We start from the raw sequence: 71104 nt of genomic DNA, 5'->3' as shown, positions 1-71104 counted from the left end.
TGACACTGGATGCTTCCAGGGATGGGGAATCTACCACCTCTCTGGGCAACCTGTGTCAATGTTTCAGTATTGAAAACAACATTCTTCCTTGTATCCACTCTGAATCTCCCCTCTTTTTGTTTAAAACCATTGCTCTTTGTCCTATCACTACAGGACCTACATTAAAGTTTATGCCTGTGTTTCTTACAAAGCCCTTGTAAGCATTTAAGTACTGAAAAGTTATCCCCAGCTCTCCTCTGTTCCTCATACAGCGTTATCACTGTGCCCTCCCCTTGCCTTCCACTTCCCAAAATACCTCATCTTCCTTACATGTCACCCAGGCTTGTCCTTCAAGTCTGCATGATGCTGATACCTGTTATTCACACCTTCATGTCAATTCCTTCACCTCCACTTTGGCTGGCAGCTGGAGGGTGGCTAAGCAAACAGGATACATGTTGATCAGACTGATTCTATGTGATAGGCTTTTACTTGGTGGAAGTTGCACTTTCTCCTCCAGCACTGCTCAAAGTTGTATTAAACGGACTGAGTTGATCAGTATGCAGGCAAATTTGGAGTCAAGAATGACTTGCTTGCTCCTGTTTGCTGTCAGTTCTGTCATGGTTGGCTCTGCTGAGCAGCTCAGGGAGGCTGGTATCACCCTCTGCAGCCCCTGTCCCATCCCCAAGCACAGACATGAAGCAGGAGGCAAGAGAAGCTGGCAGAGTCATAGGATCATAGAATCATTTTGGTTGGGAAAGACCTTTAAGATCCTTGAGTCCAACCCCTCTCCTCACACTGCCAAGCCCATCACTAAGCCATGGCCCTCAGCACCTCATCTGTGCATCTTTTCAATATGTCTAGGCATAGACACTCTACCACCTCCCTGGGCACCTTGTTCCAAGGCTTAAGAACCCTCCCAGGGCAAAAAGTTCTTCCTCACCTCTAATCTAAACCTTCCCTGGAGCAACTTGAGCCCATTTCCTCTCCTCATTCATTACTGCAGAGAAGAGACTGACCCCAGTCTTTCCACATTCTGCTTTCAGGTAGCTGTGGAGAGTGCTCATGTCTCCTCTAAGCCTCCTCTTCTCCAGGCTGAACACTCTCAAGCCCTCTCAGTCACTCTTCATCAGATCTGTTCTGCAGACCCTTCACCAGCTTTGTTGCCCATCTCTGGACATGCCAAAATCATCTGCTGAAACGCTGATGTTTCAGGACGTTGCTTTAAACCAGATTGTTGATAGGAAGATGCTCTTTGTGTTGGAAGCTATTTGCTTCCTACTCAAAGGCAGGTCAGAGCAAATTCACTGAGAGCATATATAGATAAAGAAGGAGCTTAGACAGAAGAATATCGAGGTCCAGTACATTTAGAGATGGGAACAAAGTCAAACCTCACTCCAGGCAGCCACGAAATACAGAGGTTAGAATGTGGATATAGGTTCAGCCATGGGAAAGGGTCTGGATTTTATCCTCTTTCCTGGGTCACATCCCTGGCTCATTAAACCCCACGTTGCATGTAAAGCTTTGGTGAGTCTTTTGAACTCTTTTTCTTGGTGGGTTGGGTTTTTTTTGGTGCATGTATACGTTATTTACATTTTTTGGCTCAGGCACTTTTACATTAAACCCACAAACGTTCCACTCCCGTGGTATTTGAGGTTACTGGTCTTCAAATAGCCCTGCTTGACATCCCTCACTGGGTTTACCTATATTCTCCTTCTGCTGATGGAGTCTTGGGCTAAACCACCACATTTTCTGGGTTTTCCCACAACCATGGAAGCAGAAGTAGTAGAAGCAGAAGTTTTCCCCTGTATTTTCATTAAATGAAGCATGATATTTGTAAGTAATCACAGGAATCCAGAGGCAGGAACTATTGGGAAGAAGGGAGGGGGGAAAATAAAGAAGGCAGACTTGCAATAATAAATTGGCAGCTGTGAAAAAACCAGCCCTTGTGGTTTGCTATTTATACTTGTGTCTGATCTCTTTGGCTCTTGCCTGAACTAGATCATTGAAGGGATTGCTGCTTGATTTGTAATGCACCAAACATATCTTTGGGATGAAAATGATCATGGTACAGATGTGTTCCTTGGGTTGCATCCTGCGCACACAGACCTCAGAGTAAATCAGAAACAGCTTGGGGAAAGGAAGTAGATTCACATGGAAGTAAAACTAGAGTCCATCTTTCTGCCCACTGTGTGTATATTTCTATCAGGCTCTGGGATTTGTTTAACTTGGTATGATTGAACACTGGGCTAATGTTGATATTAGCAGCTAATGCAGATGAAACATCTCCAGAGCTGCTGCTGACTTACGTTCAGCTGGGGCTGATGGATTGTTTTGGGGGTTGCTGGTTTTGCAGTTCTGTATTTGAGTTAGTCAAGCCCAGGCTCAGAAAAGGACTTACACTCCTTTCAGTGACACAAAGCAGTACAAAGCACAGAGTAGGAGACCCTACTTAATTAATCCTGCCCTTTAATCCCCCGTGCCCAGCCCTCATGGGTTTGTCATTCCATTGTGATGTTTAGTTAAACACTGAGAAATCAGGTTTTTGTCATCTTTAGGTGAGTGAGAAGATGATTAAAATAGAGGAGAAAAACCCTCCCAGAGGTGGAAATGTATTTAAACCTGAGTTCAGTCCTTTCTGTCCAGACAGTGACAGGACATCTGAGTTCACTTCTGATGGTGAAGGCTTTATCTGAACCAGAAAGGTCCAACGAGGGGTTTGTTGTTTGCTTTTTGTTCTTTTGTCTTAAATCAAGTGACTACATGAAGAGATCTCTTTCTAAGCCTAACCAGGATACAGTAAACATAGGCATTTAGACTCTCAAATCATCTTTCAAATGCCTCTTTATTCCAGAAGCTGGAAGCATTTTCATGAGATGCTTCACCAGTTCTCATGACTCCTTGAAGACAGCCCTGGGAGCAAATCTTTCTGCAGGGAAGCCCTAATTTTGCTGGGAGACAAAATACTTTGCAAAGCATTTTCCTTTGTGAAGGTGTCACAGGGCCAAAAAGTTTTGCCAACCTTATGCAGAACTCCTTCATTTTACCTTCAGTCTTGAGGTGTTGAGTGCAGTGTCACGGATGCTGCCCCACTGCTCTTGGCTGGAATGTAGGACTTGGGGTTTAAAATCAAGGACAGCTGCTTCTCAGCAGCCACTAAAACTTGTTATCTTCCTGCATCAAAGTGTCTTCTGCCTGTGTTAAAATGGGGTAGCACAAGACTTTCCCTGTTTTGTGGTAAACTTCAAAAGGCTGTTTCTGGTTGGAACAAAGGCCACATTTGTTAGTTTCCCACAAGACTACAAGGTTGAGTTGTGACAGATTGCCTTTGAAATGATGAATATTCATCTCTGTTCAGGAGCAACACACATCAAGGGATCTACTGACTTCTCCAGCAACATCACTTCAGGCTCATGCTTCGCCAGTGCTTTAATTCATCTCTCTTCTGCATCCATTGCATACTGATTCTTCTGTGCAACTAAACACTTTGCCCCCCCAGACCTTGATCCTATCATCTTGATATCATGTGGAGGAACACAACCAGGCAATATCAAACCATCAGAGTTTGATCTGCCAAAATGTCTCATTCACAATGCTGTGGGAAGTGGCTTCAGTAGCTCTGGAGATCCTAACATTTCAACAGGTCAATGTGTTTACTTCCATTAAGAAGATAGGAGTGAACTGTTTGGCCAAATACCATCCCTTGAGAGTGAACAAAATATGCTGTGTGCCAGCATTCAGTACAATCTTATAACAAGAAGCTGTTGAAGTGGTAGGAGAATCCAGTTTACTAGGAAAGGTTTTCTGTCTGTCACTAGAAAGTATGTGCCCTGCTGTATTTATTGCTTTGCATCTGTTGAGACACATAGCACAGTGTGTTATCTAAATTTAGCCACCAAAACGTTAGACAGCTGGAATCTCAGCTATGTGAGGGATCAGCCTGGACACATTTTGTGTGATAGATGCTTTAGATAAACAAAATTTCCCTGAGATGATTCACACAATCACAGAATCTCAAGGTTTAGAAGGGACCTTGAAAGCTCATCCAGTGCAACCCCCCTGCCAGAGCAGCAGCCCCTTAGGGTGGGTCACACAGGAGCTCCTGATCATAAGGTAGGCTCTGAAGGTTCAGACTTCTGTTCAGCAGAGGCAAAGGAAGGGGTTAGCTCAGCATGGCAGAAAGTTTCCTAGCAGTGGATTCAAACCATCTAATGATTCAGAAAAGGAGTTTGTTTCATCAGATGGAAGGCTGAAGCACTGGTCTCATTTCCCAGCCAGGCAACAGAAAAAGGCTCAACTTTATTCACACCAAATCTGCCAAAGGAATAAGTGAGTAAACAAACAAAACTCCCTGAAAAGAAATGCATTGATCAAAATCCAAAGGAGCTGAGGGATTAAAGTGATTGCAGAACTGCTTGGTTGACATCTGGTGGAGTGGGTCTGAACAGAAACAGCCCCGCCTGGGAATTCCTTCGGTGTCTGATTAAACTGCACTGTGTACGTTGTTAATGGTAGTCAATGCTGTTCTTTTCCAAGGTCCTGCACCAGGCTTGAGGCAACCCCCAGTATCAGTACAGGCTAGGGGATGAAGGGATTTACAGCAGCCCTTTGGAAAAGGACTGGGAGGTGGTGGTGGATGAAAAACTGACTATGAGCCAGCACGATGCACTCACAGCCCTGAAACCCTCCTGCAGCCTGGGCTGGGTGCCAGGGAGTGTGGGCAGCAGCTGGAGGGAGGGGATGGTCCCCCTCTGCTCTGCTGTGCTGAGACCCCCCTGCAGTGCTGCCTCCAGCTCTGGGGCCACCAGCAGAAGGACGTGGAGCTGCTGGAGCCAGTGCACAGGAGGCCCCAGAGCCTCTGCCGGGGCTGGAGCCCCTCTGCTGTGAGCACAGGCTGAGAGAGTTGGGGCTGCTCAGCCTGGAGCAGAGAAGGCTCCAGGAGCCCTTAGAGCAACCTTTCAATGCTTAAAGAAGGCTAATAAGAAAGATGGATATAGACTTTTCATCAGAGACTGTTGTGATAAGATGAGGAGGAATGGCTTTAAACTAAAGGAGGGTAGCTTAAGACTAGATGTGAGGAAGAGAGTTTTGACCCTGAAGGTGGTGAAACACTGGCACAAGTTGCCCAGAGAGCCTGTAGAGCCCTGGAAACATTCAAGGTGAGGTTGGATGGGGCTCTGATCAACCCGATGTAGCTGAATCCCACCCTGGTCATTGCAGGGGGCATTGGACTAGATGACATTTAAAGGTCCCTTCCAACCCATCCTATTCTGTGGTTCTCTATTTCTATGAATCTTTTGCAGTTTTGCTTTGAAATGTATCTCTCAGCACTGGAACTAGCAAAGAGAAGCTCTGAACTTTCTCTGTTTTGCCCTTTGGCTCCCACTTACATCAATACAAATGATGATGGAGGGTGTGAGTCACAAAGCTCTTGTATTGTCACACCTCGGTTACATGGAAGAGCCATCAGTGAATGAAGCTTGCTCACTTTCTTCCTGGACTTACAGGAGCACAAATTCTTGTTGCAATACTGCCTATGTCCTTCCATCCTGATAAAGTGAAAAACCTCCCAGCTTTTAACTGAAACAGCTGCTGCCTCTTCCTCACAGGTAAGCCAACGAGGTCCCTGTCTGTCAGTGTGTCATGTTCACAGCAAATGCAGGTGAAGGAAATCCTTCACCCACCTGTAATGAATTCAGAGTAGACTTAATGAAATGTAAAAGCCTCCTCTCTCCCCATTCCCTCATGAGCTGTGCAATCAACTTGCAAATCAGCATGAGCAATATTCTTCTACCAGCCTAATTTTAGTACGTTTTAAGCTCTGTTTCTACCTCAACAATTCCTTTTAGGGTTTGCTTTAAATGCCTAGGTAGTATCCTCAGGAAGGTGACATCCTCACCCTTAGGGATGACATCTGACCCTACTAACCCACAGCGTAGGCATCTGAGTGAGCGGATGAATGAGGGACCCTGAGGAACAGAAGGCAGAGTGGGGTTGAGGTGAAAGCAAGGGCTGGTTCCCCCTTCTTTGCAGGTTTGCCTTCTGCCCCAGTGGCTTTACCCCAAGTTTGCTGTTTATCAGAAGCCAGGCTTAGTGAAGAGCCATCTGCTTCTCTCCTTGACCTCACACTCCACTAAGCTTTTGTTCCTTGAAACCTCAGACTGGATTGAGGAGTGGCTAATCCCCGAGGGTCAAACAGTGTTGGGAATAGCAGCAGGAGCAAAGCCCCACCACATGATCTACATGGTGGTGTCAGTTATTCAGCAGCCTCAGACACAGGACACGAAGCCAACAGCCCCTTGTAAACAGTTCATTATGTTCTTTACATCTCTGTGTTTCTTTTTCCTGCTGGCTTCTCCCTCCTACACTCCCAGAGTAGCTAATTACTTTTAACACAGGCTAAGTATACAGCCAAGAGTTTCCAGTTGCCATCAGCAGCGTGTTTTTAAGCCTTCACAGCTGACATGCCAGTTTAAGACTCAGGGTGGCTTATCCTTGGCCTTCATAACTTTGCATAACCTGTGGCAGGAGAAGGGATGAAAGTAGCTCAGAGGAGATGAGCCCAGACAATTGGAGTCATGGGATGGGTCAAGTAGTGGAGGAGTCAAAGGTTATGGAAACTTAGTTCTGGAGCTGTAGAGAGTGAATTCAGCCTGGGGTGAGTGGTGAGAAAAGGGAGGGAAGCAGCAAGGGGTTATGGTTTAAAAGGAAAAGAGAACACATTCAGACTAGTTCTGAGGATGACATTTTTCATGAGGATGGTGACCTGCTTCTGCAGAGGGGTTGGACTGGATGGTCTCTAAAGGTCCCTTCCAATCCCTACCGTTCTGTGAAACACTGGAACAGGTTGCCCAGAGAGATGGTAGGTCCCTGGAAATGCTCAAGGTCAGGTTGGACAGGGCTCTGAGCAGCCTGATGTAGCTGAAGGTTTCCCTGCTCGCTGCAGGAGGCTTGGCTGGATGACCTTTACATATCTCTTCCAACCCAAACCATTCAGTGCTTCCATGTGCCTATGAATGGGACCTAACAGTTGTCTGATGAAAATCAAAGAATGATCTGGCTTATCCTGAGGAGCAAGATTAGTTTCTATGTAAGAAAGAAACCACATTTCTGGCCTTCTCTTTCCCTCATGCAGTCTCTCCTACCTCTGTTACTAGTCTGGCTCAGCCTTATGTTATGACAGGACAGCAGGACTGCCCTGTCCCTGGACTCAAACCCTGCTTTGATTCTTGACTAGTGATCTGATATGCCCTCTCATGCTTCCACATTCTCCTTATTGCCCAGCAGGATGTTGATGGATCCACCTTCCACTCTCACATGCTCCTGCCAAGGATGCTGTGCCTCACAGACACTCAGCCCCCTCATCCACACTTGTGTGCTGCTCATTCCTCCACCCCTCACTCCAAGCTACCTGAATGAATATTGATTATCCTCAAACAGTCATTCTAGCAAAGTTATCAACACAGGCACATCTGTGCATCCTTAACCACAGACCTACCTGCCTCCCAAACCCCTTCCAGTGCCGTGTGACACTGCAGTGTCTGGGGGAGGTGCTAAATAAACAATGCAGGACAGCCCAGCAATTTATTGCCAGTCTTTGCAGCAATCTTTCCCCATTCATGACAATGCTGTTTATTGATTCCTGCATTGCAATGGGCCTGAACTAAAGAACTTCTGAGCTTGTGTGGTCCAAATTACATCTGGAAAAACACATTGAGACTTGGAGATCTTAATCAGGATGAAAGCTGGTAGTGTCCAGCTCTCTTGCTAGATAAGAGATGATATCTGTAAGCAGAACTGCTGGTGTCACTAACAACTTTGTGTGTGTATGAACTAGTGTCTGTTCTCCCCTGGGAGATGGATAAAGCAGTGGATAACAGTCTCTGCTACCTCTGCCTGGTTCTACAGCAGGGCTTAGAGCTTTGTGGCAGTGCCAGTCCTGCCTGGGCTTTTCCAGCATTCACTTTTATGATGCACAATGTCCCTCCTCTGTTGAAAGGGGCTTGTAAGCTTCTCTGAACACAACTGATGCTGCCTGCAATGTGCCTTGTAACAGCTAACTGCCTTTTAAATAAACACTCCCTAGGTTTCAGTAGCTCCCATCAGAGGCTTATTTCCAAAAGCTGCTAAAGAAAACACTGAAGAACAAGAGAGCAGGAAGCATGTTGGAAAGATTACCTTGAGATAAACACTGTCAAAGATTATTTTTCTACTCTGCTTTAATGAGGTAATAGTTGGGGATATTACACAGATGAAATTGCACTGGCTGACTGGGTTTGCATCTTACCTCAGCCCTTTTTCGTCTTCTAGGGTTTCCTCCCATTGGGTGCTGGGGAATCTGTACTATGCTAAGTGCTCTCTTGGTATGGAGAAGAGGAATCCTGGTGTAGGAGTGTTTTGTAAACATGCCTTGGCTATCTGAGCAAAGTTATGGTGAGCTTGATCGTTTTACTGTTGGGTGTGCAATATGCCCAGCACAGCTGAAATCCTCCTGTGTGCAAACACATGTGCTTCTCAACACTTTGGACTGTTTGAGATGAGAGGCACAAAGCTGAAAGGATGATTTTCTGTAAGTAAAACATAGTGTGTAACAATAGCCCAGGGATATTTGCTATGCAGCTGTTAGCAGCAGAAAGCAGAACAAATGGATGCAATATGCCTGAGCACTGAGTGTTTGCAGAGGGGAGGGATCAGGCATTCAACAGACCCCAGGCTTTCTGGTCTGCAAAGGCATCCCCTCGTGTGTTGGAGCATGCAGAAAGTGTATGTGTTTGCTAAGATCCCTTCTTGATTCATGAAGGAAAATAGGTACCTCTGCAAGGTAACTCAATCCATCTGAAAGCCAGAATGTAAGGACAGTCAGTGTCAACCAAACCATCCAGCTGATCTGGGGTATTGATCAATGCTTGCTCTGCAAGTTCTCCTTATCCAGACACACTGACTGACTTTTCTAATCAATGTTTCCTCTTATATTTCTATCTTAGAAGCAGAAGAAGCTCTCTCCTGTCTCTGCATCCATATGGACTATGCTGCCTCCTGCAGTGACAAGCTCTTGGTGCCAAGGACCTGGGATGGCTTTTCTGGGAAGGTGATGTTTTGGAGTTACCAACCTGAGGGACTTTGTCATGGCACTTTTTAGATTCAAGGTATTAAAGTGTCTGGAAGCTGACTATAGAAGCTGCCTAGGAGAGACAGAGCACTCTCAGGGAATGAATCACTTAGATGAGGCACTTGAGTTAACACAGATTTACTGATGCTAATTGTTTACACACATTCAGAAATAGGAACAAGTTAAAGGCAGATAAAACCCCCTGAAGTTAAGTTTACTGCGTAAAGATCCCCACTGCAACTCAGCAAATCACTGAGGCACAAGCTCCTGGAATGGATTTTGGGGATGTGTGTTGCTTTAGGCTTTATGTTCCTCTTGGGAATTTGCTTTTGGCCAGTTTCTGGAAAAGCCCATGCTAGATGGACCAGAGGTCTCTCCCACTGCAGTTCCTCTTACAGTCTTCTTCTCTCTAAGTGGGATGAGTCACCCTCTGGAGTTACCTCTCTGTTTTCATGGGAGGAGAGTGTCTACATCAATTGTTACAGGACATGAGGGATGAGGTTCTTACCTCATCTCAGACAAATGCAATGCAGATTTCTACACTGGAGTTAGTCACCCAGAGCCTCTTCCAGGCTCTGTGGAGGAAAGGACATCTCCAGAGAGCAGTCCATGGCATGCTGAAATCTGTGTCTATATGGAAATCTGTGTGTACACTCACATGAAATCACTTCTGCTCATGATTTGGCTGAAGGTGGAACCAGCTGGTATTTTTTTTATCAGAAGCACCTATTGCATTATATAGAAAAAAGCAGGATCTCTCCCAGTCTCAGCATGAAGATGCCACATCCACAGCTCCTCTCACAGAGGCAACAGGGCTGAGGCTCTGAGGTTCTCTGCAGCATGTAGCTGTGAGGCTGCAACATAGCAATCCTTGTTCCTTCTGAGCCATTTCTTTCACTCACCCAACAAAATTTCCTATGTAAGTGGGGTGCTGGAATATGCTGTTAAATGCTTATTACTGAAAGTTTGAGGGAAACCACATGGATTTGCTAGACAAGACTTACAAAAACAAGTTGCAATAAAAACTTTATAGCATCTCCCCCAGCACCCTGACATAGGCTTCCTTTTTGTTTGTGAAACATATGCATCAACTGATGGGCAAAATTTGCCTCTCTGGCTACATGGCAAACATCCATTCCTGCCTCTGCTTGTATGCACCAGATGAAGAGCTTCCCTGTTAGCACTGCATCTGAAAAATCAGCATTCAGCACCCAGCTGGGATTTGCACTGCATGGGGCAGAGCTGTGGGAGGAAGCAGAGAGGAACACCATGTTGCTAGCATAAATTCCTCTTCTGTTGTTTCACCTCTTTCTCCCTCCAATTTGGAGGCATTTCCTATGCAAATGGATAGGTGTGACTCTGGCATCAGATTGGACAATTATAAATGGTCTGTTTATCTCAGCTTAATGAGTTACCCATGACAGACCCCAGCCATTTATTCCCAATGCCAGGCTTGGTGCATTGGGCAAAGCAATTCTGCTTTACATAGCAAAGCTTGGGGCACATGCAAACACAGTGATTGCCTCTCTTGCATGTTCAAACTAACACTAATCCAACCTGCAGCTTAAAATGATTGGTGTTCTTTTGTTGTGTGACTTTGCTACACAAATGGAAGCAATTCTCCACATGGCTTGGTGCTATATAAACTTGACTTGGACTGGATGATCTTTCCAAGTCCCTTCCAACCCTGGAGATTCTGTGAGAGCTCCCAAGAAAAATGAAGGGAATCTGCAGTGTAAAAATAACATAGTGAGAAAAGGGCTAAAAACTTTGTTTTCAAGCTCTCAGTGTCCAATCCACACAGGTCAAATAGTCAGAGGGTTCAACTGCAATCAGGACGAATCAGTTTAGGCATCTGTCCAAAACTAAACAAACAAACAAACAAAAAGCCACCCCCAAATCTGTATAAGTGGCTTGGGGAAGGAAAACTTCCTCAGCTTTACTTGGAAAGACAGAGAATGTCCCATCCCTGCAGAACTGAGGCACATCTCTGCAGGGAACAGGTAGACTCAGCCCTGCCTCGGCAGAGGAGCCACCAGCCAGATGATGACTTTCTGAGATCTCAGCTCTGCAGTTGCAGAGAAAGGATTCATTTCACAAAGATTTTGTTAATTCTGCATTTGAGGGGTTTTTTTTGGCATGGGCAGGAAAATGAAGCCTTGTTAGGATTAGGATTTCTAAATAAGATTAGCATCAGGCCTAACAGAGCAAAAGGGGACGCTGGTAGCTTTGCTGTTTGGCAGATCCCATCCAGTTTTCTCCCATATGTCAAGTAATGCTAACAAAGGGCTTCCTGTTGGAAGGACACTCTCAGGAAGTACTGCTTGAAATAAACAGAAGAAATGGATGTTGTCATTCTCTGGGGGAGAGGCAAGCTCTTATGAGCACGTTCTCGTTACACACGGCCGCTCTGCCTCTGTGGGTGGATGTGGGGTGACCTGCCGTTTACCTCACGGTAACACCAGCCAGAATGATGCTCAGGAGTGGAGAAAAGTGCATTTTGCAACTGTGTAAGTGGGTAATTCCTGTGAGAAATTGGGCAATGGCAAAGGAGTTTCCATGAGAGCAAAGAGAGAGGACAGATGGAGCCAGAGACCGATTCGTCTCTCTTTGACCGTCCGCCATGAAGACTGAAATGCTCCTTCCAACGTGTTCTGCCTTCTGTCCCCTGCTGCCTGTTGGCTACAGGTGTTTCTTTGAGGTTAACTGTCTCCCCAGTTTGCTTGTGAAGCAAATTGTGTCAGTGTTATCTTTCACCACAGCCTCCCTTTGTGCTCAGGTAAAGAATGTCCCACCTACCAGGATTCTGCTGTTCCAAGGGCGTGAGGTTTCTTCTGGGGACAGGGAAGAACAGGCTGAAACCACACCAGCTGTATGTAAAACCAAACCTTCACCAGCAAACCTTAACTACTTCACCTGGAGTCTGTAATGAATGTCCTGTTGCACATTGTCCTGTGCAGTAGCAGGAATAAAAAGGCTGCTGAATAAAGACAGCTGAAAGCACTGACTTCTTTATCCAGAAGAATCAGGTCTGGAAGATGTCCTCTGTCCACTGACAGCTGAACCTCTGGACTGTCCTCAGAACCTGGTGGCTACATGCTCTTTTTTCTCCTATAGTCATCAATATTCTCTGGCTGTTTGTGTGTTGAGATGTAAGAATGTAAGAGCAGAGGTGTGTGCATGAGGAATTGTTCAGTACAGGAACTGCCACGAGGAAACGTGATCTGAGCTGGGACTTTGGATGTGAAGGTATCTCAAAGCCTTTCCACAAAGCCTTTCTGTTCATGGCTTCGAGGAGAAAAACTCCTTTGACTTCAACAGGTCTTGGATTGACCCAGCTGAGAAACCATCAGTAAATCCACGTCAGATTAGAGCTGGGAGAAATCCTGAGGATGCACCAAATCAATGTGCATACCTGCAGGGGCAATGGGGCTCTGTCTGAGTCTGTCTTCTGAGATGATGGATGGGTGAAGAGCATGGCAGACCATTTCCCCACCTACCATCTTTCTCTGCTGGTTGAAGAAACTGAGAGTGACTATTCCTAGTAACAAGAAGTCTAAGACCTCTGGATGGCTGGCCCTGTGATGATTTGACATCCTTCCTCCTCTGCTTTACCAAGTGATTGGTGCAAAAACCCTACTCGAAACTCATCTGGCTCCTTCCAACCCCCTCTGCCCCCACTGAGACAGGGAAGTTGTGTCAGGTAGCAGGGTCCTTTTGGCTCATGTTGTTGTAGCTTGTGCAATTTATAGCTACCTTGGTCAGGAAGGCTGATCAACAAACAGAGCTGGATCCCCTCTGAGTGAAAACTTTCCAGGGAACCTGAACCACTGTCAGCCCTCCTGACAGCATAGTTAGTACCATTCACTGACATACATGAGGACTGGGATGGTCAGAAAATGGAAGAGCCTGGAAAAGCCTCCAGATATATCCCAGGGCTGGTTTACACACACACACATAGTCTCCAACACACCAGAGGACTCTCCATGGGGATGGTTCCTTCCCATGAGGTCACCTTGGTTACTCAGCTCATCCAGGTTTCAATGTGATGCCTTGCAAAGAAAAAAAAACCCCAAACCAGAGCCTTAGGATCAGATGACAGCAATTGCTCCCACTGCATCCAAAACACTGCTTCTCAGCAGAAAGCTATGTCTGGAATGCCCCGTCATTGGATTACACAGGGGCACGATTTCACTGCAGGGGATACAGTAAACCCCTGAAAGATGTTGGCAGCTCAACAGATCATGCCATAAGACTCTGCTCAGATTGCTTTTGACATGGCTGCCTTGAGACAATTGTAATTCAAACCAGCTGGCCCTAACTATATTTAGTGATATTTGGGTTTTGACGCTTCTTTTTCTCTCTTCTGTTTAATCCACGTGGCTGTGGGGAACTTCTGAACAAGCAGCAACAAACACGTTGGTCATCTCATGAGAGCGTGAGCTGGATGAAAGGGGGTGGCACATCCAACTGAAGGGGAAGATGTACCAACAAACTGGCCATAGGCAATAGAGCTGTGGAGCTCTATTTGTTGTAGGGCTGAGGTTGGAGACTAAAGCAGCTAACTGTCATGCCTGTGTGATTGAGGGGGTGGGGTTAGCTCTGAGTCCTAGTGGGAATCCCAACATCATGCTACATCCTGAAAGACCCTCCAGTCCCAAGGCAGGAACAATTGCATCTTCCTGACAGCAGTTTATTTCAACTCACCTTAAAGCTTTCCAGCAGGCAAAAGTTTTCCAAAGGACAGATTTCAGCACACAGCATTCATCCTAACTCAGAGTTCCTCCCAATGTTTAAGCAGAAGGATTAACAGTCCTGCAGTTTAAGCCCTTGGTTACCACAGTATAGAGGACAGAGTAGTCTTGTATGCTCTGAAGTGTTCTTTTAATGTGCTTGAAGAAGTTCTTGCCTTCTCTTCCCCATCTTACTCCTCTTCAGCCCCCCAAACCCCAGACCATACAGGCTGTCCTCATGATTTGGATTTGTGCTCCCTGGCAGCATCTGAGGGAAGCCTCCCCATACAAACAACAAACCTACTCCTGGGTCACTTGTCTGTCTACAAGACCTGATGGGTTGCCATTTGGGTGAGATGAGTGAATAACACGTGGCCACCCCCACTTCACAAGAGTAGATGTTCACCCCTGACCAACCAGTACTCATCAGATGAGGATTTACACAACTGGGAGCCTTTCCCTTTTCCTCTCTCCTTTTAAATCAACTTCCAAGCTGGTGTTGTAACAAGTCAGCTGGTCATATGGCTCCTATTACCCTGGGATCCCAGCAAGGCCCATCACTTCATCCAACACCTTGTGAGTGGGGGCTGGGGGTCTGGAGTTTTGGGAAGCCATGCATTTCACAGCTGATGAACCAGAAGGGAAAATCTGGTAGACTCTGTGTTTTATGAGAATGGGCAGAACAATGCTGTCATCAGATTGCACTTAATCTTTCCCTCTTGGCAGTCCAGATGTAAGTGAGGTTGACATGCTGCTTTGTTTCAGACTGTGCAGTGCTGTGGTGAGTATGTCTGTTCTCTCTGCAGCCATCATTCAACGTGACACAAATGGGACAAATGCAATCTCTAGATAGAAATCCTCCCTCTGACCTGTTTACCCTCCCTAAAACCCCTTTTCTGTTGTTTTCCTGCACTGGGTGGCTGTTTATAGGTGAAGATGCCCAGCAGACTGACATCAGCTGAACAAATCCTCATGAAATTCACATCCATAAGCAATTGCAGGCAGCTCTCTTGTCTTTACAGATGGTTTTACCAGGTGAGCATGGGATGTTGCAATGCCCACTTCCATGCCATCCTCTGCACACACATCATTGGGTTTACTTGGCACAGTTGGGTAGATCCCAGGAGATAATCCCAGGTGCTTTTCTTCTGAAGATACACTGAGTGGTTTATCAAGTACAGTGACCACAAACCAGTCCATGGGCAGATCTGAGTCTCCATGAGCTTTGCATGTACTTGGACACTTGGCTGCTGAAGCTCAGCTCTCTTTTCACACCTCCATGGCTTCTTCAGCCAAATGCTGATGAGGGTCATCAGGATCTCAAGAGCACCGAGCTGAGCTAAACCTTCAGCCCAGGACATTCTTGACATTCCTCTGTCAGTTTATGTGACCATTGTTCCCAAGCTATTGATTCAGATTGGGTTACAGCCCTTCACAGGGAGGCTTGAGTTTCACAACCAGGAATTCCAGTGCATGAAATAAAGATGAGTATTTTGGGAAGTGACATTAATGCTACACCTGTGACACATCACAAGAGAAGGCTCCATGTTCCCTTTTCATACCCCTTCTGCTGATTAAAACAGACAGAAAAGGAGCATCAGCAACAAGTTGTTGATTTCTCCATGTCTGTAAGTAGCAAGTGGGAAATGCAGTTTCTGGTGGGACCTCAGGATAGTCCCATAACTCAGATGATGATGCCGAATGACAGCAAGGTGTAAATCACATGGATCAGCACTGCAAAACTGGGTGGGCTTTTTTTGTTATGGCCCAGAATTGTTACTATCTCTGGTAATAAAAAAGGAATAGAGGGATGAGTAACAAGGCTAGATCACAAGCCTTTTTGGTTCATTTGATGTTGTTAATGCTTATATCCAACTAGGATTTGGCCCTATAGGAAGCAGAAATAAGCCAGGCATGTTGTTGAACACCAAGTTCCAACAGAGGCTTGACTTCTTGCAGCCAGTTTCTTGTGCTGTGGGATTTTCACCTTCACTTCCCATCACATCAGGAGGTAATGTAAGAACTGAACTCCCCAAAGCTATGCTTCATGCCACAGTTGTGTCTGCCCTGGGAACTTCCTCTGATGGACTCTGGGCTTGGGCTTTGATGACAACTGGAACAGGGACTGTTCTCTAGGAAATTCAGGAGTGTCTCTTGCACATGGAAACAGAAAAGTGTCAGACTCAGTCTGAGACCTTTGCTAACCTCAAAGTTGCAATTCTGCAGCAGTTACCACAACTTCACAGCTGGAAATAACAGTTTTATTCAGCTGGAGCTCATTTCGTGTAACTAGCCATCCTGGTTAGTCTTCCAGGCTTCTGTCTGCTAAGTGCAGTGATACAGGTGCCTTTGAAAAGCCAGCAAGACATTTCCAAGAGAATGTCATAAATGACCCTTTTCCCATGGAGGTTTTCCTGCCAGTTCCTAAAAGGGAACTCAAATGGACAATAATACACAAAGGTGTTTGTATCTAGGGGGAGGGAGGTGAGAGGGAAGGGTGGCTTGGAGATGCAGTGTGAGAGGAAACTTGGCTTTCATGTTAATGGTGTCTTCAAGCAAGGAAAGAACCAATTGTCCTGACTAGAGGGTTTTTTTTTGAGGTTGAAAGCAGGAGTCTTGACTGTATGAGGTATTTACCAGTGGCCAGTGCTCAGACTCTGGAGATGACAAGAAAACTTCTGTAGGACCTCAGAGCAGACGTTGCTTTAGAAGGTTTGAGCTGCCACTGTGATTCATCTACCTCAGGATCCAAAAGGTTTGGTAATGGGTCTGGGTGAAGATGCTTCCCAAAACACCTACCACACTCCCTCCAGTGTGTGATGCATTGGTTTCATTTCAGTGGCAGGAACTGGTGCCACAGGTTTGCTTGCATGTGAACGTGCAGAGAACAGTGAGATGTTTAACTTTGTACAGATGAGCCCACTAAGGAAGTGGATGATGAATTATCTCCTGTGCCCAGTGCCAGGTCAAACAAGTCTTGTGAGATGTTCTCAGACTTTGCTGTGAATCCAGATAAACTGTTGGGGGTTTGTTTTATTGTTTGTTTTCTCTGCAGCCGTCATGGACCACTTTTGGGTTGTTTTCCTGGGATAGAGCTAAATCTCTGTGAATTCACTTCCCTGGGGTTCCCTGTTGCTCCCCTGTTAGTCCCTGGGGTTGCTTTTCAGTTAGTGCCACTGGAAACAGCACAGCTTGAAAGAAAGGAAGGAAAGCCAGCCCTTGCACTGCAGCTGTCTCTGACAGTGGCTCAGCAACAAGGTGAAATGCTCAGCTTTGAAATTTACAGCAGCCTCGTTGCAGTACAAGTGGGGACAGTGAAAGGCTGTAAAAATAGTTGCTCTGCCATATGAGCTGCTGATCTCACACAGAACCAAAAAAGAGGGGAGGAAGGAGCAGAAAGGAGGGCAGCAAAGTGTAAAAGCCCCATTGAAATCAGCTGTGTCTGTCTCAGTTTCCTTATAATGGGCATTATAAAGTTGCAGCCAGAAGGTAATGGTGGATGAATCAATGTGCATGTATCACTTTTCCTTTCAGCATCTGATCTAGGATCTGCAAGGTCACCCTGAAAAGAAGCATTGACTTGCCTGCTAAGAAACTAATGGTCAGAGTTTGGGTAGTAAAAAGCTGTTGATCTGAGCCTGATTATTTTACTTTGAGGAGATCAGCAGTTGACTTGCTTTGTGGCAAACAAGCATTCAAAGGAGAGGAGATCTCAGAGTCTGCTGAGTCCTAGAGACTCATAAAAACCTGTGATGGATGGAGGTAAGTATTCTCCTTCTGGAAATAAAGGAATATGTTGTTTTACTCCTTTCCTGAGAGGAAAATGGAAATATCCTCGTGGGGATGAGATGAGCTGGATGGGTATGGAAAAGTGGAATTCCCTCCCACCTGAAGGTTAAGCCTCCAGTGTGAGTGGCTGGGGCTTCCTTTGCCAATACATATGGTGAAGAAAAATCCAGAAGGATATTCACCTTACCTACTGTAAAGACAAAAAAGCTGGGAAGAATTACCATCTGGGAGTGCTGCTTCATTTTGCCAAAGGAAAGGCATAGGCATTTAATTGCTGATAAATTCAATGGCATCACTGTCCTCTCCTGTGTCTAACAGGAGTTTGAGAAGTTTCTGAAGGAAATGGAAGTCCAGACCTAAGTGGGTTGTAATGAAGTTGGCAAAATAACTGTTAATTAGTCCTTCTAAGTGTTGAACAGTTCTCCCTTTCCACAACCCCCTGAAGGCTTCTGCTCTTTCTTTTCTTGAGGCTTTCGCTGGCTTTGCAGCAGCACTTCAGAACTTTGCTGAGGCTGTAATGCAGAAAGCATTTCACTTCTGTTCCTTGTCCCAAGGTACCTGAATAGTCCCAGCATCCATCAGATACTTGTTTTCTTCTTGTTTCTTCATGAGCAAGGGCTCGTTTCCCCAGAGTTTTGTGTCACCAATGCTGCTTTGCATCTTGAATGATGTATTCCCTATGTAAAAGATACAAGGTTTTTTTCCTCCTTCTTTTCTCTCCCCACACTCCCACCCTGATGAACAACAAACATGTGTTCTCCTGATCCCAAGAGTCAGAAAGTGAATGGTTGTTACTGCCAGACAATCTCCTATTCTGGTCCATATCCACAGCTGGTATAAATCAGCATAGTTCCCTTGAAGTTAGTGGAGCTCATTGATTTATAGCAGCTGAAGTGTTGGTCCAAAGGCATACGTTTGCTCTTCTTTTGAGCTGATGTTCCTATAGGGAGCAGTGGTCAGATAATTTAACCTGTGGGAATTGGGAGCAGAGGAAAATGCTGGTTTTACCTTTATTCTTGTCCTCCTTCACCTTTGCTCACAGCAGCTTCCTATCAGATAAACACCTTCTCAGCTGACCCACCACGTCCCTTTATCTCTCTGCAGATACATCCTTTTCTGTGCTTCCTTGCAGTATCTTCTTGTCTTGTTTAAACCACTCAGGTATTAAGGCATGAATGGAAAATGTGATGAGCTCAATTTGCACCAGGGGAGGCTCAGGCTGGATGTGAGGAGGAATTTCTTTGGTGCCAGGGCTGTCAGGCATTGGAACAGCTCCCAGGGAGGTGCTGGAGTCACCCTGCAGGGGTTTCAGAGCCGGGTGGGTGTTGCACTGAGGGCAATGGGCTGGTGGGTGATAAGGCTGGGACAAAGGACTCAATGATTTTAAAGGTCTCTTCCAGCTCAAATGATTCCACAGGGGACAAAAAATAAGGAGAGAACCTTAAAGCCTGTCTGGTCTTGGGAGGGTGGTGGGAGGGGTTGGTTGTTTGCTTGGTTGGTGGCTTTATGTCAATTATCTTTGGGATGCTATTGCCATTTGAAAATATCTGCCTTTCTGTTTATAACTTGGTTCTATTAAAGTATGGAGGCTGAGTAGCACATGAGCAGATGTGGTTTGGAGCTCTCTTGCTTCTTCCAGCAGCTGCCATCTGCTGTGCCGGAGCCTGAAGAAGCAGAGAACGAAATTGTCTTCTGGATGCAAATCCTCTAAACCCACTTATTTTTTCCCTGTTCTCTGGGGAAGACACTCAGGCTGTGGCCATCTTACAGCTCTAAGGATGATATTCCTTATTGGGAGAAGTTGCACAACCGTTTCTGGTTGGGGAGAGAGAACATCTTTGACGTGCTCTCAGCCTCTCGTTTAAAGACGTCTGGAGAGCTTCCATGGAGGGTTGCTTTTGAAGAGAGGATTCAAGCTTAAACTCAAAGCTTGCTTTTTATTTATAACAAGAAAAAAAAACCCCAAACTAATGTTCTTGGAGGGGGATGTTTCTCTGTGGAGAAGTCAGCTGAAAACTGGGACCTTTTTTTTGCCTGGAATAGTTAAATTCAAATGTCCCACCAGGAAACTTCTCAGCTCCTCCTTTTCCTCACAAAGGAGTACAATCCTCACATTCTCTGTACAGTCTCCCCCTCTTCATCTGAGGGAGGGTGTGGCAAACTGCCCTCCATGGAAGGAGATTGATAAGCAATTTGATCTCAGGCTCCCTTTCCTATGAAAGGTTGGAGCAGATGATCTCTTGAGGTCCATTTCAACCTGGGCAGAGACTTATCAAGGACCAAGAGAACCATAAAGCCCTGTGACACTACTCCCAAACATAAACAACCCAGACTTGGGCCAGAATGCTTCATTTTCACTCACATTCCATTTTTCTCCTCCTTAAGCCCACTTGGTTTTCTCCTTTCCTGTGGAAAATGTCCTGATGAGTCTCTTTGAAGACGATCCCAGCCCTCTCAGGAGAATCTTATCGTACCCTAATGATCAAGATGATTTTAGAGCATGCATAGCTAGCCCAGCCTCTCATGTAGGACTCCAGAGTGAGTCTGGAACAGCTTTTTGGCACTGGGATCTGCTGCTAACATCTGTTGTGAGTATGACTGAAACTGAAAAGCACTCCCCCCTGCTCCCTGCCTTTCCAAACCTATTAATAGGAAGAGAGATTTTTGGTTGCTCTTTCCCCCCCCCTCTTCTGCAGCTGCTGGGACTCTAGGGATCCTCTGGAAGAGATGGGGGATTTAGGGCAAGAGTAGCTGCATTGATTTGACTGTTTGCAGAAGGATTTACAGGGCATTGGAGTATCTTTAATCTGTGGAAGTGATCCAAGAAATCCACACAGCAGTGGTCAGACCTGCAGGTACTTAAAACTCATCGTGCAGCTCCCTGGGTTGCCTTGACACCCTGTGTTGAAATAAAGATGAGCTTATACGTAGATGGTGATCGTGTAGGTGAGAGGGCTGCCTGCCATCTATGTGCTCAACATGCAAAGAGCCACCTGCAGCTGTGAGAAAGGGCTGATCTGTCACAGGATTTTGGTCACCAACAGCTCCACATGAAGACACTAAACAGGAGTCAGGAGGGGAAGGTGCCTTTGACCTGTAAGAGGAACAGGCAGGTAGGAGACTGAGTAAAGTCCCGAAGTATTTAACTCTGACTTCTCTTTGGTCTTGGCATTGCCAGAAGCCTCCCTTCCAAGCAGAGCTGACAAGTGCCAGGCTGCTGCAGTTATTTCCATTGTGACAGCAGTGCAGAGGATGTTTTCTGTGAGCAATGCCAGGCCAGCTGCCCTGTGAAGAAACTTGGTTGTGGCTATATAAAAAAGCCATACTGAGATCAGCTTTGGATGATTTTGGCTCAGAATAGAGGGGAGCTTTCAGCCACCTTTCTGGGATGTCTTTGCTATTATTCCTCTAATGACCTTTTATTAAAGAACTAATAAAGCTGAGGGGAAAACCAGCCACTGCCAAGCCCCACATCCATGGCTGACTCGTGGAATTCAGGAGAGAAAGTGAAATATGACTCTCCTCATTACTGTAGTCTCCTCTTATCTCCCAGAGGTGGAGGTGACAAGGTCCCAAGCTGCTGTTGAGCTGCTGCTGCTATCTGAATTGCCTGATATTTTCCAGTGCTGTTTTCAGTTCAGGAACAAAAGCTGGTGGATTCCTTCAAATGTTGTGTAAAATAGACTTGTGTGCTTCGGCTGGTGCCTGCTCAGATGCTGTCTTTGTGGTTACAGCTGCTCTCAAGAGCCCATGCTAATCTGCACTGCAGTTTGGCTGCTTTTAATTAGCAGAACCCAGGATTTCCTGGGCCTGTGCTGGCTCCTGTGATGTTGATTGGGAAGCCTGTAGCTTGGGGAACAGGGTGAAATTACTCCCTGGTATTTCTTTGGGTCTGTAGAGAGCTCTTACCATTCTGCAGCCATGACTCATTTCAAAGCAGAAATCAAAGCAGCAAAACTTTTGTCAGGGAATGAAAACAATGCATGATTTCTGTTATTGCTGTGCAGAAATAGCTACAGCTTGCAAAGTTTGTAGGCATCTCTTGTTCTGCTCAGCAGGACACATCAGCCACTTGCCCACACTTCATTCTTGTTGGCCCTTGACAGAAAGTGGGCAAGTGAGACACAGAAACCTGCAGAAAAAACCTCTACTCTGGGGCTTTGCCATGGGATGGGATCTCAGAAGATGGAATTCAGTCTGGGGAGAGTTCACCTCAATTTAGGTGTCTACAGCATCAACATTTCTAAGTCAAGTGTGTGTCTCTCATCACAGTCAACAGCCACCCAGACCATACATTCAGTGTGAGAGCAATGCATCTCCCAGCTGGAGTTGTCTATGGCTTCATGCAATTGCTTAAATGCAAGTATCTGGGGTCTAGGTGGGAGCTGCTTTAGTAGGAGGTTGGACTAGATGATCTCTAGAGGTCCTTTCCAACCCCCACCATTCTGTGACTGTATGATTTGAGATGCTTTTGCCTCCAAAGGCCTCTCCACAGCTGCCTGAGAGTCCTGCACTTTAGCAATTGACAGGGAATAGGATTAATCTGCCTAGAGAAGTGTTGCCAGGGCCATTTCTGATGCCCTGTGGTATCTGAAACATGTCTGGGACTGGCAGATATGCAGTTATGGCAGATCCTGGCCAAGTTGGGATCATCTAGTGCATCTCTGTTGCATCTCCAATGCAAACAAATCCCACCATCTAACCCAGGGACCAAATGTAGTTTTCTACCTTAGAGAAGCAGAACTGCACTGGCTATGAATACCTTGGGGAGCTGCTGTTGGAGGTGACCACACACACATAGATTGGGGCTGATGGACTCATCAAAGCAGGTCTTGTGGCTTTTGTGAGCTGAAGAGAATTCAGAGGGACTGGTTTGGGTAGAGTGAGCAGACAAATCTCTGCACAACTTCTCATGGAGACACATCCCTACTCTGCTACCAGCTATGGCCACAAATGAGTGAGGAAGGCAACATACTGCAGGTAAAGAATGGAGCTGTTCAGGCTGTCCTTGAAACACCAAAACACCTCAGCAGCTTTGTCAGGAGCAGCTCAGGGCTCCTGTCACACATTAGTTCTCAAAGTGTCCTCTGTGATTAGAGGAGTGAGATTTGCTTCCCACCACCTCAAAAGCACAAATTACCATGACTGTGGTAATGAGGCTGTTGCAGTGGTGTGTTTATCACTGCAGTAAATGCTGTGGCACTGCCTCAGGATCAAGTTGTCCTCCAGGTAGGACCTGGAGCTGCAGACACAAAGCTCAGCCCTTCTCCATTCCCCCTCCAGTCTCTACAGAATCCCCAACCATTTAACAGGGGTGCCCAGTTTGCTGCAGAGTATTCAAGCCTCACTCCAAAGGTGCCTGTGGAGTGCCAGCAATGGATGTGTCCCAACATGGGAGCAGCTGGGCAGGGTAAAGCACAATCACTCTTCCAGCAAAGCCACTCAGGAGTGCAGAGAGGAAGGCACTGGAGTGCCAGGCTGACAGCAGGGTCAGGGAAATCAGGTTTCAGAGGGGTTTGAATAGTAAATTGTCAGGATGACATAGTAAAACAGAGAGATTTGTGATTCAACTGATGTTTCTGTTCAATGCCAGCATAGACCCTCTTTGTAACTACCTTGGTATGGGCTTTTTCTTATTACTATTGTGACAGATGATGGTTTTTCCTGGCAAAGGGATCCTGAAGCAATGTGGAAGTGCCAGTGTCTCAGACAGTGACCTTGTGGTTGGAAGTGCCAGTGTCTCAGACAGTGACCTTGTGATTGACATCAATGACATAAGCAAATGCAGATCTGAACATTTTACTCCATTTTTCTTTGGAGGAGGGGGTTATTTAAATCAAAGTCAGGCTGAGATTAGAAAAGCTTCAAATGGATACTCTTATCTTAGTTATTTGAATAGGAATCTGGCATTCAAGTGCCTAAAATGGTCTGGAAAAACTCAGTCATGGGGATGTACTTTGAGACAGCCAGTGCTATCCCAGCCCCTGTGTGTGTGTGTGACAGAGAGCCATGAATTCTCCCCTTTGCCAGCTGACATGTTGCTGGTCAACCTGCCATGTAGCTCCATCCTTGTGTCTAAATATAAACCCCTGCTTGTCTCTTAATGATGTGCAGCAAAATGAAGGCCAGAGGTGCCACCCAGCCTGAAGGAGAGACACTCTGAAGGGATGGTGGCAAGGTAAAGCCCAGCATGGCCCTGGGGAGGATCAAAAGGACTCACTGGTGGGATCTGAGTCCTAACCCATCCTCCCCCTTGGACACTCACATGCACACCCAGAGCTGGCCTCAGCCCTAAAACCCCCCAAACTCTCCTTCCATTTCAGTGCTAATTCATGACAATGCTGTATCCCATGGCTCTAAAATAGCCTGGTAAATGTCTTCTCCTTTTATAGCAGTGGCCCTATTGTAAGCTCTGGCATGTGACAGGTCTGAGAGTGACACAATGTGTGACTTTAAGAGACTGGACAGAGATAAAGACCTGTGTGTGCTGGTGGTTTATCCTGCAGCAGCCACCTCTTTCCTGCCTGTCCCTCTGTCTCCTTCTCTCCCCTTTTAACACAGCCCATCAGCAAACCAGCATGCCTCCAAAGAAGCCTGAGCCCAAGAAGGCTGAACCCAAGAAGGAAGAACCCAAACCAGCACCTAAACCAGCAGAACCAGAACCCAAGAAGGAAGTTGAATTTAACCCAGCTTCTATCAAAGTATGTATCTCTAAACCTGGCAAGGGAGGAGGCAGGCTGGTGTGGGCTTGGGTTGGTGGTGGTTCTGGTGAGGGGGTATTCAGGGCTGTGAGATGCCAGCCTCCAAAAGCAGCCCTTGGTTTTGAGCAGGGCATGAGCAGCAAAGGCAATTACCACAGGTAAAGTGTGGGAGCAGAGTCACTGGGAGCTTTACTGAACAGAGAAGCTGAAAGCTGAATCCTACTTTACCTGAGGATGCTCAGACCTGTTTGTCCTGTCTTATTCACAAAGGACCAAACTTTATTGCATGCAATCTTCACTGACCTCAGTGGGAAAGGTGTTGCCCCTCTGCAGGCAAGGTTGCAGCTAGATGCCAGGGAGCCTTTGGCTGTATTCAGGGCTGACCTCTGACTAACCAGCAGCTTGATTTTAGACTCGGAGTGCATCTGGAACATGGGTTGAGTTAATTTGTCTCTGCCTAGAATGTATCACTCTGGTAGACATCCCCAGCATGGGACTTTCTTAAAGAGAGCCAAGTGATATCTGGGGTTTTCCAGAAGAGCCCAAGTGAATGGCAAAGGGACTGTGTGCTTATGTGTGTGCTTTGCAAGGCAGAAGGAAACTTGGGCAGAACCCCAGTTTTCCTGGATAACCCACTGCTTTCAGGTTCTGCCCCTAGGATTCCTCCAAAGGGCTCACTCCTCCTCCTTTCGAGAACTCTGCTGGAAGGAGTCACTGCTCAGCTCAGCAGCGTTTGCTGTAGTCTTGCTTAAACGTCTAAGGACAAGATTAAGTCTCCAAGGCCATTTTAGAAACACGTTTTGAGACCATTTGGAGTCACTGCTTCAATCCTGAGCTCCCAAACTGGCATCACATTGCCCATTCAGTGACCCACACCATTGACAGGGGGCTGCCAACGTTTAGGAAACACTCGAGGTTGTAATTCCAGTGCAATGATGCTGGAGATCTGTTTCCCTTTCAGATGCTTTCTTTTTCCCCCATGAGAACTGACCCTTCAGCAGATATGTGAGAGTGCCTCTTTCTCTCAGGGAATGATAAGGAGAAAGAAGTTTTGTGTTCCTATGGCAATGGCCATGAAATGGTCTGTCAAAGAGTGACCTCTTGACTTCCAGAAATGCAGTAAGAGAATGGAGATCTATAAATGGCTTCTTCCCCTTTCCTCCCTCTGCACCACACACATTGGCAGGCAGTGTCAGAGATCCCTGAATGCATCTTTAGGAACAGCTTTCCCATACTGTAAGCACCTCATGATGGACAGACACTGCAAGACATAGCAGGGTTTCTTTGAAAGGCATTGTCCTTTGGGAAAAGAAGAGGAGCTTTGAAGCATCTCACACACAGAACCACAGAATCAAAAGGGCTGGAAGGGAGCTGCAAAGCTCATCCAGTGCAGCCCCCTGCCAGAGCAGCACCACCTAGAGCAGGGCACACAGGGACTCATCCAGCTGGGTTGGGATGGCTGCAGAGAAGGAGCCTCCACAGCCCATCTGGGCAGCCCCTGCCAGGGCTCCCTCACCTCAACAGGGAAGAAGCTTTTCCTTGTGTTTCTTTGGATCCTCTTCAGCTTGTCCCCACTGCCTCTTGTCCTATCATCACCTTGTCTTGGTGATGACCTGTGCTTATGGTTAGCCAGAGGATGTGAGACAAGAAGAAAACAGACAGAGCTCCACTTGCATCCATGGCACCAGCTCCTCAGAGCTGAGCTGAGGGGTAAATACCTCTGGGACCTGCTCTTGTTAGAGGAAAGGTTTCTCCTTCAGGAAAACAGAGAAGCTATGAGAGAAAAGGAGTATGTTACTTTATGTCTTCAGCATGCCTCCTGAGCACACTGTGACAGCTCTCACAGGTGATTTGTAAACCAGGGGCTGCTGAAACCTTTTGCTTCTTCCACATGGAGCTGACTCTTCAAGGTGGGGATTTCTAACAAAGGGAGCACTGAAAGTGTGTTTGTCCTGCCTTGAACCATACAGGCTTTGCAAATCCTTCAGGTTAAACACTGGTGGAAAAATAACCCAGTCATTTTTAACTGTATCAAGAAGTCAAATTACAATGAATTTGGGTTTGGGGAAGTTTTTAAAGTGATGAAGTAAAGAACTTCCAGCATGACCTTGGGCAAGTGGTAGGTGGTGGGATCCAGCTCTCTGCAAACATCTCTGTACTTAAACATTCCTGCCTTGTAAAAGGAGGAGGGAGTAATTGCAATAACTTCTGTTTGAGGGCACAGATAGCTTGGGCCAGGATACCATGGCACTGTGTTAATGCTCAGCTGGGGTACTATGACATTGTGGTATGAAGGGCAGCAAATCCAGTAGAGAGATGAGTTGTAATTAAAGGACAAACACCCCAAACCAGTCCCTCTCAAATAAGCAGCCATGCATCTTTGTGATCAATGCTGCTCCAGCATCATCAGACACATTGTCATCCAAACAGGAGTGGAAACCAATGCATTTCTGCTGTTTGCTTCTTAAACTTGCTCTCCACACCTATTCATGCAGATTGATGTTGTTCCCTCCAATGCAATTTGCAGTTCTGGGTTCTTGGCGTGGCTTTTGAAACAGCTAAAAACCATCTGTTGTGTTCCTAGAAGAAAGAGGCAAAGCCTGTACTCCTGTGATAACATCCCCTCATCTTTCATGGAATGGTAGGGGTTGGAAGGGACCTTTAGAGATCATCTAGTCCAACCCCCAAATATTGGCTTTGCAGAGAATATTCCACTGTCTGCTACAAAGCAAACTGGGTCAAGCATTGGCAGATGCAAGGCTTAGATCTGGGTTTTGTTTGGTTGCCCAAAACTCAGAGCAAAGGGAGATTATATTATCTGGGAGATAACAGAATGAATGTTACTTGTGCCCAGGGGTTGGGGTTGGCAAACACACTGCTTCAGCAACCTACTTCTGGTAGAGCTCTGGCCATCTGCTGCAGCTCAGATACCTCCCTGGATCATTGTACAACACGTGAGAAAAATGCTTTAATGAGTTGTGAAACTCTCCAGACATTTGTTTCTGCATTCCAGGGTGAAAGTGGTTCTTGGTTTCGAGCAGAAGATGCTCTGCAGTTAAAAACCCTTCAGCTTTGTGCCCAAACAAGATGTTAGAAAAGATCAAAATGCATCTTTTTTTGGTGGGAATGCCTCAAAGGGTCAACATCCATCCTCAGACCTTCTTGTGCAACTCTGGGTTTGGACTGTGTGAACTTTTTCTTTTAGACACTAAAAAGTCTGAAACATTTCTGTGGCAAAGTACTTCTTGTTTCAGTTTTCCTGACTGATGGAGCCTGCTGTCATGATAACAGCCTCAGAATCTTGTTTCACACTCTAGAATCACGTTAGATCCTCCCACTGTCTTTGCTGCTTCACATTCTCAGTCACATCAGGTCTCTGTTGGGATGTCAGTTACTGACAGTGTGAGATGTAGCCCCTTAAGTAACTGCAGTTGCTCTAAACACATCACACACACACTCCAACAGGATTTAGATGTTTTCAGAGTATATTGGACACAACTGAATGTTGTTTGCAACCCATACAAAAGGTTTTCTCTGTTTTGCTGTAAGAGTTTGGCTGAGCCCATGAGGAAATCTTTCTTTCACAACGTGTTCCTCTAGAGTAGCCCCTGAACCTCTTTTCTTTGGGGAACAGGTTGTCCTGAAGAGATTTTGTAGCAAGAAACTTTTCCCTATGTCTAATGAATTCCCACCTGAATGCTGCCTTTATCAAGGGGGTAACATTCTGCCAGAGACACATTCTGCTCCCCTGAAAAATAGTGAGGCTGCTGCCTTACAGGATTGTTCTGTTACAGTTAGAGACACAGCAAGTGGGACAGGCTCAGCTGCCTTTAACCACTGGAAAGCTGATCGTTGCTCTTAAACAGATCATAGTAGTGTTAAATACCTATATTGGGATGGAGTGAATCAGCCCTGGGTGATGCTGTTGATAGAGGTAGTTGGGATGCCAACATTTCAGCAGCTAAAGTTAGCTGAGCTGACGTGTGCTCAAGGTCCAGTGAGTGCTGGCTATGGAAAGGCCATGCAGAGACAGCTGGTGTATGTGAGAACCTGGAAGGGAGGGAGCTGACCATATAGAGTTATCCTTAACAACCACATTTTCCCTTGTCATCACTTGCTGTGCTCGTTGTAGCTGTGTGCAGGAGTGCAGGTGCCTGGGGGAAAATGCAGTCACCATTTATTTCTGTGGAGTGCTGTGATGTTGAAGCGGTGTGAAACCTCCCTGAAAAGCCCTGCAGGCTTTGGAACATCTGCAGGGATCCTAAAACATAGAAAAGCTTCTTCCTCCTTTTATTTTCCTCTCTTTTCTTTCCCTGTAAGAGGAGGCAGGATGGGAGCAGCCACGAGGGAAATACTCAGGCATCAGGCACCAGCAGCGAGGATGAGAAGCCACAGAACTTGTTTGCTGAGCTCCAGCACACTGAGAGTGCCTTGATGGCAGGGTCACAGGCAGGCAGGTGCTCAGAGATGCATGTGTGTCAGTGTGACTGCATCCTGGGGGAGAGCAAGCAAACATCCCTTGGGGGAGATGGGTTGGTTTTCGTGGGGAGCATCAATCAGTGCCTTGCTGAGGGATTTGTTCTGAGATGAAGTGACTGGAGTTTCAGAGTGAGCATGGATGTGGGAGGAATGAATGTGAGTTAATTGTAGACATGCTCATGAGAAGCGCTTAGTCCACTTCAACTTAAGGAAGAACTTTTCTACTGTAAGGGTGAGGGAGCCCTGGCCCAGGCTGCCCAGGGAGGGTGTGGAGGCTCCTTCTCAGGAGGTTTCCAAACCCTCCTGGACATGTTCTTGTGTGAGCTGATCAAGGCTACCTGCTTGAGCAGTGGCTTTGGACCAGATGATCTGAATGGATCCCTTCCAACCCCCACCATTCTGGGATTCTATGAAGGGCTTAAGCAGGGAATGAAAAAGCAGGAGCTGCTTTGTGGATAAAAAGGGGTTTGTTTCTTGGGTAAATGTGTTGCATTAATGTGTAGGAGAGAAAAAAAATGCTCTATTAAAACTGTGACTGTGTTAAAGCAATGTGGTTTACGGGAGTAAGGAGTGTGTGCACCAGAGAGGATGGAGCAGCACCTGACACCTTTGTGTGTGAAGAGGCACCTGCATGAGACAATGCTTTTGTAGTCATTCCCTGTGGTGCAGAGACATCAGGAGCAGGTTTCTCCAAACCTATTCCCCAGCCCGTTTCAGCTTTGCTTTACACCAGAAAAAGCACAGGTGTGCCCCCCTGTGCATCCCCTGGCACAGAGCCACCCACACAAGGTAGCACAGGATTCAGTGTGGGGACCACTGCTTTGAGTCTCTGAGCACATGCTGACCTGGGATAAGTCTAAGGGCTTGTCTGATGCAGAAGAAAGCATACCATAGGCAGCTTGGAAGAAGGAACCATGTTTTGTTTTAGGAAGATGTGGGGAGGATGCAGGTCTTTGCCCACCTTGAAGCCTGTCAGGATCTCCTTGACAGCCTGGCCAAGTCCTGCTGGAGAATGACGTGGGAACTCTTCACACCTGTGTCCCTGAGCCTCCAAGATCATCAAGACAGCTGAAGGTGGTCACCACATGTGTTCATCCTCTCATCTTTCCCTCTCCAACCTATTTTTACCCTTGGTCTCATTCCTCCCAGGTGCTACATGTTCCCATTGTCATCACCATTATTATTACTGGCCTGCAGAAGCGCTTTTGGAGAGCAATTTCCCTCCTGTGCTCACATCTTTGAAGGTTTCTGAAGTGGGCAGACACCTGCCAGGCTAAGCTGAGCTCATGCTGGGCCTCTTTCTCACAGGGGTTTCTTCCTGAGCCTTTCAAGCACAGAGACATTTGAGTAGTGAGGCTTGAGCAAAGACAAGAAAGCCCATGGCAAGCTCTTGGGAGCAGGGAGGAAATTTTCCCTTTTCAGCTTCCTTTTTGAAGATATTTGCCTCTGATTCCTCCTTCTCCCCATGGACCAAGTGCTCTGGCAAGGTGTGAGGACTTTTCTATGCTTGTTGTGATTTACTCAACAAGCAGCAAGGTCTTCTTAGGTGTGTGCTCAAAGGCTGCATTGATCTGGCAAAACAGCTTCAGATGCATGGAGGGCTCAACTCCTTTTTCAGCATGACAATGGTAAGTGTGGGGTGACTCTTTATTTGGAGGGGGGGAAATGCCCAGCCTGGCTTTGAGGGAGTGAACCTTGACATTTAGCTTGGGTGAAATGTGTCTCTCAACTGGTTGTAATGCAGAAGCAGCAGCTTGCCAGGGCAGCCCTTGGCTGCACAAGTGTGAACAACTGTCTCAAGCATGGGGTTGTAGCAGACAATGCAGGTTAGTGCTTCTGCAGAGGGGGTGGACTAGATGATCTCTAAAAGTCCCTTCCAGCTCCTACCATTCTATGAGAGTCATTGGAGGTTTGGATTCCACAACTAATGGACAAGTGTCCCAGCTCCCTCGTGCACTAGAAAGATAATGAGCCAAAGTGCTCTGATACCCTTGGGTGGCCACAGGAGAGGAACCAGAAAAGACTGAAAGAGGATCAATCCCATTCAGACCCTGAATAACCAGAGTCCTCTTTCCTGCTCAGCCTACACCAAAGGCAAATATGAGGCTGAGTGAAGAGGGCCAAAGGCTCCTGCATGCCACTGAGTGCTTGCTTCACAGAACATGTTTAATCATCTAATCTGACATCCTAATTTGCAGATTTGGATTCACATGAGCTCTGCTGAGCCCAAAGGTTAGGGAAAAGCCTTTTGGGCTCTATGACAAAGCAAGGCAGACAAGAAGCAGCATTGACCAGCTGAATTTCAGGCATCTGCAAGTTCCATATTCAGGCTCCCATTTCAGAAACAGATACTTTCTTGAGAAACAGGTTCATTCATTTCACCCAAAGATGAGCCTCTGAGGTAGACTGAGTAAAGCAGTAGTAGAGAAGAGGCCCCATTGAATTATAGGCACACTGGAGCCATGATCTGGGTGCAGTGAAGAGCCCTGGCAGCTCGGTTTTGTGCCCCAGGTAATGAGAATTGCAAATACTTGGTGCCAGAACTGGGCTGTGCCTGGATGCAAGCCAGTAAAACTATCTGGTTTGGATTTCTACCAGTGTGGGGACTTTTCAGTAGTAAAGACATTGGCTGCTGAATGTTAGGAGTTCTGCCCGAGGCTCTATTCTCAAAGAAATGATGGATCTGCTCCAAAATCCTGGCTCTGGGCTGAGCACAGAGGAGAACAGCTCCACAGGATCCTGAAGCTGAGCAATCTCTATCATATCTGAAAGAAAATCCCACATCCTCCCCATCCATCATCCCCACAAAGCTGGAGGGGGGGGGGAATCCAAATTCAGTAGCCTGTGGTCCTTCCTAGGAAAACCTGGCCTGAGGGTTTCAGCTCACTGTGGGCAGCAATTGCTCTGAGTGAGGGCTGGGAAAGGATCATCACCCTGGAGGGATCCCTCTCCAAATCCAAGTCTGTGGCATGGCACATTGCAAATGGTGCTTTCTCCCACCCTGTCTCCTGCTCTGTACCTTTCAGGGGATGCAGAGGTCTGACATGATACACATTGCACACACATGAGTGTGCAAAGGGGAATCCCAGCTGGAAGATGCTGTCAGAGCTATCAGCAGCCTCTGATTCCTCTCCAAAGCCTCCTTGCTTGTGAGAGCCTGTTGTATGCAGCTACCACAGGTATTTTCTCAGGACTTGGTGGCTGAGACACTCTGCCTTGCATAGGACAACAGGGAGTAGTCAAGCTTATAATGCCCCATTAACAATTTGCTACAGTGCTTCTGGATGGACCCCAGAGACAGACATAATTAAAATGCCATGCTGACATAGCATGCTTCTAAAGGCAGCTCTGCTCTTTTGTTCTCTCCTTTATTTATCACACTCCATGTCAGTCTGGGAGCACAGGACATTCCCAGCCAGGCTGGCCATCGTGGGACAGCCCTTAAGAGTGGAGAGAGCACTTTCCTCTCTCCTCTCCCTCACTTTGGAGCAGCTGGTCCCTGGCTGACAGGAATTTGTCAGCTTGTTTGATGGGAATGAAGCAGGAGTAGAAAGAGTAAAGGGTATTTCAGCACAAGGAAACAACTTGTAGCCTTGACCCAGCGAGATGTTTCATCAGAAGAGCAAATGTGGGATGAGACCAATCCCTGGGGCTGTAGCATCTCTAAAAGAGATGATTCCCCAAGAGATGCAGGTCAGGAGGCAGAGCAGTGAAGAAACAGGAAGATATTGAGCAAGCATGCAATAAAACACAGCAAAAGGGTTTCTTTGTGGTATAGTCCACTCATTCTTAGGGCCAAAACCAAAGAGCACTGGCAATCCAAGGAGCTTTCCAAATGACTCCTCTGGGCTGGTGAAAGCCTGGCTTGCTTTGTGTATCTCTTGTTTGCAGAGCTGGGTGATGCTGCTCATAAAGCTCCTTTTTCAGAGAGGCTTGAGAAGTGCAGGTTGGTGGTGTCAGACTTGTTTTGCAAGTACACACGGATTTTGCAAAGGGTTTTCAAAAGAAAGTCACCAGTTTGAGCCTTGTCTTTGGTGAATTCTCTCTGTAGATGGCGTTTCCTGAGCTGAGGCAGCTGTTAATTTTGGAGGGTTCTTTCCTTCTTACATTAATAAAAAACCCCAACCCACCATACCCAGAAATTCTAATGGTTAAAATTCCTTCAGTTTGGGCAAAAGAGAACATTTGGACCAATGTGGAACAAGTTTTCCTCCCTCATTTCCAGCTAAAACTGTCATGGAGTAGAACACAAACCTCAAACCTGTTTTCATCCTTCATCAAAATGACTTTTTTCCCCCCTGAAAATCTGGCTATTGATCAGTGGCACCCTAAAAGATGTGTCATTCTTCTGTGCACTTTCTTCTTCCAAGTCTTTGTTATGCAGCTTGCCAAAAAGATCCCATTTCTGCACTGTGTGATTGATGTCTGTGGCACAGGGAGCTGCAGAACCAAGCCTGTAAACAGCTCAGCTTGGTCTGAGGGATGCAGAGACCAAAACCTGCCAGGTTTCATTGGTTCTTTGTTGTTGTTGTCTGAAGTAAGTCAGAGTTGCAGACTTACTGAACCCTCTTGCCTTGGAGCATTTAAAGCCAAACACTCAGCTCTGAGGCTGCAGCTGGGTTGTGAGAGGTGGGAGCACAGCGGGGTTTGCTCAACGTGGCTTTCCTCAGGCTCACACAGAAGGGAGATGATTTCTCCAGGAGTCATCTTTTCTCCTCCAGGGCTGTGCTTTCAAAGCAACTCTTTGCTTTTGCACTGCTCTCAGCAGGGTCATTCTGATTCAGTCACTATTTTCCTGCTTAATTTCGTCCTTCCAGTCATTATCTCACACAAGCCAGGACAGAACAGGCTGTTTATTTCTCCTTTGCCACTGGTTTAGCAGCTTTTTTGAAAAGAAGGGGATGAGAGGATGACAAATAAGCCCTGTTTTGACAGCTTCTGGGATGTTCAAGTGGCTCTGCAGCAGGTCCTGACCTGGAAAGCCTTTAGAGCAATACATCCTGCCGTGGCAATTGATCTTCTACTCTCAGCCAAGGCATTTCTCTTCTCCTCCAGCACACAGTGTGGCTGTGGCCTCTGTAAGCTTGTTTGCATGTCTGTAGCTGTGCACAAGGCAGGTTTGCTTTGCTTCATAGATGGGGAAAGGAGCAACAGATTGCTGTGGAGATCTCATGCTATGGGTGTGTGCACCTGAGGTGAGAAGCTATTGAGAGCTGCCTGACCCCCAACCTTACCATCCTCCCTCTCCAGCCTTACCTTTTCCTTCCCCTCTCTCCAATTTGCCCCTTGATGAGCAGGGAGTTATTAAAAGCACACTCTGGATATGGAGCAGCTCTGTAATAAGATCTGCATTTCTCACATAGCTGCTAAACCTCAATCAATATGGTTTTAATCACCATTTGTGTAACGTGCAATAACTATTACATTGAAATCAAATGCACGAGCTCAGAGCATGCAGGAGGCCCTGGCCAAAGTGCTAACCTTGCCCAAGTTACTGGAAAGCTGGACTGTAGAGACAGGGTATTTATTCCTCTCCTAAACCAGTTAAACCTTAACTTGGAGAAGGGGAAAAAGTGTTGAGAGTGGCTGTAAGAGGGATGGAGGTAGAGAGGAACAGGGGTGCTTAGTAACAGAAAGTTTCCCCTAAGCTTTGCAAAGACTTTAGAGTTTGGGAAGAGGTGCCTGGCTGCACTTTTCCCCTGTGTCTGTGCTGACAGGATGGAAAATGTCATGAGTGGGTGTTCCCTGTGGGGAGTGGAGCCACACAAGTGATGAGATGGATGGGGAAGTAACTCAGGGCTACATGATGCTGTGCTGCCTTCCCTCCTGGTCCTGCACACCATCAATTCCCAGCGTTACCAAACTGTCACCAAGTCCCTGCCATGCTGGCCAAGGGCAATGCATCTGCACATGAAGGAATAGAGCCCTTCAGCTTTGCTGTGCAACCCCCAATGGTGGCCTTAGGTGCCATCACCTTGGGGAAAGACCCATCTCTGCACTTACAGGCTCCAGAAGCAAAATGGGTTCAGTGACAAATAGAGGTCTGAGATGGGCTTTCATCAGGAGTTTTGATGTGTCAGAAGGGTAGGGCTGGTATCAATACCTGAAAGCTGCTGTGGAGCAGTTCCCCTCAGAGGCAGGAGAAGGCAGGATGCATCCACAGTGATTTTCAGGCAGGGATGTACAGTGGGTACCTGCTCTGGACTGATCCAAAGCCAGGTAACCAGTCAGCTCTGCACCAAAACAGGGAGCATGGGAAGAGCTGCTGCTGCCTCTCTATGGCTCCAGATGATGAGGCTTTGGGACTTTGTATCTCAGACTCTCCTAAACCTGTAGTGGCTCTGAATAGTCTCAAAGCACAGAGCTTTTAGACTACCAGTGAGCTCCTCCACCTCCACCCTCTTTCCTCCTCCAGCCCAGGGACTGTTTGCTTAAGCTTTCTTGAAAGGTTTCCAAGTGGCAAAAAGGTTGGTTAAAGCCCAGCTATTAAAAACAGCAACAACAAAGCAGTGTCAAAGCATATTTCCTAGCAGCATTTCACACATACATGTGTATATATGTATAAAACTATCACATGCTGGCCAGAGTGAAGAGGTGGAAAGACACATGGGAAAGGAAATGGATGTAATAGTAGCAGAGGGGCAATGCCAACATAATCTCCAGAATGTTGGGGTGGGTTTTTATTCCCTCCTAAGCAAATTTCCTGCTGGAGATTTTGTGTCTCCTTGTGTGCATGCATCTCCCATGGCACTGTTCCCTCCCCTGGCCTGTCTGCAAGCTGAACCCTAAAAAAGCAGCCAGGCAGAGAGGGACTCACCTAAATTTAACCTGAGTTCATGGTGCCATGCTCAGGGTATGCAGTCAGCCTGCAGCCCAGCTCGCTTTGGTGAGATAGCTGCTTCCCAGAATCCCAGCCACAGCCAGGGAACTGAGTGTTACTGCCACTAATAACAGGGATCAGGAGAGCTTTAGCAGCTTTTGCTCCTGAGTGCTGCCCACGTCACGGGCTGATTCCCAGCAGGGTGCCCATCAGCACAGCTCACTCCAGTCACACACACTCCCCAGCTGGTTTGTCCCAGCTGAATACCTGCATCCTGCTTTCCCAAAGAGCTATGTTTTACAGCCAGAAGATCCCAGCCTCTGGCTTTAAAAGGCTCAGATCAGATTTATACCAATCCCTTACAAACCATCATCTGTCACAGCTGGTTTCTCTGGCTGCTCTGGGGGTTAATGTGTGTGCATGGTTGTCAATGTGAGCTGTGCATACAATAGACATGAGGCAGAAGCTGTTCCCTGGGAGGGTGCTGAGGCCCTGGCACAGGCTGCCCAGAGAGGCTGTGGCTGCCCCAGCCCTGGCAGTGTCCAAGGGCAGCTTGGATGGGGCTGGGAGCAGCCTGGGCTCGTGGAAGATGTCCCATGGCAGGGGGATGGAATGAGATGAACTTTAATGTTCTTTCCAACTCAGACCAGTCTAGGATTCTGTGATCTATATATATATATGTGTAGTAAGTATAGAAATGTCTACATAACTAGGTAGCATGTGCCTGTGTGCATAGATATAGCTATAGGAAATGAATGAATGTGCATTTATATATATTCATACATACATATGAATCAATTCACACATAAACAGTGACATATATATAGATGAGCAAACATTTACACCCAGGCAAAGTGCTTGTATGGCCAATCTGGGGACCAGTGTCCCCTTCCCATCCCTCCAACACATGCAGGAGGGCCAAACCCCACAGCTCACCCTGCCAGGATTGCTCTGGGAAGGAAGGTAAGACTCAGCCTGTGAGCTGGCCAGAGCTTACCCAGCCTTCAGCCTGCAAAAGCTGCTCTGCTCTAGCAAACCTGACACATCCAAAGCCCAGAATAGAAGCAGAGACAATCCATGGATTGTGTTTTCTGGGAAGCAGCAGAACGTTGCAGCTGCTGGGCAGAGGTGACTGGGAATTCTCCTGCAAGAAGGCTTAGAAAAACAGATTGGTTTAGAGCCTACCCAGCTCAAACAAACAAAACCAGCAATGGGGAGCAGGGTAATTGAAGCAAAAGGCATCTTTGAGAACCTAGCTATGCTTAAGGGCAGCCTGACAATAACTGCTGAATAGTTGAGGGGAGAAGGGAAAACCAGAGAAAATGTTGGTAAGGAAAAGAGCTCCAACTTTTCAGTGCTTGTGGTTGGTGCTGACTGACTAGTAGGTAACAGTCACAGCCTGGCAGGAGGTGAAAACCTTCTCCCTCTTGGATTTAATGGTTGCAAAAAGACACCATCTCCCTCCCCTCAAATGCACCTTTCTCTGTGTAGAAGCAAAATGTCACCAAATGCCACCCTGTTTGGTGACAGCACTTTGCAAACAGCCGCTCGATCTGCTCCTGGCACAGCTGTGTGTGAGGAAGAAGAGGCAGCTCCTGTAATGAGTGTGAAAGGGTGTTGGGAGACTGAGGCTGTGGGATGTGCACAGACCTCGTGGTGCTGTGCAGGAACTTGTTTTGCAGTGTGACCTTGCAGGGCTCTGCTGCAAAGCCTGCAGAAAAGCACCACAAGCCTTAGGAGGATTCTGTGATCAGGGCTCAGAGCACTCGCTAATGTGATCAGCTTTTGGACACTGATGCTGTTGCAAGGGGACTGAACAAAACCCTCTCAGACAAAGCTCTGAAACCTCAGCTCCAGTTGCAGTTGTAGAATGTTTTGGCTTCTTTCTACCTAAAGAAATAAACCTCTGGATGGAGCAAGGGACGCCAGCAGGCTGAGCTGAAGGGAACCGATGGTGATGGCAGCAGAGAGAGGGAAAGGGTTTCTCCTCCTCTTTTTCTTCCCTTTTCCATCAGAATTGGAAATCTTGGTTTCCAGGGCAGGGTTTAAGATCTCTATCCCCTTGACCAGCCTCCCAGCTGGGGCTCAGCTTTATGGGTTTGAGCTCCCTGGTGATGCTGGAGCCGGGCAGGAACATCCAGCACGGCTGCGGTTACACAATCAGAGCCTCCTGCTTTCACCTCACGTGGAACAGTACCCTGCTTCAGCAAACAACCACCAAAAACCCCTCAAAAGAAGTCCCAGAGCATGAAGCACAGGCAAATATTAAGTTTGTGCTGGTGGATTTTGTATGGGGAAGGTTTTGGCCCGTTTGGGACCCGGGGCTGAGTGACAGCCTGGTTATTTTGGGACAGGCATGTGTGCTACTCCTGCCAGTGTCCTGAAACAAAAGCAGAGCTCTCCTCCCTGCCACAGCCTTATCGTGGGCACTCTTTGGCAGCTTAATCCTGGTGGGTTCTTTTTTCAGACAGTTGCAAGGCAAAGGGCTGTGACATTTCAAAGGGACTGAGCTACTGTTTGACTTTGCTTGGGTTATGAGTGCGTGAGGTTGGGCTGGATGAGAGACAGGCAAGCTGGGGAAGGAGCTGGAGAAACAGTCTGATGATGAGCAACTGAGAACACTGGGGTTATTTATCCTGGAGAAGAGGAGGCTGAAGGGAGACATGAGCACTCTCTACAACTATCTGGAAGGGAGCTGAAGTGAGCTGGGGATCTTCTCTCCTGTGATGAAAGACAGAGCAAGAAGAAATGGGCTCAAGTTGCCCCAGGGGAGGCTGAGGCTGGAGCTGAGGCAGAACTGTTTCCCTGAGAGGGGTGTCACCCCCTGTGCCAGGCTGCCCAGGGAGCTGGGGCAGTGCCCAGCCCTGGAGGGATCCCAAAGCCGTGGGGCTGAGGTGCTGAGGGGTGGCTGTGGCAGGGTGAGGGGAGGGCTGGGACTCAGATGATCTTAAAAGCCTTTTCCAACCCAAATGATTGTGTGATTCTATGATTGGCTGGGGGCTGGTGGCTGGCATCATCTCATCTCTGGGAGGACTTGGGGGTGGCAATGTTGGCAGTGCCAATGATGGATGGAAACAGCAGCCTTGTGACAGTTGGTGTCAGGGTTCATCTGGGGAAACCTTCATATTTTCTACTCAGGGTGCTGAAGCTCTTTTGTGTCTGTTGCTGGGCTGCAAAACACTGTCAGAGTAGACTTTGGAGGGAGAGAAGCACAAGAGGTGGTTATGATTTCTGCTGGAGGTCCTTTGCCAAGGTGTTTCTTTTCTCAGGGCACCTCACTGTGTGTGAGCATGAGCTTCAGCTTCCACACTCCAAAACAACTCCTTTGCTCCCAGGAGATTTTTCCTGCTTTACAGGCACTTTTCTGCTACATCTTGCCTGAGCCCCATCAAACTCATTTCACTGAGGCCAACTAAACGTCTCCTATGGGCTTGTTGACTGCTGGCATGACCAGCACATCAATCAGCAACAGAGGGGAATTGCACAACTCTGTCATCTGAGAGCAAAATTAGTTCAGTAAAAGGTGGTTGTTTTTAGGCTTGGTGAGGGAAATTAAAATATTAGAAGCAACCAGATTGAATTTTCAGGAGGAGGTTTCAGCAACACACAAAAGAAGCCACAAAAATTGTGTTTTGGCAGCTCCAAATGGATTTGTTCAGCCTCAAAAGAATTGTTTTGGTAGGATGTGGAATGATACAGTGTCAGGGAGTGGGATTCTTTAAGTCAGTTTTACATTAATTAGACCAATTTGATATCAAACCATCTGAATTTAAAAATGAAAACAAACAAAAAAGAGAGAGGGAAGAAAAAGCTGCCAGTATTAACTAAACAAAACGTTCCCTTTGGGGGATGAAAAGCAAAGGGAAAGGCTTCGATGTCAAAATAAGAAGTGTAATAATGAAGCCTCCTTCTTTTCCCCTTACTTTGTTTACCAAATCACATACAGCAGTGCTTCACATCTCCTGGGCACTTTCCAACACGCCATAGCCACTAAACAGGTGGTTTGGTGACTAGTTTTCCCTGTCCTGCTTGAGACCATCTGAAGGTGATCCCGTTGCAAGGGGCTGAAGTGCAATGCTGCCCCATGGTTGGGTGTGGAGTGATGGAGTTAACCTGTCCCTGCACATGTGGGTTGAGATATGGGCCTTTTTCCTCCTTATCACCCACTTAACCTCAGGTCCTCAGAAGTGTTGCAATGTGGTCCCCAAGCTGGAGCCTTGGGGTTCTTCCCCATCAAAGACTCGACCCATGTGTAGCATCTACTTCAAGCAGACAGCACAGGCAATGTCTGACCTCTCCTACGCCCCAGGCTCCCCTCCAGCACTTAACAGAGGGTATTTTTTAGGTTTTATAATTCCTTCCATGGTTGAGAACATCTGAACAAACATCTGCTGGTGAAGGTGGTGAAGGGGGGTTGAGCTGCAGAGAAGGTGGGAAGCCAGCCATCAATAAATGATTGGAGAATCCAACCCCACGTTGCTACAGGGAGAATAGTCAGTCTGCAAAGTGCTTCATATTTCTGGTGCTGGCTGTTGCCAGAAGCCATCTCAGTTCTCCACAGCGGATGTGTCATTCTCCTGTCGAGCCTCTGGCATTTCCCTTTTCACTCTGGAAAGTTGTGGCAACACATTCCCCAGCCAAGAAAGGGAGCTATCAATTTATAGTCTACTACCAGAGCTGGAAAAGTACAGTGATTGAAAAGCACGCTGCTCCTTCAGCCCCAGAAGGTGTTTACAGGGAAGGAAAAAGCAAATGCATGTGAAGCCCTGTCAGGGGATGGCAACACAGTGCTCTGGCTCAGGTTGAAAGGGCAGAGCATCATCTTCAAAGGTGAGGCTGCTTTGAGTCCCCACGTGCTTGGGCAAGCTTCCTGCAAAGGGCAAAGCTGAACCTGTGCCCTGTACCCTTGGCAGGCTGTGGTTCCTCTCTCAGTGGGGTTTCACAGCACAGTACTATGGCTGGATAGAATTAGTCTGAGGTATTGAGGTTCAGGATTATGTTGTATTTCTGTCCTTGGAGTAACAGCCCCATGAGTTCCTTAAATCTATTTCTTAACCTGTCTACACCGTTGATCTCTTGTCTCTCCACAGTCCTTCATCACCCCATAACCTTTGCTGCTATGCACCTACCTCAGCTTTTCCCCTCTCCAGCTGGGGTCATCCCATGGAGTGACCCTGAGGCCCAAACCACTGTTTCCTAACCCCAAACCAAATATTGCTCCTTTACACCAGGCTTTGACATCCACTTCTTGAGCAACCAGGTGAATGAAAACTCCCCAACGTGGCAGACCTCATCCAGACTTACTCCAGAATAAAGTAAGGTCCTGGAAGCCATCAAACCTATTGAAGTTATAATAGAGGGAGTGGTGATATAATTTTCCAGCTCTCAGGAAACTCAGATAAAAGAAAGATTCAAGGTGACCATCTCCTATTGAAAAGGAATGGAGGCTGGATAAAGAGTTGTGTATTTCCTTCTGTGGCAGCATCTTCTGCATGACTTTGACAAAGGCTGTTTTTTTCTTGTCAACTGGATGCCTCATTCTCCTGATCTTGAAACACACATCTTTTTCAATGAAAGTCTTCACCAATTGAGCTGAAAATAATAAGTGGTTTCTATTTTTCCTTCCCCTTCATCATCAGTGCACTTGTGTGCTGTAAAAGGTCGTCAATTCGGTTCTCTGACTCCCAAACGATGTGTTTTCTGTCGTTCCCAAATGACCTGTCACTTCAGTCCATTTCCTTCAGAAATAGTTCTTGTGAAAGCATTAGAGGCTGAAGGTAAAACTGAAATCACTGAGTATCAGCAGAGTTTTAAGGCTGCACTGTTACTGTGCAAAATGCTGGTTGTGTCTCAGCTGTTCCCCGTGGAGAGCGGGTGGAGCTGTGGTACTGCTGTGTGTCACAGCTACTCAGGGGTCTGCACCCTGCCTTCCCTCCCATCAGACCATGAGCTGGGTAGTAATAATGAGGAAAGTCCTTAGGGCAGCCCTGGGAGTTAAATGGAGATGTACCAGCAGAGTTTCAGGAGAGAGAGGAGATGAGACATTAGCAGTGACCATCGAATGATGGTAAAGGACAGAGCTGTGTGAGACTTGACTGTGTGTCAAGGTTCACCCATGGGCAGTGGAAGAGCTTGTGTACATCAGAACTGCCTTGCACAGAAAGTGATGGGAGAGGGGATGATGTGTGTTAATAGGTTTAAAATGTCTTAGTGGGGAAAAAACCACCCCATGTGCTTTTGAAATGCAGGTGGGAGCTCACCACAATGATACTGATCTCCATGGTGTTCTGGGCCTCCTTCCATCTGCTGCTTTTCTGCCTCCTAAATCAGTCTCCCGAGAGCACAACTAAGAAGACTCCAAGCCAATTCTCTTCTCCTTCTCCCAAACTAGCCCTGCCATGGCTAAGGGAAAACCTTGCTGCTTGGATCAAGGCTCCTCAGTGTACTATGAAACAAGACTGTTGATTCTTTTCTGGGGGTGCTCCTTGCTTGCATTGCCTAAGTGCTTCCCCCCACACAACCTCTTGGCTGCTGGCTAGCAAGGGGTTTATGAACAAGTCTCACTTCAGACTCAGTTCCTCTGACATATGAGGCATAGAATTATGTTCTTGGTTGTGATACTGTGAGTTTCTCAAAGAATTCCCTGAGATCTGAAGCTGTGAAGGACATGAACAGCTCCAAGGGGTGTGTGCATCCCTCCTGGTGTCTCTGAGACAAATACCACTGCTTAGGCAAAGAGGGCAGTGGCCTCAGGGGTAGAGAAGATGCCAGGTGATGATCTCTTAAAGCCAAGACTGCTAAAACCACTTCCCATTTGTCATGGAAAGATTCTAACTTGGACATCTGGTGTCTTCATGGCTCCACCAATCAGGGCAAGGAGGTAAGTGGAAAGAGATTAGCAGCCTCATATGGGTTTGTAGCACTGTGATGTGCTGGGATGCTTGGCACCCACAGGGATGGCCTTGCTTTAAAACCTTGGTTGCCAGCTGAAAAAATGACAAGGGAAACCCAATTCTTCTGATGTGCCAGTGTTTTAAAAAGAAAGGAGGAAGAAAGCACAGCCCCACGGGAAACCATCCTAGGCTGCTTCCAGGGAACTGCAGAATGTAAAGCCATAGCTGGGAAAGCAAATGCACATTAAGCCTGTGAGTGGGTTTGCAGCCTCCAGCTCTGGGTGACGAGGGCCGCTCTGCTGAGCTCAGCGAGGTGTGGGGTGATGCTGGGGTGCAGCAGTGTGAGCTCCTGAGGGCAGGAGTGGGTCTGGGCATCAGAGATACCACAGGGAGCTTTCACTCCCTTTGCTGCCCATTGTGGCAGAGCAGCCTCAGAGCATGGACATGGGTCTCTGCTTCTAGCTGCAATGCACCCCACGGGACTCATTTACCCACTGCTTGGCTTAGCCAGATCCCATTTTAGCAGCTTGTCCTCTGTGTCTCTCCTGCCTGAGGTCTCTGGGGTAACCCTCATGGGCAGCCCCACCTTGGTACAGAGAGATGGCTTCGGGTTTGTGTGCTCCACACCATTGTGAGGGAGAGGGAAGGCAAAACAAACCCTCCTCCATCTTCAGTCTAAAGGCAGCCCAGAGCCCGTTGCGCCCATCCGCAGTGAGACCTTGTGGCCGGGCAAAGGATGACTCGCCTTTCCCTCCAGCTCCTGCGTGGTATGTGCTGAGAGGGGAGAAAACAGCAGCTGCCACTGCCACCCACACATCCCTGCAGCTTTCCTGAGAGGAAGCTGTGCCTGGCTGGGAGGTCTGGCCAAGCTGTCTGTCGCTCGTGGTGCTCTGGGCGATGTTTGCACAGGGGCCACGATTAGAGGAGGGGCACACTCAGCCCTTCAGCTCAAACCTTCCCTTTGGGGAAGCCCTGGGAATTTGCAGTCATCCCTTTTTTTTTTTGCTCTGGCACAGTTTGTCCCACTCTGCAGCCTGCCAAAGGGCTAGCTCACACTTTCCAGGTGAAAAAGGTCGTCTGCCTCTCTGCCTCCACTCTCTTTATCATCATTGTAGAGCTGATTGATCCACCCAGTGAAAAGGAGAGCATAACTCATTTTCTACCCAATTATAGGCTCAAACATACCCCAGAGGTGCCCATTCCCTTCTACTGGTATAAAGCAAATGTGAGATCACTTAACACATCTGAGTGTCTACCTTTAAGTGCAGCTGACATGAATTCTTCTCCAAGAGCAATCCATCTCAGTGATTCAAACGTGAGGTGCCAGCAGCTCTGACCTTATTTCACCCACACTGGCTGCTGATGCCTGAATAAACTCAGGATGCAATTAGCTTCAGTCAGATTCTCTAGGCTCAATATAATTAACTGGGCATCAGGTTGCTCCTGACAATGCACCTGTAGAAGTGTGTTCTAATCAAACTAAGGTACGTGGATTTGGGTTAGGACCCAATCTAGGTTATTATAATCCTCATGACAAAGATGTGTGTGTGGACCTTTCTATGTGTTAGGAAAGGGATGAGCATTGCTATTCTTTTGGGGGCTCCCTTCTTGCATTCTTTAAATGCTTCCTTCCAGACAGCCTCCTGGCTGCCACTCAGGTAACTGTTTTATTAATTGGATTGCATTCAAGGTAAACCATGACTGAGAACTGCAAACAAAGTGGTAATCCCCTGAATGAGCAAGTTCATGTGAGGATTGAGCAGTGCAGACAGGAGAACAATGACCTAATTTTCAACAGCTGAAGGACTAATGTTGAGTCTTATCTTCCAAGTCCACCAGATGTTTTCTGCTTCTTTCTTCTCCTTAAGCCAGCAGATGCTCAGAAACATTGTGTTAGGGAGAGATAAGCAGGACACAGGTAAGAAATAGGAGTTTGGGGCTGTCTGTGTCTGTCTTACAGACCTATATTGTGTCCTATGAATGTTAGAGCTCCTTGTGCTGCTCAGGGTATCTGGAGACAGAAAAGAATCTGGAAGTTGTCCAGGATGGGATTTACCATGGTGGTGCCATAACCATCTCTGAAGAGGGCATCAGTGGTGGGCAGCCACCTGGGACAGGGGAAGGAGATTACACTGGAGGAACACAAGAATGAGCAGAGGGCATCTGCAGACTTGTGAGTGCAGAGGTTCTACAGGTGAGGCTGGTGAATAGGGAAGGTGGAGCAAAGAATAAGAATGTACAGGATCTAGACAACTGTTTTCTTGGGGCTGGGTGTCTTTCATGGACCTCACAAACATCCATAACCATAAGGCAGAGACTAAACCAGTGCTGCTCTTGCTTTTCTTTTACCTGGCTGTTATTCTTTGTGTGTTTCAGGTTGAATTCACCCCTGATCAGATTGAAGGTGAGGAAGATGTGTTTCTCCTCTGTGCACGCTGAATACCGTCCCTGGGAGGTGTTGGCAAGTGCTGGGGTAGCCATGGGTGTGGTATTGCAGCTACCTTGAGAAAACTGTTCTTTACTTCATGTCTTTGGTCCTGCTCTGTCCCTCCTCCAAATCCTCTGTTGGGTTGGCCAAGAGAACAGGGAGAAAATCATGCACCAGGCAGATTTATTTTAGTAAAGAAAACTTCAGCTCCACTGCCACTGAGGCAAAACCAAAAGAGAAAACACCCACTCCCCCAAAACCTCAGCCCAAATGGCTGCTCTTTCTTGAAGAAAACCCACTAATAAAACATCAGTCCTTCCAAGGGAAAGTCTCCCAACTCTGCTTGTGAGAGTTTTCCCCTGTATTCAGTCAGAATTGAGTGTGTCACAGCTTTGTGACAGCTCTCCAGAAACCAGCAGTGACAGCTAAGGTGCTGTTTTCTTTCGAAGCAAAAAGCATCAGAAATCATTTTCCCAGCCTGAGAAACTGACACTTAAACCCTCCTGCATGGAGCCCTGGGAACACTACCACTGCAGCTGTCCCCCTTTTCCTCAGCTACCAGCCTGCTTTCCACTTAAAGGGGTAATTGATAGGTGGAGTCAAACATCTGGCATAACCTTGCTTTAGTCTTTAAACACTTGGCAGAATGTGGGAGAGCCTATGCAAGATGGTATCAGAGAGTGGGTTGATTAGAGCAGATGGAAAGAAAAAGTCACAGGCTAGCCAGGAAAAAAACCAGGGTGCTTGTGTACCCATCATCTCATTGGAAAGGCTTGGAAATGCCAACCTCAGGGCTGCCATAAAATGTGGCAGGGCTAGAGCAGATGCAGAACGTCTCCAGAAACAGAATGTGGCATCTTCTTTCTTTTTCCTTCTTACATTTGCCTTCTGGTCTAGCTGTACTCACTGTACACACAGAGAAAAGCTGGGAAAGCAGCACTTGGGAAACAGAATGTCCTTGAAATACCAAAGGGAAAGCCACAGGGTAGGAAGCAGATAACGTTATCTGTGTGAGCAAAGCTGTGGGACCTCCATGGCAGCTACAGCAGCCTAACAGAGTTGTACTGGATGCTGGCAGGGGGTAGAAACACTAAATGCACTCAAGGTTAATCCTACAGTTAATTCATAGGTTCTACCATGAGTGCTGAAGGGACTGCTTAATGGCCTGAACATCACCTGGGCACTGACCACTGCTCATCCATCAGCTCCTCAATAATTCCTTTCCTCCTCTTCTCTCCTCTCCTCTCCTCTCCTCTCCTCTCCTCTCCTCTCCTCTCCTCTCCTCTCCTCTCCTCTCCTCTCCTCTCCTCTCCTCTCCTCTCCTCTCCTCTCCTCTCCTCTCCTCTCACTAGACAGGTTGATAGCTGTCCCTGGTCCTCTCCTCTCTTCATAGATGACTAGACAGGTTGATAGCTGTCCCTGGCATGTGCTGTCCTTTATACTACTGGGCACACACCAAAACCTTGTCAACAAGTGATGTACTAGTTTAAGAAAGTGGACAATCAGTATTCCAGTGCTTGGGTCTGTTTCATTTTGTGTTAAAAGCACAGGTTAGAGAGCAAGCATCACTTGCCATGACTGATAGCTGTTATTCTGCCTGCTGGCATGACTTGGGACTCTCAGAAGCTCTACAATACATCTTTTTTATTTGTTTCCTCCTTCCCATTATCTCCTCATTCTCTGAAGCTTCCAAGATTGCCAGCTCTCCTTTTCTTCTGGGTTTCAATTGCACTTGTTCTGCTCTGGGTTCATTTTCAGTGCTGCACTGTTAATATTGACAAATTTCCTCTTTCTGGAAGCCCTCAGGAGCTCAAGGTCACCTCTCACAGCTTTATGTGTGTTTTTGTCATAAGCAGACCTCTAACATGTAACAACCACCTCTCTCTCTGTTGACCAGATGAGGATTTTGATGTCTCTTTGAGACAAGATGCTTCCCCCTTTGTCAGCTGAAGTGAGAGCAACAAGAAGTCCATCTATGTGTTAAAACTTACTGGATCTCAATCTATCACCACCCAACCCAACTGGTTCTCTGGCACTTGATTCTGAACTTAGGTAGTAGAAGGGAAGCAGACAGTGCAGCATCTCAAGGTCTTTTCCAGTCCTGTCTTCTAGGATTCTCTGAACTACCTCCTCTTGCTAAGGAGAGTTTTAGCTGCACCAGCAAGGATTCTTTGCAGCCCTGAAATGTTCCTCTCACAAGCAGAATGTGTAACACGTGTCACACATCCATCTTTACGTGTTCTTGTGCCTCCACTGAGAGGGAAATGCATTGGCTGTGGCAACGTGTGCTTATGAAACCGAATTCCTTGTGTCTTCAGCCCTCTAAATTGCTGAAAAGAGAAGAATATGAGCTATTCAAGATGAGAAGATAGGTAGCAATTAGGCCTATGAAAATATACACTGCTCCTGCCAGTGGTTTAATGGCTAGCAGGAGGACAAAGGAGACCTCAGCAGTGCTGGTTTGATGGGAACTTGCATGAAGCCAGCAAATGCAAATAAGAGGGGGAAAAAATAGGCTGCTTCTGTATATTAACAAAACTGGGTTTCCAAACCCACAGGCCAATGCTCTGGTGAGAAGTAGTTACATCTGATTTTGAATCTAAAAGGAAAGAAAGAGAGAAAGGAGAGCTGTCAGTAGCTAGGGTGAGTTGTGAGGCTTTAGGAGGTGGTGCAGTCAGTCTCAGGGAGCAGGTAAGCAGCAGGAGGATGGATGAGCACATCAGGAAAGTGGGTGTTATTTCTCAACCCCCTCAGCTGCTGAGACCCCCAGGAAAGGACAGAATGGGTCTCTGGTCCTCTGTCAGTAAGGAGCCCATGAAAATCCACCATTGCCCTCTGCTGGAATGAGGGCTGATGGTGGGAGCTGGGCTCTGGCAGGGACAGAGGAGGCAAGGATCTAGGATAGAGGCAGGGAGAGAGAGAAAGAGAGAGCAAAGAGGAGAATACAAAGAAGGAAAGAAGGGAAGTGTTAATTAGTCCAAAATGAGAAAATGCATCATCGTGTAAAAGCTTTGGATGAAAGAGGAGGAAATGAGTGAGTGGAATGACAAAAATGAAAAGGGAAGGAGAAAGGAGGAGAGGCAAACCCAGCCACACTAGAAGAGGGAAAGGGAGGGGGAAATAAGCAAAAGGGAAGGGGGGAAAAAAGGAGGTGGAATGATGAGGAGAGAAGGAACTGACAAGAGAAAAGTGGAGAAAATCTGGCATGCAGAGTGCATGGCTGAAAGGCTGAATGAGTCAGGGTCTGGGGGAAAAAAACCAGCTTCAGTGTGTCTGGAGAGTGGTAGGGAAACACATTCAGAAGCATAACAGCAGGACAAGGGGCAGGCTCAGCCATGCACAGCTTTAAAGCCAAAGGGGTGTTTGTGATCACTCATAGTCCCTGCCCTGAGCAGTGTGTTCAGTCAAGGTTATCACTGTTGCTTGCACCCTGAGATGCTGCCCTGTCTCTGCAAAGTGTCTACAACTGCAGTAGGGACAGGGGAACCTGGGCAACTGGTGTGTCTGGGAAAGCCTCCCCTGGGATCCTGCACCAGCCTCATCCATTGGAATCACAGGATCATTAAGGTTGGGAAAAACCTTTATGATCATTGAGTCCAACTGTTAACCTCCCACTGCCAAGTCCACCTCCAAATCACGTCCCTCAGCACCTCACCCACACATAAGTAGTGGTAGAACAGGGAACCCTCTCCCATGGGATTGCTTTTTGAAGCTACTGGTGCTTGCGATGGTGTAAGGGACTCCCTCTTTGCTCAGAAGGAGAAAGAAGACATGAGGATATGTTGGCAAGGAGGTAGCAAAGGGGAGCTGGCTGCCTTGCAAGAGGAGGGACCCTGCATGGGAAAGCAGGAATGACATGAGATCTGCCCTGCTATCAGGAGCTGACAGCATACCAAACCTCACCTCTCCAGAGACAGTTAGACTGGGTGCAAGAAGACACAGACACATCAGAGGATTCCTCTAGACCTGCCCCTTGGCACTGTGAAACACAGCAATGGATCAATAAGGCTTTCCACACACTTTCACCCTCCCCCATCAATAGATTGTTGTGTGATAATTGGAGTGGGCTGTCGTGCTGTGCCTTGCTACTTGGCAATAAAGGTGCAGCTGTACCCCAGCAGGCTGTGTCAGTGCTCTGAGTGTTTAATGCTCAGTTAGCTAATGGGTACAACTGCTACTGAATTCGGTGCCATCCTGAGAGCTCCTGATGAGCTGGAAAAATCTCAAAGCCAACCATTTATACCAGGTTTTCTGCACTTCCCAGTGTCAGCTGAGATGGAAATACCACTAGAAGAGCGCTTGACCTCTCTGATTCCATCCCCTCATTGAGCTGGGAAAGGCAGGAGAGGAGGAATACAAACATTGCAGATAAAGAACAACAGCAAAGCTCACCCAGCTTGTCCCCAAGCTGAAAAGTAAAAGGGTCGGGCAGAATTAGTTAGAGGGAAGGTCTGGGCTTGCTTTGACTTTATCTGAGGGAGCACAGCATGCACCTCTTTGTCTCTTTGTGTCTTGCAGAGTTTAAGGAAGCGTTCTCACTCTTCGACCGCACTCCTAAATCTGAGATGAAAATCACCTACGCGCAGTGCGGGGACGTCTTGAGAGCTTTGGGGCAGAACCCAACCCAGGCTGAGGTCATGAAAGTGCTTGGCAGACCCAAACCAGAAGGTTGGTGGCCTCCTACGTGTGTGCTTTGAAAAAAAGAGTCACTGCAAGGATTACTAGTGAAGCAGAGGAGGGCTTCGTTGTCTGATGGAATGATTAATTGTGAGAGGACGTGGAGCAGCCTCAGTAGTGTAAAAGGAAATGGGGGATAAAAAGTGAACTTGTGGTCATTATAATTGCCTCAGATTTGGGGGAATGAATACATTTAATGGCAGTAATATCTGCCCTCAACGTTCTCCAGACACTGGATAGCTCTTCAAAACCCTGCCAGGCATTTTCTAGGTTCCTTTCCCGTCCTTTCCTTCCACTGAGGTGGAACTGAAAATCAGACCCTTGTCCAACAACTATGATATGTCAGGCTATGGTAATGACACAGGGACACATGGGACAAGGAGTCCTATGGGAACAAAATGCCCTCTAATGCTCTTGGAAAGCCAAGCATGAGGAAAATGGGACATACAGCCCTGGTCCTGCATGTTGGCTCTGGAGCTCCTCTACCAGTTTGGTTCTAAACTTCATTGTGTTACAGGGCTGCAAAGCTGGTTTCACATTGGGAATCAGCTTCTCTTGCTACCTGCTGCTTTGTTTCACTCTTATGTTGCATGAAACAGCCTTGAGAGCCTCACAGTAGGTTTTTTACTTGTCTATGTATGTCAGATACAAAGGAGAGATCTGTCTGTCTGTCTATCCATCCATCTATCCATCCAATTCAAAACTCCCATTTCCTTGCTCCCAGACCTCCTTCCCACTCTGATTATCCATCCTTCCATCTCTACTTACAATGCTTCTGTGATCTTCTCTCCCCTTGAGCCAGCATTTACTGCCACAGCTCTTCTCCCCTCACCACCTACCCACACTGGATGCCCCATGCTTAGTCCTTGACTCTCCTAGACTCCACCATAACTTCCACTGCCATCTGTGTTTCTGTAGAGATGAACTCCAAGATGATTGACTTTGAGACCTTCCTGCCCATGCTCCAGCATATTGCCAAGACAAAAGACACAGGCACCTACGAGGACTTTGTAGAGGGTCTGCGTGTGTTTGACAAGGAGGGAAACGGGACGGTGATGGGGGCTGAGCTCCGCCACGTTTTAGCCACCCTGGGTAAGGCAAACCTTTCCTCCTTCAGAGAAAATGACTGGGCAAGGCTTTAGGGATCACATTGTGCTCACTTATAAAGACTAAAAGAAGTTCTTTAACAGTGAAGCTACAAATCACTGACCTACAGCTCAAATGTTTGTCTGTCCGTCCTTCCTTCCTTCCTTCCTTCCTTCCTTCCTTCCTTCCTTCCTTCCCATTCATTCCTCCAACACATACTATATTTTCATCACCATAAAATGATTCAAGCACTGGAAACCTCATCTGCTTCTTCTACATTTACTTTTCATTCCTATGATTTCAGCTGAAATCACCCTCAAATTCCTCATCTGGAACTTATTTGGTCTCATCCTAAAATCTGTGCCTAAGATCAGAATAAGGGGATGGATTAGGTGGATCTCCACTTTAACCTGAGTGAAGGCTAATAGGCACCTGGTATTTAGCTAATTAAATTGGATGGAATGGATCAATGATGCAAACCAGAGATCTTAAGAGATGGACTTTGGAGTCTCCCTGAAACTCAAACTCAAACTCTGTGGTGACTTTACTAAGAGTTTGCTTAGTGAGGATTTGGTTAAGAAAGTGACCAAAGCCTTCAAGATCTGGCACTTAGGGAAGGCTTATTGCAAGAAGAATGCTTGTGTGGACGTGATACCACATGGCTTTCCATATTTATTCTGTGTTCCTGGTTTTCAGATCGATTTCTCTCAGTTTGCAAGCACAGAAGCAGCTTTCCTAGCAGCCAGCACCACAAATTAAACTGGAGAGAAAAACCTCTCCCATTCTCTTACATTTTCTGATGCTTTGAACTGTGCTTTGTAGACTGTTAAGAGCGAGCCCAGGTACTGAAGAGACATTTTGCTTCCCACCCAGGTGAGAGGTTGACTGAAGAGGAAGTTGATAAGCTAATGGCTGGCCAGGAAGATGCCAATGGCTGTATCAACTATGAAGGTGGGTATGGCCACTCCAGTCTGAGCAGTGCTCACATGCTTGAAGGCTTTGTTGCAGTTATCCTGAGGAAGCTGAAGTCTGTGGAAGGTCTGGAGCAGGATGTGTGCTTTTCCAGATTTTAGGGCCAATTCAGATTCTCTAATTTGTCTGATCCACCCTTTCATGTGAAGGTTCCCTGTATTTCCCATGGCTGAATGGCCATGGCTTGCTCATTGCTGTTGTAGAAAGCCAGTATGGAAGGGTTTGGTCTTGAGTACCTGGATGGTGTTTCTCTTCTCCATCTTGGAAGCCTACATGCTTCTGCAGGGGAGTTGGACTGGGTGATCTCTAAAGGTCCCTTCCAACCCTACCATTCTATGATTCAGGCTGTCCAATAAACCCCCAATAGCCCAGCAGGATGGTGATCACACACTTCTGTATACAGCTGAGTCCTTCCTAAGGTTAACTACTGGCTGACCAGCGTATCCCCTTGGTGCCTTTGGCTGCTCTGCCACAGTCACTGAGCTCTTCAGGAAGATTTGGGTTGCTGATGTCCTTCTACTTACAGATAGCATTGGTCTGAGCTCAGGGAAACAGTTCTTACAAGCAGTTGGTTGGTAGAAATCTGTAGATTTAGCCAACTCAAATGCCTCATGAACTTGGAGTGAGTTCAGAGACATTTATAGCATGGGGGTGGGGGATTATTGGCATGGAAAAAACATCCCCTTAATGCAAAATGCAGTTTTCCTTTTCCCTTTGAAATCTGAGGTTAAATGGAGAAGAATGGAAGCCAGAACTTTTGGAAACAATACTTAGACTTTGAAATACCTCATTTGTCTGTAAATGTGAGTTCACTGGAGGGATGTGCTCATGATACCTCACCTGGTGACCTGTTGTGGATTCTGGTACCTCACTCCAGAGGTACCTTCAGTGCCCTTTGACTTAGCACAAATGTGCTGAAGGCTTGGAAGCCTATCAAGACATGCACCCAAAGTTTCTCATGGCTGTACACTTTGGAAAGCCAGTTCCTTATGGCAGCCAGGGCTAAGGAATTAAGCAAGCTATGGCTTGACTGATGCATGTGATAATTTCCACTGGCTACTTAGACTGCTGGCTCCAGTGAATATGTCTTAAGGACTTAGAAAGTGGTTAGCACTTGGTATCTGGAATAAGATTTCCAAAGTGTTGTGGTCTTCATTGCACCAGAGGAAGGAAGAAGAAGAATTCACTCAATTCAAACAACCACCAAGCTGAGATAGCCAGGACACTACTGAGGTCAATGGAAGGGAATTAATAAATGAGCCTTCTCTTTGTCTTGCTTACAGCTTTTGTGAAACACATCATGGCAAACTGAACTTCAGGTGAGTTTTTTTCTGTCCTTGCATGTCCTGTTGCTTTGGTTTTAGCATCTGGGATGGGCTTGAAGGATGTCTAAGGGACTGATCAGGGAGAGTGAGTGTTCTCAGCATGCCATACAAGGAAGTGGGGCAAGGATGAGTAAAATGTTATCTCCATCATCCTATCATGCACAGAGAACTGATGAATTTACTGCAATTGTCTGGTAAATCTGGCCACTTTTAGGAGTCTGACATAATATATCCTAAAAGGGTTTGACTAAAAGGACTTGACTTCCAAAGAGCCAGCACTCAGTCCTTTGTAACTGAATGGAGGTCTCAAAAGATGCATATTTTCCATGTCCATTTACAAGTCCCTGGTCCTACACTTCTGAAAAGGCAAAGAGATAGAACTGAGCTGACTGCAGAGAGAGCAGGCAAAAAACCACATGGAAAAGTAGACAAGAAGGAGCGATGTATCCAGCTTCTGTCGCTGGACCCACGCTAAGAGAGCGATTGCTGTCCTCCCATAAATCTGCCTCCCAACATCTGGCAAAAGGGGTTGGTTCTCCAGTAAAAGACACCAGCTTTGTCCAGCACATCTTCTGGCTTCGTTCAGCAGTGCTCTCCAAACCACAGTACCACTAAGGGTATCTCTGGCTCACCATTGCAAAGGAGCTGAACTTCAGTTCCAGTGTTTCCAGCTCATCGTTCATTGCTGTGTTACTGGAAGAGGTGCCCGCTGTTTGCAGCTGGCATTGACCATTGTTTATCCCTCTTCAGCTCTTGGGGAAAGGTCTGACCTGAGGGTTAACCAGCTCTATCTACTCTGCAAAGTATTTGATAAGCTGGGAAAGGCAGTGGCCGCGTTCAGAATTGCCCTATGTGTTTTGTGTTTTGTTTGTTCATGGTGGTTTCTTTTCTCCTTCTGCTTTGGTTTATTTTTCCACTCTGCCCTGTCAAAGCCTGGCTTTGTTTTGCTTCTGAAGCTGTCATTATCCCCACCAGGAGCTGTCAGTTGTGTGGTGACTTTTGATTATGCTCACTGCTACCCCAGGGAGAGAGTTAAGTAGGAGTCACATCCAGGTTTTTGTGACTCCTGACATAATTGACCAAATCTAAACTGGCTTAAAAACATGGCTGGATTTCTTTTCTTATTATGGTCCAGTTTTCCTTCTTAGAGGCAGTGATCTTCTCTGAACATACAGTTTGTTTTTCCAGCACTGGCTCCCAGTGTTTGATTCCAAAGATCTGTGCTGGTCCGCAGCCATAGTGGGTAATCCAACAGCTAGCGTGAGCCTCACTTGTTGTTCAGAGACGTTTTCAATCCTTGATCCCATCCTAAAGCCACCATCATGGGAAACTCCCCTTCCTTCTGAAACACCACCTAAAGCAAAGTCTGCCACTTGAAGAAGACAAGTGAGCAGTGATCAGCTGTAAAGCTGGCACAGGGCTGGGACCAGCAGTATAGGGGCCAGCAAGAGTGACTTTGCTGCTGATGGGTTTGGAAAGGGAGCTGAGAGCTCCTGACTCACAGACAGCCAATGTGCTACTGATTTGCCAGTGAGCCATGATGGGCGTCATTGAGTGGTGGCATCTTCCACTCCCTGCTGTGCTGCTGTTGGCATGTTTAGGGAAAGACAAATGCAGCCTTTATCCTTGAAAGGGTGATGGCCCTTTGCCATAGAGTGTATAACAAACACATCCCAAAACCCTGGATCTCAGCTCAGTGGGGATCTGGATCTGAGTCCAAGAATAAAGCAGTGGCTCGTGTTTCTGGGCCATTCCCATCTGCTGGAGGCAAGCTAGAGATGTACCCCACTCTAAGAACTGAGCTCTGCCTTTCCTTTTCACTTTATTTCCTGAGCATAGTTGTTGTGACTGTTCTGTATTGACTTTTCTTACACACAGCCTCTCCACTGACTTACCCCTGGGTGCTACATACCATTTAGAACACAGGATAATCAATTGCAACTTCAATTAGTGACTCTGTCACTGTCTTTTTTTCAGCCCCCCAGGTCAAGCATTCCATAGAGTTAGAGCCAATTTAGTCTTCCTTCACAGTAGATATTGCTGAGGAAAACACTCCCAGATCTGCCACACATCCACTCCTCACATTACTCAGCAGAGGAGACATGGGCAGCACACACTGAGGTTTCTCTCATAGCTAGAAAGCACTTATACCCTGCTCGTGGCACAATGGGCATTGCAGCGTGGAGCAGGACTGTGGGGTATGTGCAGTGATCCCCTGCAAAGCCAGTGCACACAACTCTTCCCCCTGCCATGTGTGATGAGCAGAGTCAGCCTTCACTCACAGCCCATCTCTTGGGTGCATATGAATGAGAGCTGATCAAACAGCCCAAAATACCAGGAAAGAACATTTCTGTGAGCAAATTGAGTGCTGTCAGAGTCACTCAGGTACCTGCTTCTCTACCACACCCCTTGTGTTACAAAACCACCCTGTTGAAACACGTAAGCTCAAGTAGTAGAGCAGCACAGCTGGAGGGACAGTCCATAGGGTGCACATAGAGGCTCATTTTGGTGTCCCACACGCAGGTTTATGCCTCTGAGATGCTTCAGGTGTCTCATATTGCCATGCTTTCACAGATGGGATGCAGAGCCCATGCCAGACTAGTGTTTTCTGGCAGCTGGGTACTCTAGCTCAAGCAAGGGTACTCTAGGACATCTTAATGGCTCTGGGTGTGCAGGTGTGGGGAAGTGAATTGTGCCCTGTGGCTTGAACTCATGTTGTAGGTGAAACCCTAGAATATGCCATCAGTATTTGACCAGCTGGCACAGTCTTCCTTGGCTGCTATCAGACACCTACAAGTAGGTGTCCATGTGAAAGCAGGTTGTCTGTGTGTCCAGACCTAAAGGAGATGCAGCTAAATGGAACACACAGAGCGATTCACCTCATCCAAGGAAGACAGATGCAGTGAGTCCAGCTGCCAACAAGGACAAATCTCCTATGAACACTACATCATATTTGCCATCTGTATGGGAGTGTTCCTAATGCCTTGGAGGGTCTCGAGTTGCATCAGATGCTTATGGTTTGGGAACTGAATCCTGCTTGAAATGTAGACATTGCCTAAGAGAAATCCCTGAGCTCAGATGTTGCTGATGGGAGACTGCCTACAGATAACAGAGGGGTGACAGAAGTGGGAGAGAGTCTGGTGGTTCAGGAACTGCTCTGTTTTTCTGGAACTCTGAGTCTTTTCCCTGGCTTCATGTCTGACATATCTCCATATCACTGCTTCCCATGTTTTGTCCATCATTTACACACTGAGTGTGAGATTTTGGGCTTGGGATTGACAAAGGATAATCTGATTTGTGATTGCTCTTTGGTGTCAGCTGGCATGTACATAGTGCAGAGACACTCAGCTGCAGCCTTTGCTGCCAATAAGCTGAGTACAGATGCAGGAGGACAACTGAGGCTAATTCCTGGTGGCATTGTTTGTTTCTTCTGTCTTCCTCTAATGCTTAAAAATAACTTCATTTTTAGGACAAGATAAGAGCCCAGAAGCCCAGATGCTGGCCTTGGATTTCAGTGTAATGGAATGTCCTCACATTTCTCAGCCCAGATTCCCATTACAGAGCTACACAATGTGCTGTCCCTGAAGTTCTTTGGGGGGGAAAAAAAAGGGGGGGGGGGGTTGTTTTGTTTGTTTTGTCTTGTGTCTTCATGGGAAGAGAGTGGCCTCTGTGGAGATGCAACACACTCAGGAAACTGAAGCAACTGGATTCTGAGCTCTGAACACCTGGGCATTGCCACTATTCCAGATGCAGAGTGCAATTCCTTTCCAATGCAGCAATACCAAACTTTTAAGAGAGAGGGAAGAAAAAGAGAGTTGGGCTGTTTTTTCCATGACTAAATCAATCAAAAATACATTTGTGATTTAGACACATCCTTCCCTCCCAAAACAACTGGTCCATTCCCTTTGTGTTTGCTGCACTTGTTGAAAACCAAGGGAGACAACTGTAAGAGAGTAAGGGAACAAAGCAACTGAACCAGTTGTATAAATCTCATCTATGCAAGGAATAGTCTTTAAAGCAAAACAGTAGAAGTGGAATGCCCAGGAATAAGGAAAACCAACCTTTTCCACATGTTTCTCAGCTATGGAAGATAACATGTAAGAAAGAAAAAGCAAAGCAACACAGCAGTGTTTGCTACAATGCATCTCTTCTCCACGAGGCTTTCTTCCCATTCCAGCACCTTGACCTATGAAACAAGTGAAAAAGCCTTTCCCAGTGTAAACTGGAAATTGTTCTAATGTACATGTCTTGGTCCTGTAGCTTTGTTTTTGCAGTAAAACATGGGATCCTTTGCCACCTGGTTTCATCATCGTTTGTGTGTGGGGGAAAGGGGGAAGGAATGCTGTTGGGAAAAGCCTCAGTAGAGGCAAAGGAAAGTTGAGAAGCGTGAAAAAGCACATGGATCAAGCTGGCTCATTTTCTGGGGAAACAATAAACCAGAGTAAGATGTATCTGCTTAAACAGACAGCTTGGAAACTGAGTGGAGGGAAAGATAATCAGTGGAACATCGGAATATCAGGGCACAAAGTGCATAGCAATGACTGAACAGGTCACCCCTGCAGAGAACACAAACTACCCAGTGACATGAATCCATGAGCTGTAACAGAATGTACCACTGAAGAGCCATAAGAGTGAATCAGCAGCTAGGGATCTGATTGCAGCACCAAGCTGAGAGCAATAGCAATAAAATGCTGATGGAAATCCGAGAGGATAGTGCAGAGAGAGGAGCAGGAAGATGCTCATAACAGGAATATCTAATATCCAGCCTGGGGTAACTGTGCACAAAGGTAAAAGTAAGTAGCAATAAAATAAATGCCACTGTGAATCACTGGTTTTGAGGAAGCCACCTGTGAAGCATGAGACCTGCCATGCATTTACCAGCCCTTTGATAAGGCCATGAGGTTAGCAGCTCCATCAGATGGTCACTGCCTGTGGTCTGTCTCCTCCCTGGGGCTCCTGTGGACACCCACTTCCACTCTCAGCAGTGGCTCCTGTGATTTCCTAGTTTGTCTTGGAGAAAGCACCATTTCACAGGCATCTTGCCTTTGCCATTCATGTGAATATCAGTTAGTTTGATGTATTAAATACCAGCTTAATATTGTTTTGAGTCAAAGGTGTGGAGTAGTTGGCAAATGCAGGACTTTCTCCCTTTCCTGCTGGTGCAATGGGTCACTTGGGAACTACTGTCTTCTGCAGCACCCTTACAAGGGTTTCTCTAGTTTAAAGACCTTTTGAGCTGTAGGACTCAGTGCAGAAACCCTCTGCCAGCAGGTACCAGCTGACCACCTCCTCTTTGCCCTCCATGCCCTGTAGTTCTGTCAACAAAGCTCATCTCTGAACTGGGCTGCTACCATCTACACAGCCCAGTCTAGGGCCAGACCTGTCAAGGTTTCCTTCAAAAGCAAAGCATGGTTGCTTGCTAAGACTTCTTCTCAGAAAGGTTTAGTTACCTTATCAGGCGTGGTTTGGGTGGAGGAGAAATCCTCATCTCTCCAGTGGATCATTAGCTTTTTATTTCCTGAACTTGTAAACACAACATCACCACCCTGCTGCTACTCAGCCTCTTAATAAGGGATCACTGTGAGCTACTAGATCTGATTCTTGTAGAGTAACTCATTGTACATTCCCTGAAGAGCATCAGTTCTCATCCACAGATGCAAGTGAGCATTTCACCTGGGTTTCTGGGGGGCATCCACCCATCTAAGTACAGGTATCTGCAGAGTTGGTGTCTCCATCTGTCTTAGGCTTCAGTGCTTATTTTATATGGATGCCATTTATATGATGAGGATGGCACATGATTGGGGTTTGTTGGTGGCCTTGTTACTGGAATCACAGTTAAACTCTCATCACATGAATCCCCCAGCTGACACTTATGTGAGGCTCACAGCTATTTCAGGAGGACTGGAAGGGCTGGTAGTCCTGCAAGTGAGCAAGCAAGTCCTGTGATGAAGCAGTGTGAGAAGCAAAGACCAACAGACCAAGGACAACTGCCTGAGTCCATGTGCATCAGCCAGGACTGCAAGGTAAGTGGTGCAAGCTGAGCTCACCCGTGGCCAGAAGAGAATAGACTAACAGCTGGTGTTTCATCCCAAGTGCATTGGCAGGGCTCTTTGGGGGAGGCTCTATAGGTCAGTCCAAGGTGCACAAGCAAAGCTGTGTGTGGGAGAAGGCTGGGATGGTGCTTGGTGCCTTCCACATCTCAGGTTGTGTTATGGGTGAATTTTGTTTTCAGGAGCACAAGGTTCCCTCCTAAGCAAACTGAACAAAGAAGCGACACCTCCCCTTTCCCTTCCCCTCCTTTCCCTCAGCCCTAATCCCAGCTTGAAAAAGAAAACCCAAACCAGAAATAACCTCCTCTCTAGAGAATGTTTCTTTGAACAACCCCCCTGAGATGTGGGCAGCAGAGACGCCAAGCCTCTGCAAGATCTTTTTATAGCAGTAGCATCTGGCTCTCTGGAGGCTCCAGAGGGAGTTCTGTTGGTGACTTTACATCTGCTGTGGTTAAGCTGCTAATGGACTGGCTGTCTGGGCTGCTGCCTGCTCCCCTGGTTTCTTTGTACCACGCTTTGGTTATTTGAGGAGCTCGAGCCTATTGACTTCTTGCCAGGATGACACAGTCCATTCCAGCAGTGGCTTGCATTGTGACACCCAGTCAATGCAGAAGGGCTTTCAGATGGAATAAGGATACTGGTTGGCATTTCATTACCCATCCAAGCCTGGGTTAGAGCAGGGAAGATGAGACATTGATTGTTTTGGTCCAGAAGGAAAGTGAGTATCTCTCCAAGTAATGTCCACAGGCAAATAAGCAAGTAAATACACCAATAATTAAAGCTGGGTGTCAATTGAAAACACTTTGCCCTCTAGTGATCAGATCCAGCTTGGGCTTTTTTCACTTATTCATCACTCTGAAAGCAATTTTTCACCTCAATGAATGAATGGCTGTTTTGGAGTCATGCATCCATCTTCATCATTTTCAAATGAAGCCTTTTTGTCATGTCCAGCATTTTCCTCTAGAGCAGGATTGTTTGGGGTCTTTTTTGTCACCCAGACCTGTGGTCAATATGACACTTGATTTTAAGCACAATTCCCTAGAGAATCTGCAGTTTTCCCCCAGAACTGGTTTCAGGATTCATTCCTTCTTACCCAGCCCATTTGGGGTTTCATTGCTTTTGCTTTTATGATGAGATTAATTACTTCTGGGCAACATTGGTTTTTCTCCCCACTTAGAACTAAATGGCCCTAAACAGCTGCTGCAGGAACAAGGTATTTGAGCTCAATTTAGTGGCCTGAACAGTGGTGTGCCTTGTGAGTTGCAATGCCTTGGGCTATTGCCCCATGCTGTTGCTCAGAAACACGTGTGCCTTCTTCCAAGGTCTGTTTTGGGTTTTTATGGGTGAGATTCATCTTATTTAACTCCTAAGCTTGACAAATTTTCTCACAGAGGCTGTTGCTTCCTTGCCCTTGCCTGCACACTACTTCACCCTTTCCCCTCCCCACCCAGACAAAGCTCTGCTGAGACAGAAGTTTGTGAGGCCCTTCAGGGTGCACTGAGAGACAAACCTTCATGCACAGAGGCTTAAAAACAGAAACACAGCTTGAGAATCCTTTCCAGAAGGCACCTTTTGCCTCTGTGAGATGTCTCTTCCCATTTGCTCTGTATTTCAAATAGACCAAACTCAGCCTTAGCAGAAGCAGCTCAGACATTGCTGGAGCACCAAGAGGGAGTAAGATCCCCACTGTAAAAAGCCTGAAAAACATGTGCTTTAGGGCCAGAACAGGAGGGCTTAAGTCTGTTATGCAGGGAGAGCATAATAGCCCTGGATGTTCAATTACTGACCTAGGCAGGAGCATCCTTAATCCATCCTGCTCCCAACAGAGTGTGAAGAATCCCAGCTGTGGTGTATGAGAGGTTTCACCTCACCTGAGCTCAGCATCCTGGAAGCTGAGCCAGTGATCCTGCTGCTGAACATTATAGTTTTGCCTGCTGATGCTTAATGATGTCCTTCCTCTATTTTAGTGTGTCACTCACCAAAGGGAACTAAGAAAAGAAGCCCTTTAGCCCCATCAAACAGCAGAAAAGAGGCTTTTCAGAAGGTGCAGAACCCTGGTCTGATCCTTCTCCACTACCATTTGCAAGTGTTGAGGGTTGGGAAGTAATGGGAACAAAGATATTTGGGATGCTCCAGGATGTTTCAGTTACAGAGTAAGTCTGTCCTTCAAGTGTTTCCTGAAGGGAAATGCTTTTGAAGTGCTTGTGGTATACAGAGGAGGATACACTTATCTTTTTGATTGCCTCAGTGCATCTCAAGTCTCTGTTGTTAGTGGATTTATTTCTTCTCACAGTCTTGCAATGTCCCTGCTTGTTTTAATAGTAGTGAGGTCAGTTCACGCTCTTCTGCCAAGGAAGTAGGTACAGGATGTTTTCAAAGCACACAAATAGCTTTGGATGCTAAATCTCCATTAAGACAGTTACAGCATCAACTTGCAAGTGAGACAGAAATGGTCTCCTGCAACACAGACCCCTGCAGTATTGACATGTGGATTGAAGCACCCACCATTGTCAGCAAGGACAACTATTCAGTGCTTCCAAGCACTGCATTTAGAAGCCAAAATCCAGGTTTGCCTGTACAGCTGATTTATTGCCTTTTACATGTCTTTACTGTATCTATGTCAGAGCAATCCAAAGCAAACTGCTCCCCACATTCAGACCTTCTTTTATGAAGATCTCTCCAAGGTCCTAGATTTGTAGAACATCTCCTTTACTGCCACAGAACAACCCCAACCAAAACAGACCCCATCAACCAAACCAAAACCACTCTCCTGGAGGTACTCAAGATGTTCTACTGACTTTTTGGGTAGAGCACATGCTTGTTTGATAGGGTGAGGCTGGGCCAGGTGAGGTGTTTGCTGCAGCACGGAGGCTGGACCTTGCAGGGATTGCAAATATGTCCAGTATTAAGAGGTATGTGTTATGATAGTGATGTAATTCTTTGCATAGAAGTGGATCTTGGGATGAACTGAGTAGCTCTGGGATGACCCAGTGAGACTGAATTCTCCCCATTGCCTATGGGTCCTTCTGAAGAGGTAGTGATACTAAATTAATACACCATTTGCTGGCAGACATATCTTTAAATCTCTGTTTTACTGAAGCAATTGTAGAGTTGAACTATGGAGGTCCCAAAAGTTTCCTTCAGGTTGTGTCATTTGGGACAGACACACTGACACAGACACCAAAGAGCAGGTTGGAGTGGAAGAATGTGAGACAGCAGAAGCAGTGGCAACGGGCTGCAGAGGTCTCTGCCTCAAGATTCATCTCTTTTCTCTGTCTCAGCAATGCAAAAGTCCCCCAAAAGCTCAGGAGGGACCCTCTTTGACTGTCCAAACAATGAAGTCTCATACACTTTGAAAAGAGAAGGTGGAGAGAGGAGACTGATGCACATGGGAGACAGCTAGAAATGCAGAGTACATCATTAACACCTTCCAGTAGCACAAGCAAGGTGAGCAAACCCAGAATGAAGAGAGTAGCTCCTACCCATCATGACTTGCTATTGACTTATAAATCCCTGATGACTGTCCTTGCCAAGGGTTACAGCCACTGGCTGGGCTCGTGCTGTGCTGGGTGCTAGACCAAAACAGAAAGACAGTCTCTTCATTGTGCTTTTTGCAGCCTGGCTTCTTTCAAAACCATTGTTCTCAGCAAAATGTATATTTATGGTGTTAGCCCAGAGGTTCATCAAACAGAAAAGTGAGCAACTGACCAAACAGAAAAGGCATTTTGAGCAATGTTAAGGTGTGCAGAAAGCAGATGAAAACTGGCAGAGGAAGAGTCTTCAAAGCAGAGACTCAATTGCTGGGACTCTCTGGAGTCAGACTGTAAATGACAAGTGGCAGAGTAATTTCCCACTGCTGTTTTGGAGGATGGGGATGAATACTAGGCTGGGAAAAGTTGGCAACACCCTCATAAGCTGGAGTTTTGCTTTGTGGTGATTTTGCCAGCACCTCCCTGGCCTTCACGTTTCAGCTGAGTCTCACTGTCACACCCTGCTCTGCAGAGGAGCGTGGCCACGTCAGCTGAGGGAGCATCTCATCACCCATGGAAATGCTTCCACAAAGGGCTGCAAACTGCATCATACAATCATACAATGGTAGGGGTTGGAAGGGGCCTTTAGAGATTATCCAGTCCAATCCCCCTGCCTAAGCAGGTCCCACCTAGATCAGGTCACACAGGGATGTGTCCAGGAGGGTTTGGAAACCTCCTGAGCAGGAGCCTCCAGCCCCTCCCTGGGCAGCCTGGGCCAGGGCTCCCTCAGCTCAGCACTGAAAGAGTTTTTCCCTATGTTGAAATAGAACCTTTTGTGTTCCAGCTTCTTCCCATCCCCTTGTCCTGTCACCTCATACAACAGGTAAAAGTGCTGCCCCAACCTCCTGACACCCACCATTTAGATATTTGTAGCTATGAATGAGCTCCCCCCTCAGTCTCCTCTTCTCCAGAGTGAACAGCCCCAGGTCCCCCAGCCTTTCCTCAGAAGGAAGAGGCTCCAGCCCCACCACATGTCCAAAATCCCTGTTTAGAGGCATTCCCAGAGGACATCTGTCTTGTTCCAAAGCTCTGTGATGCCATCCTTTAGGAACACCATATCCCTTTGGGGCCAGCTTCTGAACACCCTTCAGGCAGCAGTGGGCTTGGTTTCCACGCTTGCTGCAGGTGCTATCATGCAGAATTTCACCCTCAGGAATGAGCATGAGCACTGGGCTGGAGGGAACTGATTCAAACCATAAACTCATGCACTGAGCTGGGCTTATGCTTGCTTCTTGCTTTATAGTTGTTAGGTAGCATGGAAAGGTGTGAGTGTTGTCTGGTGCAGCTCTGTCAGCAGAAGCCATGAGGATAATCACTGAGATAAGATTGTTTGTGTTGTATTTGCATAGTGTGTGCACAGCAGGGAGGCTGCCTGAGCAAAGCTCCCTTACTCTAAGCCTGTTTAACTGAGATGCAGTGTTTTAGGTATGAATGTAATAGAGATTAAGTACCAAACTACTGGATTTAGGAAGCAGCAAAGCCTTTGGCCAAGTGCACAGAGGGGGTGATGCATCTGACATCATGTCTAAATACTTTGAAACCCATTTTCAAGTGCAAACAAGAGCAGTGAGTGCACAGGGAGAGCAGCAATATGTATGTGATGACAGCCTTAACAGCACTGCAGCCTTAAGTGCATGTGTCATAGAGCTGTTTGACTGGAAAAGACTTTTAAGATCATCAGGTCCAACCCCTCACTTCACACTGCCAAGCCCATCACTAACCCATGGCCCTCAGCACCTCCCCTACTTGTCTTTGCAATAGCTCCAGGGCTGAGGACTCCCCCACCTCCCTGGGCAGCCTGGGACAGGGGCTGACAACCCTCTCAGGGAAACAGTTCTTTCCAGTCTCCAATGCAATATCTGAGAGGACTGGTGTTAATAAAGACTGAATGTAGTGTGCACCCATTCTACAAACTCACAGTCAGGCTCTGCTTCATCAACTGAGGGAGCATCTCCTGGGAGGAGAATGCTTTGCCTCACAGCTGCAGAGTTTAGAAGGATGCTCTGGCCACTCAGGGAGTTGTAGGACACCTTGAGACCACAGTGAGAGAGTCTTCACCTATAGCTACCAATATACTGCTTGTGATGAATAGATTTGGCAGCCCAGGAGTCTCTGCTATAGGGCACTGCCACATGCACATTGGAGCCAACTCCCCATTGCTGCTATTTAGAACAGAGGTAGTGGACTGGAGTGACTCTTTCCAAGGTCAAAGCTGGAGGATGTTTCAGAGCCAGGGTAAATACTTAAGAAACACTGACTCCTGTCCAGATCCTGTTTTAATGTACACAAGCACTGCAAAAAAATGCAATCAAGAAAACACTAATAAATAATACAGAAATAACCCTGAGCTGCCCAATTCTGCTGCAGCACCCAGATTGCCACTAGAGCAGAGGTCTGAAATGTGAAACCCCAGAAGACAACCAAAGATGTGCCACAGGAGACTGGTTTCTATTCCTAGCAGAGGACAAAAGTATTGTTTTAAGAAGTTTCAAGGTTAGACTTGGTCCATGAGGTTTGTGGGTGGCAAAATGTGTGCTCAAGGCTGTGTGGGCAAATTCATGCTGCTCCTGGACAGGGCTTAAAACACAGAAACCATCTCTAAAGCTAAATAAAGCTCTCTCAGGATGACTATGTGGCCACAATTTATGGGAACACACCCAGAATAATTGGATTCACATGGTCTTGTGTTAAGCAGCTTTGACTTAAGGTCACCTCAGAGATCAAATGAGCTGCCCCAGCTCATAAAACCTACAGGGAAAAGAGACAAAGAGCTGTGTAAAAGTCAGAATAGGGTTAAAGATGTGAGGAAATGGAAGTGGAATAAAGACTCAAGGAGATGGAAATGACATTTCTGCTGTCCTCCTGTGGAGAGGGAGGGATTGTAGCAGGTACCTGTCACCCCATGGCAGACCTTTCCCACATTAACCTACCAAGGGGCTCACTGTCTGGCTGCATTTCCTTCCTGCCACTCCGTGATCGCTGGAAAGGGAATGGGATTCCTTAGTGGACAGTGTTGAGGGATCAGTTTCTGATTGCAGCTCACACATCAGCACCAAACATTTAAACTAACACGCTCTTCTCTTCCCTAGAGATGCCCTTTTGAGTCATCATCAATGAGGTGAGCTCATGTAGAGACTTCTCTTGTAGCAACCAGTGCTCACGTGCCCTCTGAGTTGGATTCTCACATGTACACAGCTACACACAGCTCTGCAAACAGTTTTGCCTCTGACAAAGTGTGCCTGTGTCTGGTTCCCACCCATGAGTGGACATACAGTTGGGAAGTGAGGTGGATCTGTTGATGTGTGTTTCTGTGTAGGTACCTGAGTCTGGAGAGTCACATAGTGTGGTGGACTGGTAATGTGTGGCATAGTCTTGCTTACAGGCTAAGCTTGGTGAGAGATGGTAGAGCCAGTGCAGGCATGTCCTGAGCAAGGTGTGACACTTGAAACACAGTGTTGCAGACCAGGAAACATTGAGCCCAGCTTCAGTGCATTGAGCCCAGCAGGACAGGACCCTCACCTCACATCTCCTTTCCCATCTCACAGACACTTGGGCTGGTCCTGTGCTGAATGAGCTATGATGAAGGGGGAAATGCTGCCTGCAGTGTAAAAGGGGAATGTCAGGCTTCCCTCTTGCCAAAGAGATGCTCTGTGGGGGGAAGAGGGTAGTTGGGTCTCTGGGGTGTCTGTATGTTCAGGGTTGGAAGACCTTAAAACAAAGTGGTAGAAAGAACTCACCTGTGATCCATAAGATCACATCTGTCCCAGAGAAAGCTCTGGAGGCTTCACAGGGAGGTGGCTTGTTGGGCAGGGAGCCTGAGGCTGTCTTTCTCCTCCATTCTCTTCACTTTTGCTGACTACAAGAAGCAGCAGTTTCCTGGGTGAACCTCAATGTCTGACACAGAAACTCTGTAAACTGAGAAAACCTCAGGAAGTGTCTAGAGCCAGGGCAGCACAGCCAAAGACAACAGCTCCTCAAGACACCCAAAAGGCTTCACCACCCCCTCTCCCCCAGTGCCACCATCAAAGATGTGTTGGCTTTATTTTGGCTCCATTATTTTTTGCAAGAGGGCAAGTTGCTCAGCCTGTCCCCAGCCTCCTTGGCTGTGGCAGAAACAAAAGACAGACCTTTTCCTCCCCTCCCCAGGGGAAGTAACATCCCTCCCAAACCCCTCCAGAAGAGAAAGAAACAAACAAAAAGGATAAAAATAAAAAGAGAAGGATGTGGGGATATGAGCAGACAGACAAGCACAAAGTTACAGACTTGGAGGAGCTTCTTGCAAGCCCAGTTTCACCTCTGACCTTCTTTTTTACCCAGGGTTGCAAATAAAAGCTCTGAAAGTCTCCAGTGCCATAAATGTAGACACACAAGTTTATGTTTCAGCTCCTATAGACTAGACTTCACTCCTGGATTGCCAAATAATTGTACAGGCTTGCCAGTCATGTTCACAAGACCCAAAACACACAATAAGCTCATCTCTCCCATCTCCCACAGCCAGAGCTTTACAGCCTTTGTGGCTCCTTCTCCATCATTCCCAAGGATCAGGTGCAGCTGGCTGGGCTGGAGGAGTTAAAAGGCTTCAAAGAAGCCACAGATGTGTTGGTAGGCACCATCTCCTCTGAGTCCTTCAGGAAGGTTGAGCTCCAGGATTTAGCACTGAGGCATCTTCTCCTCCAGGCAGCCTCAAGCATCAAGGGAGAAGGTACCTGAGGGGTCTTGGGGAGGGTACAGAGAGCTTCTTGCCTTGGGTATGATACTGAGTCAGCCTGTGCTATAGTTTGTCACTGAAGGGTGGAAAGTAGGACTGTTCACCTCAACTAAACGAAAGGCAGTGTTGAAGCAAGGCTGCTTCTTCTGCTGAAGTCTAATCCAAACCCAGGGACAGAAGTGGAAGCTCCTGCTACTGCCAGTGGTTGGACTCAAGCTCAATGTCCCACTGTTTCATTTTCTCTGTTCTTTTGCCTCCCTACAGAGCTTTCTGACATTGCCAACACCCAGCCTTCCTCCTATGTCCCTCTTACGGCAGGTTTTCTGTTTCCAGGCTCTCCATTTGAGGTTGCAGCAGTCCAGGGCTTCCCACAGGGGTCTGGTTGAGAGGTGCATTTTTTGACTTCTGGGGGAGTATTTATATTACAGACTTGTTTGAATTCAACCTGAATTAAGTAGCTATCTGGAGTGGGGTCAGGAATCAGTTACCACTCGAGTCCCTTCCTACCTGTGAAGCTTTCTGAAGGTTTCATCTCATAAATAGAACCCCCAAATAGATGCAGCTGTTGACTTAGCTGGGAGTGTCAACTGCTGCTGTTGAAACTGGTAATTTCTTACTGGCTTTCTTGAAGGATCTGTGTTGCTGGAAGTCTGAGGGAGACTGGCACAAGTGTGTGTTGCTGAAAGCCACTTTGTATTCCTGTCCTCCCTTGCCATCTTCTTCCAGCTGTGCTCACCTCTGAGGTTCTGGAGGGTGTGATGTAGAGGGCTTTGTGTTTTATTTGTCTGTGATTCCTGGTTATCTGCCCCTGTACAAGGAAAGGTGTTGACAGTGATTGTGATCAGCACCTTGCAAACAAGTGGCTGAACCACAGAGACGTAATGAGGGCTTGCTGATGTATTCCCTGCCTGACACACACATGGGAACCAATCTCTTCACACACAAGTGGCCATTTCTGAGACTAATATCCTTTAAAGCTCTGCAGATTTAATTTCTCATGTCTGCTACAGGGTGGCAAAGCCCAGAATGAACGTCCTTGGACAGACTCTTGTAGGACAGCAGTGTTCAACAGCTGCCATTGAGTACTTACCATCAGATTTATGTGGCTAAGAGTCAACAATTCCACTTGAGCTAGATACTGGCAATTCTTTTTATTGTCATCAGAGATGTGTTCAACACATTTAATAAACTGGACTGTGCTGCTTCTTGTCCTAAAGTCTGTGTTGTCTGTTCCCTAAAATCCTGGTTCCCCTCTGCTGCCTGCAAGAAGGGAGGAGGGAGACTAACTCAGCTGTGTCTCTGCAGCTGGGGAGCCCAGCACTGGGCACAGGGCTCCAGCTGAGGCCTCAGAGGGGCAGCACAACCTCCCTGGCCCTGCTGCCCACACTCTGCTGGATGCCCCCAGGCTGCCATTGGCTTCTTGCCCACCAGCCCACGCTGCTGCTCATGGTTCTTTGCTGCCCACCAGCACTGCCAGGTCCCTCTCCTGGAGCTGCTCTGCAGCAGGTCCCCCCCAGCCTGTGCTGGGGCAGGGGCTTGTTCCTTCCCAGCTCCCTTGCTGAACCCTCAGCAGGTTCCTCTGTGCCCAACTCTCAGCCTGCCCAGCTCTCCCTGACTGGCAGCTCAGTCTCTGGTGCATCAGTCAGTGCTCCCAGTTTGGTGCCATCAGGGAACTTGCTGAAGGTCCCTCTGTCCCCTCACCCAGATGCCTGATGAAGATGTTGAATCAGACTGACCCCATGAGCCAGGCAGAGACAACACAGCTGGAACAGCCACTGAACTGGTTGACTGAAGCTCTCTTGCTGCTGAGACCTTTCCACAGCCCTTGGCCACTCAGCCCTCGACTGCTTGACCTCTGAAAAACCTCTGTGTCTGAGCATGCCAGACTTTCTCAGTCTCTTTTGGCTTGTCTCCAGAAATAACTCTCCTGTTTTACTCTGCTTCTTTTTTTTTGAGCACTAACCATAGCCTAAACTGATTTCACACACGTGTGTGTACACCCCAGGCGTGGGTATTTTCAGTACAGCCTGCAAAGAAGGGAAATTAGTCAATCAGAAGGCAGCAGTTCAGAGATGTGAAGGGCTGGGACATGCACAGCTCCTCTATTCTTTCACTCCAAATGCAATCACCAGCTGTCTCATAAAGGACAATCCACACATAGTGTGTGCTGCCTCAGGGCAGTTCAGCTCCTCTCCTCCTAGAGCTTTCCTGCTTTTAACAGAAGGTGTTGAGTGGGAAAGCACAGAAGGGAAGGAGAGGGGTAGACATCTGAGCCCTTGAGAAGCCATTTAGAGTTGCCTTATGAGTGTGTTTCTGTGACATTTGCCAGACTTTTCAGCTTGCCATGGCATGCCAAGATGGAATGATCTGTAAGCATCATTAATTGCATCATTAATTGCAGCAATGCACTGAATTCACTTGTTCTCAAGCGTTTCTAGATGGTTGGGATACTCTGAGTGAGGTTTGTAATTAGCATCTTCAGCCAGATAAAAGTGATCTGCCTGAATCTGAGTCATCTTATCCTAACTGATATCCAGGTGTAGCTCAGGAGGGTGAAGGGTGTAGGTGTATAGCAAAGAAAGGGAAGCCAAGGAAGACTTTTTAATGAGTCTTGTGTATCTTGGGCATCTGAAGTCAAGTCAAGCCTCAGGTCTATTTTCTAGGGGGAAAATGTGGTGTATGTGGGATATGTATCTGTCAAGTGAAAGAAGGAGTGATGACTGGCTGTTGGTTTGGATCAAAAGCTAGACTAGAACCTAGAGTACTGCACCCACTTTTGGGCTCCAGTTACAGCAAAAAGATGGGAGCAAGTTCAGTGAGGAGCACGCTGATGGTTGGGAGCTGGAGCACTTGTCCTTTGAGGAGAAGCTGAGGGAAGTGAGTTTGTGCAGCCTGGAGAAGACAAAGCTCTGTGAGGACCAAAAGCAGCCTGCTGGTACCTATGAGTAGCTTGTCAAGAAGACAGAATCAGGCTTTGGGGAGTTGCAGTGGGCTGACCATTGACCCTTTGAATGGACAGGACACTCGAGCCTCTTTAGAGACCTAAAAGCGGTCATTGCTGCCTCCTCCCCCTCTGCCATCAGCTTTGGTTTAAGGTCTGTGGTACTGGTGTTCACAGAAGGGTCTATTTGTGAAGAAAAGGTATAGTTTGCATCTCCCAGCTGCAGGAGTTAGGCAGTGGGGAGGGAGGATGAGGGGAAATGCCATGTGGATTCCTTGTGGTCTGTTAATTTGGGCTTTTAACAGACTATTTTCCCTGCCTTTGACATCAGGGCTGGAGGAATGAAAGAAAAACCCCCAAAATAACCTCCCAGTTACATATTTACCCTCAAACCACTAAATTCAGGCATGAAAGTATATCAGGCCATGTCAATGCACACAGGAAAGCTATTGGCAAGTAAAATTATCCCTTGGTTTTACTACTGTAATATAGGGGCATGTGTTAGAGTTTAGAGACTCCCTGAAGAGCAGCTGTTGGCCTGTAGCAATTTAATTAAGAATATAGCTATGGCTAGCTGATTGTACTTCTAAATCTGTCCTTGGCTCTCTTCCCTTTTATCTTTGATCTCATAGGCCTGGCTCAAGGGCCACCCCAGTCAGGGCAAATCTGCCTCAGAGGCTGATGAGGTTTGGATCAGTCTGGGACAAGGCAAAGCTTACAGCCAGACATGCACTTGGGTTTGTTCTCCATGCTTGCAGTGGGTGGGAATGAAGATATCAGAACTTTCCATTCCCCAGGGAAGGCTGGTGGAGGTTTTCCTAAGCACATGTGTGTCACTTGGGGTATGTACTGCTGTAGCAAGTGATCCCTAAGAAATCAGACAGCTA

General features: G+C 47.0%; 1 protein-coding gene across 1 annotated transcript; it reads left to right on the top strand.

Annotated features, from left to right (window-relative positions):
- Positions 1–24185: 24185 nt before the first annotated feature.
- Positions 24186–56535, top strand: MYL3 (myosin light chain 3). Its single transcript, XM_061996647.1, has 7 exons — positions 24186–24308; positions 44877–44904; positions 49447–49596; positions 50524–50697; positions 51565–51642; positions 52947–52982; positions 56458–56535. Exons 1-6 carry the CDS (start codon positions 24186–24188, stop codon positions 52973–52975), a joined length of 582 nt encoding a protein of 193 aa, XP_061852631.1. The 3' UTR covers positions 52976–52982; positions 56458–56535.
- Positions 56536–71104: the final 14569 nt, after the last annotated feature.

Source organism: Colius striatus, chromosome 5 (assembly GCF_028858725.1).
Source record: "Colius striatus isolate bColStr4 chromosome 5, bColStr4.1.hap1, whole genome shotgun sequence".
Lineage (NCBI taxonomy): Eukaryota > Metazoa > Chordata > Aves > Coliiformes > Coliidae > Colius > Colius striatus.
The sequence above is the reverse complement of the archived record's forward strand: the minus strand, read 5'-3'. Positions and strand labels throughout refer to the sequence as shown.

Coding starts and splice junctions, on each gene's coding strand:
- MYL3 (XM_061996647.1), top strand. CDS start 24,186: ATGCCTCCAAAGAAGCCTGAGCCCAAGAAGGCTGAACCCAAGAAGGAA. Junction 24,309..44,876: donor TTAACCCAGCTTCTATCAAA/GTATGTATCTCT, acceptor TGTGTGTTTCAG/GTTGAATTCACCCCTGATCA. Junction 44,905..49,446: donor CACCCCTGATCAGATTGAAG/GTGAGGAAGATG, acceptor TGTGTCTTGCAG/AGTTTAAGGAAGCGTTCTCA.